At 38.5% G+C, this 72,089-nt stretch overlaps 2 protein-coding genes across 2 annotated transcripts; both read right to left on the bottom strand.

Annotated features, from left to right (window-relative positions):
- Nucleotides 1-30,325: 30,325 nt before the first annotated feature.
- Nucleotides 30,326-32,972, bottom strand: LOC110888589. The gene is made up of 4 exons (XM_022136109.2): nt 32,880-32,972; nt 32,281-32,434; nt 31,747-32,183; nt 30,326-31,296 (listed from the first exon to the last, which is right to left on the bottom strand). The coding sequence occupies exons 1-4, from the start codon at nt 32,970-32,972 to the stop codon at nt 30,628-30,630; spliced, it is 1,353 nt and encodes a 450-aa protein (XP_021991801.2). The 3' UTR covers nt 30,326-30,627.
- Nucleotides 32,973-33,159: 187 nt separating this feature from the next.
- LOC110888590 lies at nt 33,160-34,064 on the bottom strand. The gene is made up of 2 exons (XM_022136110.1): nt 33,710-34,064; nt 33,160-33,644 (listed from the first exon to the last, which is right to left on the bottom strand). Exons 1-2 carry the CDS (start codon nt 34,062-34,064, stop codon nt 33,160-33,162), a joined length of 840 nt encoding a protein of 279 aa, XP_021991802.1.
- Nucleotides 34,065-72,089: the final 38,025 nt, after the last annotated feature.

The raw sequence follows: 72,089 nt of genomic DNA on the forward strand, positions 1-72,089 counted from the left end.
TCATATTCTCATATAATAACAGTAAGTATAAGTATATAAACTCAGACTTCCAGTTTTGGCATTTTTAGCCCTTGTGAAATTACTAAAATACCCCTACGGTGCATAGTTTGGTTTTAAATGATAAATTTGATATATGGGTCATACCCTACTGATATAATATGTTATATTAAGTATATTTACTGTATGAACCAGACCCGAAACTCAGATTTCTAATTTTACTCTTTTATTATCTTTTAAATGACCAAAATGCCCTTCTAAGGCATAAATTGAGTTTAAAATTATCCCGGGCAATATGGAACATAACTTACTGATATAATATCATATTTTAAGCATATTATCTCAGGGAACTTGCATTTGAATCATTTGGCTACCCGTATCGCCCTTTTTGCGTTCGGTTCGGTTTACGTAACTAGTTTGCGTAAATTGACCGAAACGGGTCAAACGTTATCATTTTTATCTCAAAATCCAGAATGTATTTAGTATACCCATATCATACAAGTATTCAAACTTGTCGGGTCTAAATCACATTCTATCCGGTCTTTCGCTTAATCGTGCGTGAACCGTATCATTCTTAATACTAACCGGTCAAAGCTTAGGCTTAAATAAAGGACCCGTTAGGAATCTAATAGGTTAATTATAAACCTTTGTTCCAGATTAGGAGGCCCAGTAAAAGCTACCGCTCTTACCATTTGTGTTACATACATACTCAGGTAAATACATTTTGACTTATTTTCCCTATACGGGCTTGGGGTACGGTATTTAAAATACCGCTTGATCGGGCGCACAAGTCCTGCGCCCTATGGGTGTACAGTCTTGAATAGCTTGTGTGATTTCGTTTAAACAGTCTTGTCTTACTTAAAGGCTTTGGGGGGTTATTGACCATGTCCCGGATATCCTTGGCATTATCTTACGAGATGGCCACGACCAGAGCACGGGGTGTAGGCGTACACCCGTCGTGTATAACTCTTTAATGTGGTGTGTCAATTAAATCTCTAGCCCGGACAGTAGATCCCGGGCCACCAGAGATACGAGTGCATGTAAATCGTTAACAAGTTTATATTTTATAATTATCCCAAGTTAATAAAAATATTTATGCCTTGTGCATTTAAATCAATTTTAAATCATTTTCAAAATGAGTCGGTTGATTTGTATTTACCAGTGTAAACTGACGTATTTTTCCCAAAAGGTTAAGTGCAGGTACTATACGAAATAGGCTGGCTGTTTCCTAAAGAGCGTCCACTATAGTCTCGCAAGCTTGGACGACAAATATCTGTTGAACTATTTTTATCTTATTTTATTGATCCGCCTGTGGATCCGTTTCAACTACTTATGATATTATTATGTCATTTTAATTAAAGTTGAAATGTATCTATTCTGCTTCCGCTGTGCATTATTATATTGTGTTGATTGTCTATGACGATGCCAACTGCGTCACTGTACCCCACACCGGGCCCACCGGTGACACGTGGAAATCGGGGTGTGACAGGTTGGTATCAGAGCCAACGCTGAGTGAATTAAACACTATCCTTTTGTGTTTAATCTCAGTTACACAATTGCACATTCCTCGATTTTCGAGTCTAGACAAAGAACTTAGGAAATGTTCAACTTTTCGTTTAATTTATTTATATTATTTTGCATTGTCTTATATAATTTTGTGGTGCAACTTGTTTGACTTTTGACAGGATCACTATGCCGCCACGAATGAGAGGTCGAGGAGGATTTGCTACGTCTCACGACCATGAGGCAGGGCCCTCACATAGGCGAGCACCATCCGCCACGCACAACACAGCCGCCAACGACCTTTGGAGGTCTTTCGCCGAGCCTGCTAGACACTCGGTTTCCGCGAGCACTTCACCATCATTACCCCAGTCGTTTGGGCCCCACTCAGAGAATGGGCCCCAAGGTTCGCATGGGTCTTACATACCGTTGCACCAGTCACCGCACCAGTATCCCGCTCCAGTCTACCAGGGTTTGTATAACCCTAATGCTTATGTGGATGAGCCAGTGGGTCATAACCCACTAGGACCAGAGGACCACTTTCCGGGCGACCACGAGATGGACGTCGACGAGGAGACGGACCCTTCACTCCCACCATCAGGTACGCCTAACCACCCGATTGAGATATCGGATGGGTCGCCATACATGGGATCACCATTCAATGGTGTGGATAGCTACGAGGAGAGATTTCGACAGCATGATTGGTATCACACTCCTAGCCACAACTCTCCGATGCTGCAGTCACTCCGTGGTTCACCGGTGCACTCGCAGCACCACTCGCAGCAGCTTCAGCAGCAGCCGCCATTGCCGCAGGACCTATCTGAGGCCCTATGGCGCGACGTGATCACTCCGTCGCCACCGCCGCCACCAGTCTTACCTCCTCCGCCTCAGAGGCCTAGGAGGAATGCGCGTATGTCAACGCGCGGAGGGATACGCATAGGCACCCCTCCACATGTGAGTAGCAGCCGCTACACGCCTCTTCACGAGGAGTCTGAGACGGGAGAGTCTCCACATCCCGTATCAGGGGTCACTTCAGCGCCGATTCCGCCTCTGCCGCCGCAGACTTTCGGGGAGCCGATTCCAGCCTTCGCCAGCGCAGCGCCATTCGACCCATTTGCCCAGATCTACCCCCAGGGCTACGACTACACGGGAGACCCGTATTGGATTGCATCCAATTATAGCTCACTCCCACCTAGTGGTCCACTTGGAGACCCTTGGGCTGCTGGGCCATCTACTTTTGGTTACCCTCAGGGTTACCAGCCGCCGCAGCCGCAGCAGTACCAACCACCTCCACCGGCGCCTATGATGTCGCCGCCGCAGGTTCAGGAGATCCTGCAGGGGATTGATAGCATGCGACGCGAGTTTCAGCACAATATGCGAGAGGATCGCCGTCGCACCAGTGGCATGTTTAAGAAGGTATTCGATTTGCTCAAGGGTAAGAGCAAGAAGGATCATTGAATCCTTCGACTATCATTTCATGTACTCATGTCCCTGCGTGGACATTTATTCCTGTACTCTACCCCTGCGTGGGTATGTCTATCTTATTCTACCCCTGCGTGGGTATGTTATCCTGTTAACCCCTGCGTGGGTTTGTTTTATTTATTTTGTTATTGTTGTACTTGTTTAGCCCCTGCGCGGGCATGTTATTCATGCAATTTATGTTATTTCAAAGTCCCGTTTAGGGCATAGATGTACTCGTACCTTATTAAAATTTGAAATAGTTAATTTGAATTTCTTATTTAATTATGGGCATGAATTTAACATTTAAATAATGGGAAGTATCAATTTTTATTTGATTTGCCATTTTAATAAGAATCTTAGTAAGGTATAACCTAGCTTGAATGCCTTATTAACAGGCCTGGCCGTGACGGTAAAACCTGGTTGAAAAGATTCAACTCCCAGTTAACATCTGAAAACATGTTAACATTCCGGGCTAAGCGTGATCTGTAGAATCACACAACCCACCTTTTTAATAAATTACCTACAGATTATATCTGTATACAAGTCTATTAATGGCTTGATACCTTCGGGTTATGACTATGTCATATGGTGGCAGTTGTGGTTTATGACCCCCTGCCTAGTAAAGAATTATCTACAGATTATATCTGTATACAAGTCTATTAATGACTTGATACCTACGGGTTATAACTATGTTATATAGTGGCAGTTGTGGTCTATGACTCCCTGCCTAGTAAAGGGTTATTTGTTTAATTATACAATTTATAATCCTATAAAAATCTAAATTTGTAATTTAGTAGCTGTCCGTAGTGACTAGGCCAATGGTGCCAATATATTTATATTTTCATTCCTTGATTGCTAATAAGAGCCTGAATGAAATTTATTAAATTAACTGCTAAGGTTCTTGATACCATGGTTAATAAATCGTCTAGAACGATAGTACTGTTAGGTTCTAAATAGACCTTGTCCTTTATTGTAGCTTAAACTACAATGGCCAAATCGGAAGAATCCAACAGTCACTCTGGGGAGCACCCAGACAATACCAGGATTCATGTAACTGGTGAAGAATTGCAAGCGCTAATAAATAATGCTGTCGCCAAGGCTATGGATAGGCAGTTCAAAGAATCTAGCGGCACTCAAAGTGGAACCCGCACAGTGACGCGCGTAAAGTCTAAAACTCACTCAGGGGCTCATAGTAAGCCGCCGTCTAAAAAGAGTGGGCCAAGGAATGATGAGGATAATCACTCCTCTAACCACAGCAGTACTCCCAAGCGAGAAGTCAAGCTAATTCGTGATACGCACAGCAAGTCCTGTACGTATAAGTATTTTGTATCTTGCAAACCCAGGGATTTCACTGGGGAGAAGGGAGCCGTCGACTGTATGACGTGGATCGACGAAATGGACACTGTGGTGGATATCAGCGGGTGTGCTGATAGAGATGTTGTGAAATACGCGTCCCAGTCATTCAAGGGAGACGCGTTAGCTTGGTGGAAGTCGCTACTTCAAGCCACTGGAAAGGCCACCCTATACAGCATGAACTGGGATCAGTTTGTAGCACTGATCAAGGAAAATTTTTGTCCGCAGCATGAAGTCGAGCGAATTGAATCAGATTTTGTGTCTCTAGTTATGAAGAATCTCGACTGTCAAACGTATCTGACTACGTTCAACACCCTGTCTCGATTAGTGCCATATCTGGTGACCCCGGAGCCGCGTAGAATTGCTCGATTTATTGGGGGTCTGGCACCGGAGATAAAGGCGAGTGTTAAAGCTTCAAGACCTACGACATTTAGATCCGTAGCAGATCTATCCCTCTCCCTCACTCAGGATGTGGTAAGATTGAGAGCTATGAAGAGCTCTGAGGAAAACAAACGAAAACGTGAGGATGACACCTCACGAAGATTTGAAAAGCGACATAGAGGGAACAACGACCACAGGAAAGGGTCGGGGTCTAGGAAAAATGATCATCAGTCGGGTGAAAAACCCAGATGCAAGATCTGCAGGAGACACCACTTTGGGAGGTGTCGTTTAGAAACACAATCCCAGTCTTCTGAGAAACGATGTGGGATCTGCAAGTCCACAGACCATAAAGCTGTGGATTGCAAGAAAATGAAGGATGCAACTTGCTTTGGTTGCAACGAAAAAGGGCACATTCGGCCCAACTGCCCAAAGTTTGCGAAGAAGGCCGAGGAAGGAAAGAAGACTAATGCGAGAGTCTTCCGAATGGACGCAAAGGAAGCAGTCCTTGACGATAACGTCATTACCGGTACGTTTCTTGTAAACGATGTTTTTGCTAGAGTCTTGTTTGATTCAGGAGCTGATAAATCGTTTGTAGATAATAAGTTTTGTAAACTGTTAAACCTTCCTGTTAAAACCTTAAGTGTGAAATATGAGGTGGAATTAGCCGATGGAACCATAGAAACCGCCTCGACTGTTCTAGATGGATGTGTTATATCCATTAGGAATCATTCTTTCCCGTTATCCTTGCTTCCCTTTAAGCTAGCTGGATTCGATATAGTAATAGGCATGGATTGGTTGTCGAGTAACCAAGCCCAGATTGTGTGCAATAGAAAGCAGGTAATAGTTAAGACTCCGTCTGGCGAGTCGCTTACTATTCAAGGAGATACTCAGTATGGATTGCCTGAGCAAGTGTCCATGCTCAAGGCATCCAGATGTATGCAGAAAGGATGTGTTATTTATATGGCACAAGTTACCATAGATGAGCCGAAGCCGAAGATAGAGGATATCCCTGTCATCTCAGAATATCCTGAGGTATTCCCTGAAGAGCTACCCGGTTTGCCACCGGATAGGCAAGTAGAGTTTCGGATAGATATCATTCCAGGTGCAGCACCTGTAGCAAGAGCACCATACAGATTGGCACCAACGGAGATGAAGGAGTTGAAGACACAGTTAGATGATTTACTAGCTAAGGGTTTCATTAGACCTAGCTCATCTCCTTGGGGAGCACCAATCTTGTTCGTTAAGAAGAAGGATGGTTCGATGCGTTTGTGCATCGATTACCGTGAGCTTAACAAGGTTACCATCAAGAATAGGTATCCGTTACCCAGGATCGACGATCTGTTCGATCAGTTGCAAGGAGCAAGCTATTTCTCCAAGATTGACCTCAGGTCAGGTTATCACCAGCTGAAAGTCAAAGAAGAAGATGTGCATAAAACAGCGTTCAGGACTCGGTATGGACATTACGAGTTCCTAGTGATGCCGTTTGGGCTCACTAACGCACCAGCCGCGTTCATGGATCTCATGAATCGTGTCTGCAAGCCTTATCTAGATAAATTCGTCATTGTCTTTATTGACGACATCCTTATCTATTCGAAGAGCCAAGCTGACCATGAGAAACACCTTCGTTGTATTCTCAAACTTTTGTATCAAGAGAAGCTTTATGCCAAATTCTCGAAGTGTGAATTTTGGCATCGAGAAGTCCAGTTCCTTGGACATGTTGTAAGCGAGCGTGGTATCCAAGTAGATCCCGCTAAAGTCGAAGCAGTCATGAATTGGCAGGAGCCGATGACGCCTACGGAAATTCGCAGTTTCCTTGGATTGGCAGGATATTATAGGCGATTTATCGAGAACTTTTCAAGAATTGCTGCGCCCCTAACCTCATTGACTCGTAAGAAGATTAAGTTCGATTGGGGCCCTAAGCAGCAGGAGTCCTTCGACATTCTAAAGAAGAAGCTGAGCAATGCTCCAGTGTTGACATTCCCTGATGGAATAGAGGAATTTGTGGTGTACTGTGACGCATCACATACTGGCATGGGCTGTGTACTCATGCAGAAAGGCAAGGTCATTGCCTACGCTTCTCGACAGCTCAAGGTGCACGAGAAGAACTACACCACCCACGATTTGGAATTGGGTGCGGTTGTATTTGCTTTGAAGCTATGGAGACATTACTTGTATGGAACCAAGTGTATCATTTATTCGGATCACAAGAGTCTTCAGCACTTGTTCAATCAGAAGGAATTGAACATGCGTCAAAGGCGTTGGATGGAAACCTTGAATGATTATGACTGTGAGATCAAATACCATCCAGGCAAGGCAAATGTGGTTGCCGACGCCTTAAGCAGAAAAGAAAGGGTTAAACCTATCAGAATCAATGCCAAGCGCATTGAAATAAGAAATAATTTGAATGAAAGGGTGTTAGCTGCGCAGAAGGAAGCTGTGCTGGAAGCTAACTATCCTGCAGAAAAGTTAGGAGTAACTGAGGAGCAGTTATCCTGCGATAAAGATGGAACGCTACGCCTAAACGGACGAATATGGGTTCCAGTATATGGAGGACTTCGGGATGTTATCCTTCAGGAAGCCCACAGCTCTAAATACTCAGTTCATCCTGGAGCTGATAAGATGTACCAGGATTTGAAGTCAAACTACTGGTGGATTGGTTTGAAGAAGTCAGTAGCTGAGCATGTAGCCAAATGTTTGACTTGTGCGCAAGTCAAGGCTGAGCATCAGAAACCGTCAGGTTTGCTTCAGCAGCCTGAAATTCCCAAATGGAAATGGGAAATGGTGACAATGGATTTTATCACCAAGTTGCCGAAGACGAAAAAGGGAAATGATACCATATGGGTCATAGTTGATAGACTGACCAAGTCAGCTCATTTTCTACCCATCAAAGAGACGTATAGCTCAGATATGTTAGCTCAATTATACGTCGATAAGATTGTGGTACTGCATGGTATACCTGTATCTATTATCTCTGATAGAGATACGAGGTATACGTCGCATTTTTGGAAGAGTTTCCAACAGTCGTTGGGCACTCGTTTGAACTTTAGTACGGCTTATCACCCTCAGACTGATGGTCAGAGTGAGCGTACTATTCAAACCTTGGAAGACATGCTTCGTGCATGTGCGATCGATTTGGGTGGTAGTTGGGATAAGAACCTACCGCTGATCGAATTCTCCTACAACAACAGCTACCATTCCAGCATAAAGGTTGCGCCTTTTGAGGCCCTATACGGTAGAAAGTGTAGATCGCCCATTTGTTGGGCAGAAGTTGGAGATGTCCAGTTGTCTGGACCAGATCTCGTCTTTGAGACGACAGACAAGATCGTGCAGATTCGCGATCGTTTGAAAGCTGCCAGGGACAGGCAGAAAAGTTATGCAGATCCTAAGCGCAAGGATTTTCACTTCGATGTAGGTGATAAAGTGTTGCTTAAAGTATCGCCTTGGAAAGGTGTAATGCGATTTGGAAAGAAAGGCAAGCTAAGCCCGAGATACATAGGACCTTTCGAGATAATCGAACGTGTCGGGGCAGTCGCTTATAAGTTAAACTTGCCTGAGGAACTTAGCGCTATTCATAATGTGTTCCACATCTGTAACTTGAAGAAGTGTTTCGCTGACGAATCACTGGTTATACCGCATACAGATATACACATAGACGAGAGTCTAAAATTTGTGGAAAAACCTTTGTCGATTGAGGATCGACAGGTAAAGAAGCTTCGAAGGAAGCACGTGCCTATTGTTAAGGTCAAGTGGGATGCCCGTAGAGGTCCCGAATACACGTGGGAAGTGGAATCCACGATAAAAGAAAAATATCCCCATTTGTTTGAATAAATCTCGGGGTCGAGATTTCTTTTAAGGGGGTGAGGATGTAACACCTCGAAAAATTTCGTCCAATAATGTCTTGACACGTGTCATAAGGTTCCGGTATGTGAAAACATACTTTAGGAGGACTAAAAGTGACAAACAGTGAAAACTATGGAACGTAAGGGTCCAAAGTGTCAACAATGGATAAATAGGCTCTATGATAACCCTACATAATGTTTATAACCTTAAACGGATGGTTCATGGATCATACGACGCGGAAATTGCACAAAAGTGAAGTATTGCAAACTATAGGGGCCAAAAGTGTCAACATGTTTAATTTATACCTCTGAGTGAACTTTTGGCAGATCCGAAGCTTCGTAAAGCTAAAATATACTCACTAGAATGTGTGGTTAAAATTTCATGAAGTTTCGTCAACGTATGAGAAAGTTATGGCCAAAACCGTAACTATAGGGGCTAAAAGTGTCAACATGTTGAATTTATACCTCTGAGTGATCTTTTGGCAGACCCGAAGCTTTGTAAAGCTAAAATATACTCACTAGAATATGTGGTAAAAATTTCATGAAGTTTCGTTATCATATGAGAAAGTTATGGCCAAAACCGTACTTGAGGGGTTAAAAGCGTCAACGTCGAATTTTATGGCTTTTCGGGCGAGCACAAAGTTAAACGAGGACATTACCATGTTGGTAAATGTCCAAGGGTTCTTAAAAACCAGATTCGGGGGTTTACGAGTCAAGATAAATGGCCAAATCGTCATAACCAAAGTACAGGGACCAAAGCTGCAACTTTAAATCAAAGTTTGGGAGCTGCAGGGCTGCACAGTTGCAGCAATTCGCGAACAGGGGGCTGTTTAGCCCGAATTATGAGTGCTTGACAGCTTTTTCCACCTCTAAAACCCACCAATGGATGGCCATGCATGTCTTGGACACCTGTGAGCTTCCTATAACAGCTGAAACCTCCTTAAATCAGATTAATTCATCAATTCTTGAGCACTTGTGTAGTAACCAAGATCACTAGCAAACTTCAAAAATTCACAAGAGCTTTCCAGGAGCTTTCTGATCGTCAAGGCAACTTCCAAGTGCTATCTAGGCATCAATAGGACCTTTGTAAGCTTTCAATTCGTTCTTTAATCCGTTCTTGTTGTGATTATTGATAAAAGTCAAACTGGGTGTTCATAACCTTTGACTTTCCGATTAAACGGATTTCTTTCAGTCATTTCTCGAATTGAAACTTGTTATAGATTGGTAATTATGTGGGAAACAAACCCTCTAAAGGGTACTCTCTGATTCCCACTACATGCATGCTAAATGTCGAGTCAAACCTATTTCTAAAAAGTCAACAGAAACGATTTTTGAGAAAAATGACATGAATAATGATATAGATGACATGCAATCTGATTGATCATCATAAATAACTTGTAATACATATAAGAATGTGTTTTAATCATCATCAACTCGACAATCTATAGTATAGACACGAATCGGAACCGAAAGTCTTGTAAAACGATTATTTCGTAGACTATCGATTCGGATTCACACATGCATGATCGAGATCTGTATTGAAAAGCATTTTTGACCATTTTTATTTTGGTTAAACTTTCTGGAATTTTTGTTAATAAAGTCTATGCTTAGCCTATTCGAATGCATGTTTCCGATTTATGCATAAAGTTGACTATCTTGCCCTTTTTGATATAAAACGTGATTTTTGGAAAAGTGAAAGAGTAGAAATCTTTATTTTTATTATATAAACTTGCACCGAAAATTTCGGATCAGTTGGAGGTCTAGATTGTGAGTTATGGCCATTAGCGTAAAACTATATTATAAATTTACATAAACGGCCCTTTTCGCGTAGAACCCGTTTCTGGCCACGTTTTGATGCAAAACTTTTTACCAACTGATGTATTATAATATTCTGGGAATTTTGATGATTTTTAATAAATTTTTGGCTGAACGGATCCCAGATCGCCTAGCTATTTCGGGTTATGTCGGTTTTGACCGTTTAGGCCATAAAATGAGTTTTACACATCCTTTTGACCCGAAACCTTTTTCTACTGATTTTAAATGTTAAATAAATTATTTTAAGTATTCTGGAAATGTAAAAATCTCAGATTTATTGTGAAAACCCGAAAACACCCTTAAATCGCATTTTTAGCGTTTTTAACGCATAGTAAGCGTTATACTTGTTTTTAACATATAAAAACTTATACCTACTGATGTAATTATCATATTCTCATATAATAACAGTAAGTATAAGTATATAAACTCAGACTTCCAGTTTTGGCATTTTTAGCCCTTGTGAAATTACTAAAATACCCCTACGGTGCATAGTTTGGTTTTAAATGATAAATTTGATATATGGGTCATACCCTACTGATATAATATGTTATATTAAGTATATTTACTGTATGAACCAGACCCGAAACTCAGATTTCTAATTTTACTCTTTTATTATCTTTTAAATGACCAAAATGCGCTTCTAAGGCATAAATTGAGTTTAAAATTATCCCGGGCAATATGGAACATAACTTACTGATATAATATCATATTTTAAGCATATTATCTCAGGGAACTTGCATTTGAATCATTTGGCTACCCGTATCGCCCTTTTTGCGTTCGGTTCGGTTTACGTAACTAGTTTGCGTAAATTGACCGAAACGGGTCAAACGTTATCATTTTTATCTCAAAATCCAGAATGTATTTAGTATACCCATATCATACAAGTATTCAAACTTGTCGGGTCTAAATCACATTCTATCCGGTCTTTCGCTTAATCGTGCGTGAACCGTATCATTCTTAATACTAACCGGTCAAAGCTTAGGCTTAAATAAAGGACCCGTTAGGAATCTAATAGGTTAATTATAAACCTTTGTTCCAGATTAGGAGGCCCAGTAAAAGCTACCGCTCTTACCATTTGTGTTACATACATACTCAGGTAAATACATTTTGACTTATTTTCCCTATACGGGCTTGGGGTACGGTATTTAAAATACCGCTTGATCGGGCGCACAAGTCCTGCGCCCTATGGGTGTACAGTCTTGAATAGCTTGTGTGATTTCGTTTAAACAGTCTTGTCTTACTTAAAGGCTTTGGGGGGTTATTGACCATGTCCCGGATATCCTTGGCATTATCTTACGAGATGGCCACGACTAGAGCACGGGGTGTAGGCGTACACCCGTCGTGTATAACTCTTTAATGTGGTGTGTCAATTAAATCTCTAGCCCGGACAGTAGATCCCGGGCCACCAGAGATACGAGTGCATGTAAATCGTTAACAAGTTTATATTTTATAATTATCCCAAGTTAATAAAAATATTTATGCCTTGTGCATTTAAATCAATTTTAAATCATTTTCAAAATGAGTCGGTTGATTTGTATTTACCAGTGTAAACTGACGTATTTTTCCCAAAAGGTTAAGTGCAGGTACTATACGAAATAGGCTGGCTGTTTCCTAAAGAGCGTCCACTATAGTCTCGCAAGCTTGGACGACAAATATCTGTTGAACTATTTTTATCTTATTTTATTGATCTGCCTGTGGATCCGTTTCAACTACTTATGATATTATTATGTCATTTTAATTAAAGTTGAAATGTATCTATTCTGCTTCCGCTGTGCATTATTATATTGTGTTGATTGTCTATGACGATGCCAACTGCGTCACTGTACCCCACACCGGGCCCACCGGTGACACGTGGAAATCGGGGTGTGACACATGATCCGATGAGTAATGTTATCAAATAGCTCGTTCGATCGAACATCACCTCGTTCAATACTATACTTCATGAAATTGTCAAAGTGTGGGGACACTTGTTAGCCGATCGGCTGGCCTGGTCGATCGGCTGACATGTCCGATCGGTTGGGCTGTTCGTTCGAACAGCCTAGCCGTTCGGCCAGCATCCTGACCTGGTCGGCCTGTTCGTCTAACACTTGGCTGTTCTGATTATTTGACGTTATATTGAGGTAGTTTGACAATGAGCTGAACTAGGGAACTTTCGTTCTTACTTGTTCCTCCAGCTCGGACAGGAATCACCCAAGTCCGGCCGGTGAACGGTTCGGAACGGCGGTTTAACGTTTAACCCGTAATCGGTGAACCTCGTAGATAGAATCCGAACCTTGAATCATACAACCATTAGAATGACTAGGGAGTTGGCTCAAGTTCCATTTCTACCAATTTTGAAGGCATTGAGTGTAAAAGAGTTGAAAGAAAGTTGAAAATCATTCTTCCAATCCTTCACATCGTGTAAATGTTTAGATCTTGTGATAGATCTTAGTTTGTTTATGTGGAAATCGGCTAGATCCAAGTGATTCTTGGTGGATTAAGGCCAAAACATGATGTTCTTGAAGAACATCATGATGACATCATCCTAGAATGCTTAGATCTTGATGATTTCACGGTTAGAAATCAATATTTGAAAGATAAAAAGGTGCAGGAGCATGCATTGATAAAAAACGTACAAGTTTTAGGATGAAAACTTACCGAAATCGGAAGAAATCTGAGAAAAGAAGGGGAGCACAAGCTGGCCGGTCAAAGAGTTTCTAAAAGTGGAAAGAATGATAATGACAGGCCTATTTATAGGCTTCCCAAAGAGGAAAGGGCTGGCCGATCGGCTAGGCATCCCGATCGGACAGCCTGCTCGATCGGACAGTCCGTCCGATCGGCTGGGCTGTTCGATCGGCTGACAGCCTGATCGATCAACAGCCTGGTTCGAGTGTTCGGTGCGACGATTTTCGATATTTCGATTGAAGATGATACGAATACGATGGAGTTTCCTATTCAAATTACTTTTAATCCCAACCACTATATCTAACATACAATCATCTATATTTCACACTACCCTTACGTTACCATTCGTCATAATTCGATTTCGATTGCATTCGATTTGAGATTCGAGTTTTGATTGATTCGATTGAATACCACACAAAACATAAAGTAAGCACGCACAGGTAACACATAAGGCACACACACACAAGTAACATAAAACCAAATTCGGATAGTTCGAGTCTCCTGTTTGACTGATGATTAGCTTGATTATTGATTGATTAACTTTATCGCATTGTTACTTCCTAGTATTCACAGTCGTAAGTAGGTTCGCGGCGATTGAACATTAGATCATTTTGATTAGACAACACTTACTCCACATAATACAAAATAAAACATAAAATAGACTATTTACAGTCAAAGAAGTCAAACTTTGACTTTGACTTTGACATTCGAAAACACGGGGTGTTACAGTTCTGAATCCTCGAGCTAGCGGAATTGTCTGCACCTCAAATCTTGAACGCGAGGTCAAGTTGCCCGGCGTATTTGATAAATACGCCAGTAAGATAACTTCGCTACCTAGCGTTGTTATTCCAAGTCTTTTTCTTTGTGGGTTGCCGGCTTATTTGGGCGACCTTAAGATAATTTTATCTACGGTTCCTGGCGTATTTAACATTTCCGACGTATTTGATATATCTCCAGGGACTTAAATCTTGAACGTGAGTTCAAGTGTCCAGCATATTTATTAAATACCCTGGTCAGCTGTTTTATCCGTAACGACATCGTATTTACCAAAAAAAACAGTTAATATGGCAACCAATCATGAAAAAAACAGTTCTTGGATATTTGATTCTGGTGCCACTGACACCATGACGTTTGAACTGTTGGACATAAGTTTAATGACCAAACCTCAAAAAACTCAAATCCACACTGCAAACAACGGAACAATGCAAGTGAAAGGAGGAGGAACAATTGAAATTTCACCAACTATGAAATTATCAAATTGCCTTTCTGTTTCGTCATTATCACACAAATTGCTCTCAGTTAGTCATATTACTAAATAATTAAATTGTCACACCCTGACTTTTGCGGAAGTGCGATTATGTGTGACTTGCTTAATATCATTACATTCAACCATAACAAACAACTATATGATAAAACCAAGATGTTCATCCATTGATTTAGTTTTAAAATATTACAACAACATTGTTTTAATCCCCAAAAACACAGACTTCGTATTCAGAATACAACACCAACAAGTTTTAAGTTCCATAAGGACTTCTCAAAAGACACTAATGAAAACTGGGCTTTGAAATGTGCATCCTATCCAGGTTAGAATGCACACTCCAAACCACTCGACATCGGATGACATCTTTTATTTCTAACAACACTTGAAACCTTCAACGCCCGCTAGATCCATACTTAGTTTCCTGAAATACATGTAGTTTGAAAACATCAACAAAAGTTGGGCGAGTTCATGTCTTTAGTGTGTGAGCTCGAATAAACTTTGTAATCATCATAAGTAAGAATGTATTTGTCAAACCCTGGTATGAAAGCAACAAGGAAAACAGATCATTAATGGTTTGCAAGGCCATTAATATGTGTGACATGATGTAGGAAGGCTCAAACCTAGCAAATTTTGTCTCTGGCAATAAGACATAGTCACCTCATGGGCCAAACCCCGGTCCACATGGGTGTGGGCTCGCTACACCCAAATAGATCTATCACTCATGTCCCTCGGTCCTACAACGAGGATTAATGGTCTTAAGCGTTATACCCACCACTCACATGATCTAGCAGTACCCTTCTTTAGCTAACCATACCGCATATAAACGTTTGTAAACAGTTTGTAACATGTACTTCACCCCTGAAGTTATAAAACTGAAAACAGTTAAAAGAAAAGGGGAACATGAACTCACGGTTTTGCGTTCTTCGTAATCAACTGTAACTCAAAGCTCCTTCGGGTGTACACGACTACCTACAATGTACTATGATCTATTAGACGAGCGGGTCGTGCCATGACTTAGTATTAATTTGTGTCTTTGAGTTACGCTTCATTGTGTCTTCAATATTAGTCCAAGTTATATAATTATTTTTTAAAATAATAAATATTTTAACTTTAATTATATTTTTCAGAGTTTGGAATATTAGTTAAAATAATATATTTTAACTCGTTACTTTCCAAGTATTTATACATGTTTATCCTTCCCAAGCATGGGTGTATTTGTATTCGTATTCTTATACTTGTATATTTTTGCCATGTATCGGTGTCGTATTCCGGTGTGTATATATACGTATGAGAATACGTACTTTATTGTGTTTATTAAGTATCATTATACTTAATTTTGTATTAACTTTTCCGGAATAATATCTTTAATAAAAATTCACCAATATATATATTTCTAAAATATACATTTTAAGAAATATTACTTAGAAAAATTATTTATAATTTTTCCCTTGGCAAAAATACTTATAAATTTCACACAAGTCTCAAAATAATATATTTCCAAGTCTAACTTAGAAAATATATATAAATCCATTTTCCTTCCAAAAATAATATATTTCTAGTTTATTTAAGAAAATACATTTTGTCTCAAAAATAATGTATTTCATGTTTGTTTGTGAAAATATATATTTTCTTCCAAAAATAATATATTTCAAGTTTACTTAAGAAAATACATTTTCTCCCAAAAATAATGTATTTCATATTTGTTTGAGAAAATATATATTTCTTTCAAAAATAATACATCTTCTAATAATTCCAAGAAAATATATATTTTTATTTGCCCAAAAATAATGTATTTTCTTCTAGCAAAAAATATGATATAATCTTGTAATAATTGTAAAAATCATATTTTTGTTCTCTTGGTATCCAAAATATTATTTACCAATAATACACTTGTTAATAAATTTTCCGGAATATTTTGTAAGTTATATTCCTTTGTTCGGTTCCACCAACAATTTGGGTATTCTTTGTATATTTAATCCTTGGAATTTTTGGTAATATTTTGGATTGTAATTTTTGGTATTTTGATGAGTTATATTATTTCAAGTCCTAAAATAATATAACTAATACACATAATATACAAATAATCACACACAGGGTGACTTCTAAATATATAATTCCTAAATACATATTTAGTCACTTTTATTTATAAAACCCAACCTCCAATATTTATAATTTTTATAACAAAAATTATGGCAAACTTTATGTAGAAATTTATGGTTTGAAATCTACTTGTAAATATTTGTTTAGAAATATTTTTCTAAGTGTTTAATTTTTAGAAAAATTTTGCCATAGATTCCCCTAAAAATGGAGGTTTCCACGCCTTCAAGGCATATCATTTTCTTTTGTAAATCAACACAATCATTCAACAATTCAATTTATACTTACCATCTTGCCAAAAACAAGCATAAACTACTGACTCATGAACTTGAAAAATTATAAAAATGTGTAGTAACTTACTAGTGTATTTAGTAAGTCTTGTTACCCGTTAAAGTGTGGTTGTTTATTTAAAAACATCATTTTTGAAGAATCTAGATATTTACAAGTTGTAATCACATTTTCTAAAAATGTTTCTTCTTGGATTTCTCTTGTTATATATATATTCCTACACATATTTAACCTCTAAAAACATGGTTGATTTCTTTAAGAACCAAGATTAATTAAACTTTGTATTTTTAACTTGGGTTCTTGAAAAATCATTCTTGAAATCTTAGATTTCAAGACTTACATCTTACTTTGATCATCATTTTACAAGAAAACAATATATTCTTTCAAGTTCATGATTTATGTGAGGATCTATTAATCTTTAACACTTCCATCCTGTCATCTTGCTAGATGATGTTTTTAATCATGACCTAGCAAGATAATATGATGATCTACATCATTTACATAAGTAAACAACAATCAACAAGTATAATAACACATAAACATCAAGATTTCTCATGATTTTAAGCTTATGTTCATGTTTCATTCTCTTGATTCTTAGTGTTCTTCAAGATTAACATCATGTATCTTCTTTTAACCACTTAAACAAGATGTAAAATGAAGAGATTAGTGTTCTTACCACTAGCTCAAGGCTAGGGATGATCAAGAGAAGAAAAGAAGTGGATAAAAGAAAATGGAGAAGGTCTTGCAACTTCCGAAAGCTCCTAGCTTCCTTATGCACCTTCTAACACCTTTGTATATGCTTGGAATTGGATGAAGATGATTGAATGATGATGATTATGTTGTTGTTGTTCTCGGCCGTGAACAAGAAATAGAGGAAGGAGAGGTGTGGTATGTTGAGTGTGAATGAGAAATGAAGGTTATGTGTACTAAGGTTATACTTATAACCCATTTCTTAAGTTTTTCCAATGGTTTTAATGTTTAACAAAGATCCAACATAATCCAATAAAATAATTAAACAAATCACAAATGGGGCCACAAGTTGTGTCACAACCCCCGATCCCTGGTTCCCGGGAACGGGCGGTCGTGAGCCAGTTTCGGTGGTATCATGTTAATTACTTATTTGGCAGCGGAAATTTTCATCAGGACCGTAGTTAGGAAATATTAAATCAAAGTAAACCACCATATTTTATAATATTACACAATGGGTAAAACCCAAGTTTTTATTACAAACTGGTTTACAGGGATAAATCCCACTTTATTGAAATAAACGCTTTCTTTTATTTAGGTAACTTTTATAGCCACTTTTCCAAGCCTTCAGTGCTGTCCAGCTGGCTTCTAATTGGCTTTCACATTGTGTTACCTGAAACGCGTTTTAAAAAGGTTTTGTCAGTGGGAAATACTGGTGAGTGAATCCCAGTTTAAGCAGGAAATATTAATTTAATTTAAACAGTATTGAGGGCGATTAAAATGTTTATATCTACCCAATTACTCATTCAGTACTGTCAATCCTGACTTGTGGGTCATATTACACATTGGCTAACTCTTCGTCCAATGGTAACGTTACTCACATTTTGTATACAAAACCCAACGTTACTCACATTTTGTATACAAAACCCCAACATACCGGCAGTAATTGTAGAATTACAAAGACTCAATCACTGCTAAATTGCATTGTAAAAAGGTTAAGGTTTTGTAAAAACTGTTAACAAAAAGGAGATTACTCACATTGCTGTCTTAGGTTATTCTTTAAGGTTTCCTGGTGAATATCTATAATTTACACAAATGCACGTGTGTTAGTATAATAACCCATTTTAACATTAGTAATACCCTCCCCGAGACGGCATTCCAGCGACTACGTCGGGCAGAACCACGACAGCCGTTACGGAACCCTAGATCAATCGGGCAGCGTATCTAATACGTCTCCAGGGGTTATAATACTTACATCGTAGCAGAACCTCGCTATTTTAGGGGGTATAATGCCCGAGTATAGTAATGCCACTACAGAAAATTAAGAAAGAAAGAAAGATTTTGAACGACGGACTGAAGACCCGATGCGTGCTATTTATAGGGCTGAATTCGGACTTCCTCGCGGCCCGCGTGGAATATGGGCAGGGCTTACGCGGCCCGTATTGACTCCGGTCAACTGCGTAGCTTGGCCCGGTCATCGTATAGCTTCGTCGTGTGTTGGGCCACGTGGCGGCCCAGGGCTGCGCCACATTCCAGATCGCTCGCGGCCAGCATGAACTTAAACGAATACGTACGCGGCCAGCATGAACTTAAGATTTCAGCGGAGTCCATTTACCTATTAATGCGGCCCGCCTTAGGTTGAGGTGAGGCCCTACGCGGCCCGCCTCAGCTTAATTTTTAGTGTTTTTAATTTATTATATATATTATAATCTATTTTGGGGCTCGGTTTTCATATACGGGTGCATATAAAGACATGTTGAGACATTTTAAAAATATATTAGGGTGTCAGAACTATTATGAGGGTGTCGGTTTTACCGAGGGTTGTTATATCCTCCCCACCTTGTTTTAGAGCTCGTCCTCGAGATCTACTGGAACAAGTGTGGATATTTCTTTTGCATTTCTGATTCAAGCTCCCATGTGTATTCAGGTCCTCTTTTGGAGTTCCACTTTACTTTGACCAGAACTAATCTCTTATGTTTGAGATTCTTAATTTTCCTATCTTCAATTTGTAGAGGCCTCTCTACAAATTTGAGTTGTTCATTAACCTTTATATCCTTGAGAGGTACTACGAGTGATTCATCAGCTAGACACATTTTGAGATTAGATACATGAAATACATCATGTATTCCTGCCACTTCCTCTGGCAGTTGTAGCTGATAGGCTACAAGTCCTATTCTTTTAAGAATTTTGAAAGGTCCAATATACCTGGGACTTAGCTTTCCTCTTTTGATGAATCTTACCACTCCTTTCCAAGGAGAGACTTTTAATAATACTTTATCTCCTACTTGAAATTCTAATGGTTTGCGTCTGTTATCAGCGAAGCTCTTTTGTCGATCACGCGCTGCTTTCAGTCGTTCCTTGACTTGAATGATTTTGTCAGTTGTTTCTTGTACTATTTCAGGTCCAGATAGTTGCTGTTCCCCAATTTCTGCCCAACAGACTGGGGTTCTGCACTTTCGCCCATAAAGTGCTTCGAATGGTGCAGCATTGATACTTGTGTGATAACTATTACTATAAGAAAATTCTATCAAAGGTAAGTGTTCGTCCCAATTACCTCCAAAATCAATTACACAAGCTCTAAGCATGTCTTCCATCGTCTGGATTGTCCTTTCGCTTTGTCCATCTGTCTGAGGATGATAAGCTGTGCTTAAGTTCAACTTAGTTCCCATTGCTTTTTGGAAACTTGACCAAAAATGAGAAGTAAAACGGCTATCCCTATCAGAAACGATTGATAAAGGAATGCCATGTAAAGAAACGATTTCATTTACATACAATTTGGCTAATTGTCCCATACTAAAGGTTTCTTTCATTGGTAAGAAATGAGCTGACTTGGTTAGCCTATCTACAATCACCCAGATTATATCATTACCTTTTCTTGTTTTGGGTAATTTGGTAACAAAATCCATTGTTATTAATTCCCATTTCCAAACTGGCATTTCTAATTGTTGTAACAAACCTGAGGGTTTCTGATGTTCAGCTTTAACTTGTGAGCAAGTTAAACATTTAGAAACATAAGCTGCTATATCCTTTTTCATTCCTATCCACCAGAAATTTTTCCTTAAATCCTGGTACATTTTATCACTTCCTGGATGCATCGTATATTTAGACTTATGGGCTTCTTCTAATATACGGTGACGTAAATTTCCTAATTTAGGTATCCATATTCTCTTTTTATGGAACTTCCAAATTCCATCTGTTCCTTGTTCTAATTCCTTAATCATTCCTTTTAATTTTTCAGTATCCTCCTTGATTACTGATTCTTGTGCTTTTCTAATCTGATTGTTTAAATCTACTTGTAGATTTAATTTAAGAGAACGTACCCTTTTTGGCTTTTCATGATACTTTCGACTTAAAGCATCTGCCACTACATTTGCTTTTCCTACATGATACTGGATATCACAATCATAATCACTAAGTAATTCCATCCAGCGTCTTTGTCTCATATTCAACTCTTTTTGCCCAAAAACATACCTTAAACTCTTATGATCTGTGAATATGGTAAACTTACTACCATAAAGATAATGTCTCCAAATTTTAAGGGCAAAAATTATAGCTCCTAATTCCAAATCATGGGTTGAATAATTTTCTTCATGACTCTTAAGCTGTCTAGAGGCATAAGCTATAACCTTTTGACGTTGCATTAATACACATCCATAACCTAACTTTGAAGCGTCACAAAAGACTACAAAGTCTTCAGTTCCTTCTGGTAACGCTAGTATGGGTGTATGGGTTAATCTTTGCTTATGAATTCTAAAGGCTTCTTCTTGTTTTGGTCCCCATTCAAATTTAACAGATTTATAGGTTAATTTTGTTAAAGGGATGGCTATTCTAGAAAAATCTCGAATAAATCTTCTATAATAACCGGCCAATCCTAAGAAACTTCTAACCTCAGTTGGTGACTCTGGGGTTTTCCATTGGGTAATTGCCTCGATCTTTGTTGGATCTACATGAATTCCTTCATGGTTAACTAAATGTCCGAGGAATTGTACCTGTTCTAACCAAAATTCGCACTTTGAAAACTTAGCATAAAGCTTTTCTTTTCTCAATAAACTTAAAAGTAATTGCAAATGCTTTGCATGCTCCTCTTTACTTTTAGAGTAAATTAGAATATCATCTATGAAGACAATTATGAATTTATCCAAATATGGCTTACATATTCGGTTCATCATGTCCATAAATGCGGCTGGGGCATTGGTTAAACCAAATGGCATGACAGTAAATTCATAATGACCATACCTCGTTCTGAATGCGGTTTTAGGAATGTCCTCTTCCTGTACCTTTAATTGATGATATCCGGATCTTAAATCGATTTTAGAGAAAAATCGAGCTCCTTGAAGTTGATCAAACAAATCATCGATCCTCGGTAATGGATATCGATTCTTAATCGTGACTTTGTTTAATTCACGGTAGTCAATGCACATACGCATTGATCCGTCCTTCTTTTTGACAAATAAAATCGGTGCTCCCCATGGTGATGAGCTTGGCTATATAAATCCTTTCTCCAACAATTCGTCTAATTGCTTCTTCAGTTCCTGCATTTCAGCGGGTGCTAAACGATAAGGTGCTTTGGCAATCGGTGCTATCCCTGGTAACAGGTGAATTCTGAATTCAACTTCTCTGTCTGGCGGTAGTCCTGGCAATTCTTCTGGAAAGACATTTGAAAACTGGGACACTACTGGAATATCTTTTAATTCTTTTCCTTTAGTGTTAGTGATTATAGAAATCAAATACACTATTGATCCTTTCCTTATATAACTTGCAGTTTTCATCACAGAGATGAATTTAGTGGATCTAGATGGTTTATCTCCTTTAATTGTGATCTTTTCACCTCTTGGTGATTTTATCTGAATTGACTTTTGATCACATAAGATATTAGCTTTATTGGCTATTAACCAATCCATTCCTAACACGACATCAAATCCTACCAGATTCATTGGGTAAAGGTTTGCAATAATTTTTTGATTAAAAATTTCTATTCTTGCTCCTTGCAAGACTACAGAAATCTTAACGGTTTCTCCATTTGCTGTCTCTACTAGACATTCTTGTGGTAGTTTAGTTAATGATTGATTTAGGAGTTTGCAAAGTGAAGTATTAATAAAACTTTGGTTGGCACCAGAGTCATATAATACTTTAGCAAAAATATCATTAACTAAAAACGTACCAGCAATGACGTCCGAAATCATTCTAGCTTCGTCTGCAGTTAGAACGAATGCTCTAGCATTTTTAGGATTCTTGTTATTTGCAGCTGGAGCCAATTTCGGACAGTTTGGCTTGATATGACCTTTTTCTCCATAGTTGAAGCATATTCGGTTGTTGGCTTTCTTTCTACAGTCTTCTTCCTTGTGACCTGACATTTTGCAAAAATTGCAATATATGGAGCATTTTCCAGAATGCTTCCTTTTGCAATACTTGCAATAAGGTGCAGATGTAGACCCTGCATTCCTACGGTTGGAATTCCCAGAACGGAATTCTTGAGTAAGCCTCTGAGTTAAGTTTCTCCTCTGATCTTCTTCCCTAGTACGGATTAACTCATCTGTCAAGGTATTGGCTAGTTCTACAGCTTCTTCTATAGTTTGAGGTCTAACTGCCTTGACTACATGTCTAATCTCTCCAATTAATCCCCAGATATAACGAGAGATTAACACTGGTTCTGGTGATGCAAGGGTTGGTACTATCCTAGCATATTCAAAGAATGTGGTAGTGTAACCCTTACTATCTACCCCGGTCATTCTAAGATTCAGGAACTTATTTGCTATCTGTTCCTTTTCATTGGGAGGGCAGAATTTCCTTTCTACCATGTTTTTAAATTCCTCCCATTCCATGTTATAAACCCTATCACTTCCTCTGGACTGGAGGATAGTGTTCCACCATTCTAAGGCTGCCTTTTTAAACAGATTTGAAGCAAACATTATCTTATCTTCTTCAGCACATTTGCTTATTTTTAGAACAACCTCAGTTTTCTCTATCCAGCGTAAGGGTGCAATTGGTCCTTCATTGCCCGAGAATTCTATTGGTTTACAGAACCAGAATTCTTTGTAAGAACAACCATATGGCATGGTTCTTCTTCTTTTGGGAATGGGCGCTTGAAGTACGAGTCTATTGTTCACGCTATGTTCTGGTTCACTTGGTCGTTTACTACTATGCTTACTTTTATTATTCGCTTCTTGAACCGTTTGAATAATAAATGGCATTGCATCTATAATTCCTTGTGCCACTATGTGTTGAACGACACTATTATCCATTTGGTTTCCATTGTTATTGTTGTTCGGATTCTCATTAACCATGTTAATGTTACCCTGGTTATCGTTATTCAGATTATCTTGATTTCCTTCGTCGGCCATCTGAATTTTAAACAATTACCAAATATTAATATCACAATTAATATTTGAATATAGCCAATCACATGACACGCACTTTTAACCAAAAGCGTTGAGCATTGCGACTTTTACTCTATTTATATAGTATGCATCATTACACACTAGTACTGAAATTTAAATTACAATACCAACTGAAATGTAAAGCTACAATACTAATAGTAGACATCCGTATTGTTTTTTTTTCACATACACACATATATATTATTATATTATATTATTATTATTACTACTACCGTTCCTGCCATCGCATTCACTGATATGGATTCATCCAAAAATCCATATTACGCTCATCGTATTTCCATACGACGCGTTCTCCCACCTGTCGCATTCTCTCAATGCTTTCTAAAATTTCCTCCCCAAAAGTCCTAAGTTCTTCGACATTTTCTGCACTCATTGGGGGTGCAGGTTCTAGGACTGGGTTTGGAATTTGTGGTACGGGTTCCTGATTCGGAGGCATAGGGGCCTGGTACGGGTATGGATTCTCTAAAATTTCCCTAACATATGCATCACTAATGTTGTAGGGATCTTGAGGATCTAACCCTGGGTAAGCTCCTAAGTTGGGCATTGGCACATTTTCCTGTATTGGGTTCTATTGCACGTAGTCCCTAACATCGTCCCACCATGGGTCGTAGTTGTTTGGGTCTAGGGGATCTGGTGCAGGTACCCTAGGTATCTCCTCCGGGTTGTAATCAGGCATTTCTATCTGGTTTTCTACTTCCATGGGTTGGTCAGGATTCTATGGTTGGGGTGCTAGCATTTGTTCCAGGTTCGGGTCAGCAGCAGTGGTTGCTAAAATATGAATATTAGCGATACCCCTATTGAGCATATCCTGATTATAAGCATCAGTCTCTCTTGTTGCTGCGGCTAACACTCGCTGTTCCTGCAACTTTTTCATTCTTTTCCTAGCCTCGTGCGCTCCCCTACTAAACCATCCCCTCTTTTTCTGAGGAAATGGCTCTTCAGACTGAGCCTTAAACACAAAGATTCCTTCTTCTGTGTCAGCAGAATACCCTGAGAGGGCAGGCTGAGAAGAGGAGGTGCCTTCGCTCCTAGGCGAACCAGACAGTTGACGATAGGTGTCAGAAGGTCCTTGGTCGCTCATACTGTAAACTAACAAATAGTCAGATAACACATAGCAAGAAATACAATTATACACGTATTTCCATAATTTATTTCCTAACACTTTGAATTTTGATGTCAGCAGAACACTTCTGTGGCTGAATCAGTGGCATAGCTCTGATACCACCTTCTGTCACAACCCCCGATCCCTGGTTCCCGGGAACGGGCGGTCGTGAGCCAGTTTCGGTGGTATCATGTTAATTACTTATTTGGTAGCGGAAATTTTCATCAGGACCGTAGTTAGGAAATATTAAATCAGAGTAAACCACCATATTTTATAATATTACACAATGGGTAAAACCCAAGTTTTTATTACAAACTGGTTTACAGGGATAAATCCCACTTTATTGAAATAAACGCTTTCTTTTATTTAGGTAACTTTTATAGCCACTTTTCCAAGCCTTCAGTGCTGTCCAGCTGGCTTCTAATTGGCTTTCACATTGTGTTACCTGAAACGCGTTTTAAAAAGGTTTTGTCAGTGGGAAATACTGGTGAGTGAATCCCAGTTTAAGCAGGAAATATTAATTTAATTTAAACAGTATTGAGGGCGATTACAATGTTTATATCTACCCAATTACTCATTCAGTACTGTCAATCATGACTTGTGGGTCATATTACACATTGGCTAACTCTTCGTCCAATGGTAACGTTACTCACATTTTGTATACAAAACCCCAACATACCGGCAGTAATTGTAGAATTACAAAGACTCAATCACTGCTAAATTGCATTGTAAAAAGGTTAAGGTTTTGTAAAAACTGTTAACAAAAAGGAGATTACTCACATTGCTGTCTTAGGTTATTCTTTAAGGTTTTCTGGTGAATATCTATAATTTACACAAATGCACGTGTGTTAGTATAATAACCCATTTTAACATTAGTAATACCCTCCCCGAGACGGCATTCCAACGACTATGTCGGGCAGAACCACGACAGCCGTTACGGAACCCTAGATCAATCGGGCAGCGTATCTAATACGTCTCCAGGGGTTATAATACTTACATCGTAGCAGAACCTCGCTATTTTAGGGGGTATAATGCCCGGGTATAGTAATGCCACTACAGAAAATCAAGAAAGAAAGAAAGATTTTGAATGACGGACTGAAGACCCGACGCGTGCTATTTATAGGGCTGAATTCGGACTTCCTCGCGGCCCGCGTGGAATATGGGCAGGGCTTACGCGGCCCGCATTGACTCCGGTCAACTGCGTAGCTTGGCCCGGTCATCGTATAGCTTCGCCGTGTGTTGGGCCACGTGGCGGCCCAGGGCTGCGCCACATTCCAGATCGCTCGCGGCCCGCATGAACTTAAACGAATACGTACGCGGCCCGCATGAACTTAAGATTTCAGCGGAGTCCATTTACCTATTAATGCGGCCTGCCTTAGGTTGAGGTGACGCCCTACGCGGCCCGCCTCAGCTTAATTTTTAGTGTTTTTAATTTATTATATATATTATAATATATTTTGGGGCTCGGTTTTCATATACGGGTGCATATAAAGACATGTTGAGACATTTTAAAAATATATTAGGGTGTCAGAACTATTATGAGGGTGTCGGTTTTACCGAGGGTTGTTAGTTTATAGTTAGAAATCAAGTGTTAGTTAGGGATTTAGTTAGTTGATATTTATATAGTGTGTTATGTTGTTCCAGGATCATAACTAGCTTGGTAATGTTAAAACAGTGCTTCTAGTGAAAATTTGGTATTTCGGGTAGTGTCCAGTTGTTCGGTTGGTTACCGGTTCATTAAGGTGCTAAACTATGCAGTTTAGTGTGCTTTATGTACCCTTTTATGATAGTTTTGATTCCCGACACTTAGGAAAGCATTCAGGACCATTTATCCACATTTCTGCATGATATTAGAGTGTTCAAATGCTGAATTTGCTGATTTTCTACAGAATTCTGCGGTTTATGTGAGTTTTAGGCACCTTCCGGCACTTAAACTATCTCTAGGAAGGCAGTTTTGTGATCCTTACTTTCCTACACACTATACTAGTGTAACTCTTGGTTTCTGGCTCATTCTGTATCTCAATACCATGTCTGTCTATGTTCTGAACTCCGTCAACATTTTTCTGATTTGTCTGTTAACTGTGTTGCCGGTGTTTCGTGCCTCATTCGAGTCAACAAAGTTTGCATGCAGTAATGATATGTCATTTGCAATATATGATGCACATGTATGTATATGGCAATGATCGAAAAGCAAATCAAGTCATTACTTGTAATTCAGCACAGTCATTAAGCACTAATCATTGTTTAAAAATTGTATGGATGCATGCAAATTTGACAGTTGTCACATAATTGCATGGTACTAATGCATCCTACGTTTGCCTCCTTTAGGATATCAAGACGTGAGTGATTATTGGATGTGGTTCTGAGCGCCAAGGATTATACTACGTGGATGAAGTGGCTCAATAGGGTACTGTGATGTTGGCACATGGAACTGAAAACTGGGAAGCATGGCTATGGCATACACGTTTGGGACACCCATCCATTGGTTATTCGCATCTTTTGTTTCCAAAACTCTTCCCTTCAAATGGTAAAATAGATTGTGAAACATGTTTTCGTGCCAAAAGCCATCGACAACCATTTAAACCTAGCAATACGAAAGTTGATTTACCTTTTTCACTAATCCATTCTGATGTGTGGGGTCCTGCTTCTGTTATGGGGGGCAGGGTTTTCGGTACTTTCTAGTATTCGTGGATGATTGCACTTGTATGAAATGGGTATATTTTTTTTAGAAAACTAAGCCGAAGTTTATGAAAATTTACCACGTTTTATGCCATGATTCACACTCAATTCAAAAGGGAAATCCAAATCCTTCGATCCGATAATGAGGAGGAATTTTTCAATACATCCATGAAACAATTCTTTAAAACCAAAAGATTAGTTCATCAAACCTCTTGTTCTCATAACCCCGCACATAACGGTGTTTCCAAACGGAAAAACCATATTATTCTTGAAATGACTCGAGCTCTTCTAATTGAATCTCATGTACTTACATCTTTCTGGTCGGAGGCGGTTGCAACCTCTGTGTATCTCTTAAATCGGCTTCCCACCAAAGCTCTTAAGTTTAAGACTCTCTTAGATTGTCTATCTAAGTCTGCTAGTATTCCCCATCCTCTTACACTTGAACCTCGAATCTTCGGTTGTACAACATTTGTCCACATACCAAAAACCAACATAAACAAGCTTGGCCCATGTGCTGAGAAATGTGTATTTGTGGCTATGGGATCGATCAAATAGGTTACCGGTGTCATAATCCAAAAACTCGTCAAATGTTCACCACAATGAATTGTGACTTTTTTGAAACAAAATACTTTTATAACACCCAACTCAGTGGTCAGGGGGAGAATGAATGTATAGACACTCTGAGTTGGCTAACTCAACTTCCATCATCTGAAGAAGTAACAACAGAAGACCATCACAGTACTTCATGTCAATCACCTTCAAACACAGCCACACAATCTGCAGAGCACAGTACCAATAAAGAAAGTCCATCCAACGTGATACCAGAGATAAGAAATACTGAGAGCCCTGAATGTCCTACGTCTTATAACTATGAGACAACAGAGGAACACATAGAACCGACAACAACAGAACTTATAGAACATGTTGAACCAAATGTTGAATAGATTGAACCAGATGTTGAAGAGGTTGAACCAGTTGTTGAACATGTTGAACCAGTTGTAACAGAGACAACCGGAAGATAGTCTCTCCCTCCAAGAGAAAATAAAGGGGTTCCTCCCAAGAGATACTCACCAGAAAAGGTGGCTCCAAGGTCTAGGTACCCTTTGGCAAACATTGCCACTGGGAATTTGTCTAAGGAAGCTAAAGCATTTGTAGCTGCCTTGTGCTCTTAACAAACGCCATCTACAACACAAGAAGCCTTGAAGTCAAAAGAGTGGAAAAAGGCCATGGAGACCGAAATGGAAGCACTCAAGAAGAATAACACATGGGAGAAATGCACCCTTCCACCACCAGGAAAAAAACCAGTGGGATATGGTTAGGTGTTTTCAATCAAACACAGACCTAATGGAACGATTGAAAGATACAAAGCACGACTGGTTGCAAAGGGTTATACTCAGACTTATGGAATTGACTACTCTGAAACCTTCTCCCCAGTAGCCAAAATCGACACAATCAGAGTTTCTTTTTCAATAGCCGCCAATAAAGGTTGGCCTCTTCATCAATTTGATGTAAAAAATGCCTTCCTTCACGGAGAACTAAATGAGGAGGTCTATATGGATGCCCCACCGGGATTCAATGAGAATTTTAAGGTTGGAGAAATATATCGGTTAAAGAAATCTCTGTATGGGGTTAAGCAGTCCCCTAGAGCTTGGTTTGGGAGGTTTACTCTTGCTATGAAGAAATATGGCTTCAAACAAAGCAATTCTGACCATACTCTATTTTTGAAACGAAGTGCCAATCTTGTGACCTGCTTAATTATCTACGTTGATGACATGATACTTACAGGGAACGATGAAGAGTAAATGTCAATGTTAAGAGATAAACTTTTTTTGGAGTTCGAGATGAAAGACCTGGGAAGATTAAACAAGGGATTAAAGTTCAAAGAGACTACTTTTTTTGGAATTAAAGTTCAAAGATCTAAACAAGGGATTTTTATCTGTCAGAAGAAATATATTCTTGATCTCTTAGCCAAAACCAGAATGATTGAGTGCAAACCTGCGGACACCCAAATGGTGGTTAACCACGGCCTATACATGGAAGATGGAGCAGAACTAGCAGATAAGGAGAGATCAACGAATGGTGGTAAAGCTGATATACCTATCCCACACTCGCCCAGATATAGCTTATGCAGTAGGAGTGGTGAGTCACTTTATGCACCAGCCCCAAGAAAGTCACATGGAAGTAGTTTTAAGAATCACCAAGTATCTCAAGGGAACAACGGGTCATAGTATACTTTTCAAATCAAATGGGCACCCAGAAATCCAAGCATATACAGACGCCGACTGGACAGAGGATAAAGGAACGAGAAGGACAACCTCAGGATACTTCACCATGGTCGGGGGAAATCTAGTCAACTAGAGAAGCAAAAAACAAAAAGTAGTCTCCCTATCTAGTGCAAAACTGACACATAACTATTCTCTATGTAGCAAAATTTCGTTAGACTCCTTGTATCTATCACACCCCAACCTGCAGCGGATAAGGTGACTGGGGCATGATGATTGTTCACAGCTCATGACAACTAATTAAAAATAAATATTATCCATATTCGAATTAAGCAAATGTCACAAAACCAAATAACAAAACATAAACAAAATAATCTGGTTTATTATCTAAGCATATCCCTACATGTCATTGTCCTCATCGCTTCAAACTTGTTCACCTCTACCATACGTAAAAATATTTTGGGTTAACACAAAATGGTGAGTAAATCTAATATTTAAAATAAAACAATATTTGTTTATTTATTTAAAATAAAATATTTTGGGTCAACAACAAACTAAAATGAATGAATATAGAAACAGTTTATTCAAAATGATCAAGAATTTATATTAAAGAATAATTAATAATCATGGGATTACAATGGACAAATACTATCATGAGCAAACACACACTACCATCATGATCGAGACCATTATTAACTTACCATCGTGATCCTTCAGTGAAACAAGCCTTGGTTCTGACAACGAGGTACCTATTCGTTACTGAAGCTTCCGTTGAGGATCGTTTTGGTAAACACACCTAGTCCGTAAATTCTTTATTCACGCCATGTTTCACGATAAACCTTCACTGTCGGATCGCTCCACCTACACCGAGGGATATTTGTCACTGAAAGCCCTCTTTTTTGTAGTGGGAGGTTTGCAAAGGTTTCTTTACAAAAGAGGCATGTTTTTTATGTTTGTCAAAAATTGTCGAACCATATGTGCGAATAACCATTTCAATTAGGAGAGGAAACTGAAGTGCAGAGAAAAGAACAACCGGGAGAGTAGATAGTATAATAAGAGGTATGGAGACCCAGGATAACATTTTATGTAGCATAAGATACATTGCAGCAGCAAATGATATTATCATGGTAACGATAGAAACAAAAAGGCACGCAATTCCAAAGATCAATTTGGTGGGCAAGGAAACAAGAAAATCATCCTCTGCGTATCGTGCAGTGAGAATTCCTAAGAACATCAACACGGAAGTTGATGATGCAAAGAGAGAAAGTCCATTTGATATCATAAATATCAAGAATGTGTTTCTGTCAGTGTTTAACATTATGGGTAGGCCAGATTGGGCCTCATTCCCGCCAGGCATAGTGAAGGCAGTTGTGAACATGACTGCAGCAATAAGAGTTCCTACGATCATACTTGATCCAACAGTGTTCTTCATCCATTTTTCGCCTTCTTTTGCAAGCTCCTTGTGTTCATGACTGAATAAAGAGTCGGGCTTTCTATGGCTTTCATTCACTTGATCTTTGTATTTAGGTTGTACTAAACTTTCCACCTCCTACAATGTTTAGTTAAATGCATAAAGACAATTCAAAATATTTCTCCCAAAACATCTCGAGTTAACTCGGAATTGTAGATGATTTAGAGATGTGATAAGCAATTTTAGACATTTCTATGGAAGTTTTTGTACAAATCGGCAGCGAACTTATGCAAACCTTGACAAAGGTTTTAGGAGTCCGCTGAAGTGTCAAGCATACTTGCTTGAGTTTGTTGGTCAAACGAGCGAACTCCACTATTTTTCCTTATCCAAGTTCACTTGCCACACCAGTAAACTCAATAAAAAAAAAACATTGTATAATTTTTCTTGATCGTATATAGGTGTAGCGAACTGACTATTTGTGCAATAACTTTTCTAGGAATTCCTAGAAGTATTACCCACATCTCTAAACTACAAATTAGAAAATTTAAATCATCTCCCAAAGATACCAAGAAAGAAACTTTGCTCTACCTTATACCACTGAAGTTCCCTCTGCATTTGTAAGGCCGCTCCCGAAATACGATCAAGTTGCGCCGGAGGAGAGAGTTTAGCTGCGAGATGTAGAAAATTGTTATGAAATATATCGTGTCGACTCGCCACTATGCTCTTCTTTGGTCTCAATCTATAGAAAAGACTGAATATTTTTTCTTGGCGAAGAATAATTGCATGTGAAAAGATTGTTCTTCCTCTTTTGTCTTTCCTCCATATGAAGTCTGGATTGTATGTTAGTAGTTCATCGACGAACTCAACTATCCCATGCTTAATGGCATTGTGCACCACCTTATCAATTTCCATTCTTTGAAGCTCTAAGTCACTCATGCCTCTTATTTCCTTAAAAATGCAACCAAGGAGGTTACTTGCTTCATCATTGACCAACTTTTTGTCATGCAAATTCTTGATATCGGGTACTGCAAGCAGAATTAAACACATTTTACACACTCACTTTCTTTCATATAAATTTACACAAAGAGAAGTGCATTTGTTTCAGAATTATGACATACATACCTAAAAACCGTAGCAAGATCCAACCTAGCCGATGTAGTAAGCTAGGCCGGCTAATGAATTCTTCTTCATCTGAGATATCTATTTCGTGCTGAGAGCCATTTGTCCCCCCTAGTTCTTTTGGTGTTAGCATCCCATGGAGAATGTATACGCACACCTGTTAGAATAATAGAAATCATACAGCTAACCATCAATGAAGTTGATACAGCAAGAAATCATACTTTGAAGATCATTTATATGCAACTTTTAGCTATCCATGTAACCCCAGCGAAGAGCATTGCCCCTTGACCCCATAAGGGCAGGCCTCCCATGGTCTAGCTTAAAAGCTTTGAGGTTTCATGAGACTTGTAATCGTATAGTACTAATCGAGTATGTACTCCACAACTCCTAAATTGAATCAGTATTTATCATTTCTCATTTAGTCTTCAAGTAAATCCAGATTACGAAAAAAAATAGCTCGATGACACTAAATCACCAAAAAGGCAAAAACTAAGAGGTCATCAAGATGATGCCAGATTTTTAATAAAATTCTAAGGATGTGATTCCTCGTTGAGCTAATGTTAGAGCATAGAAAGGTATATAAGAGGTAATTAATTACTCACATTTATAGATCCATTGTTTCCAAAATGGAAATGCGCTTCCGCTTGCAAATGCAGAAGGCTTGTGTGCCAATTTGTGAAGACCATAATCTCCATTGTGATCCTCCATGATGCCTAGCTTTGGAAACAAGTACAGTAGCATGGAAGCAATATCTATAGGGTTTAGAGTAGAGCATTGTTAGTACCTATTATAGTGATTCTTGAAACACTGAGATGACTGAAACAAGATACTTTTTTACTGGTTGTGTTAATAAAAATTGTGGATAACACATAATTAAACTCACTAACCATAGAATTCTGCGGTGATCAAATTATTCAAAAGCAACACACCATCTGATCCGTCTAGCAGGCTTTTTGGAGTCTTGGAGTAGAGATAGTGAACCATATGCTTTCTACCATACATTGATGCCACAATGACAGGAAGGGAGTTCTGGTCAGTAATTCCTTTTTTTATAGTAACCAACTTGTCATTCTTTTCCACCATTGCTTTAGCCAATTTTATTTTTTCGGTTATCGCAGCAAGAGATAGAGGAGTGGCACCAAAGTCATTGCTAAGTTCTAATCCTTCTTTGGGCATCTTCTTCACTAAGTCTAGTGCAATATCTATTTTTCCAGAGAGGATTGCAATATGGAGAGCTGTATCTCCATGTGAAGATACACGTGTTGTTGTAGCTTTGGGGTCCTCCTTAAGGATCTTATTCACTTCTTTGATGTCATCATCCTCAATAGCGTTGTATAGGTCTTCATATAGATGGTGGTCTTTTGCCCCTGTGAACAATATCATACGTTTTAGAATAAAACGGAGGTGAATTATTACAATACAAAAGGCTTACAAAAATGACAAACTACTTCACTAGATACATCTTGATCTTGTTTAAGTATAACCTCAGGATGTTGTGATGGGCTAGAACCCATTTCAGCCAAATGTTCCCAAGCAAATTTAGCAGAGACATGCGTATTCTTCTTGTACTTGGAGTAAGCTTGTGATCCACAGGCGAGTTGAATAGCATGCAAAGCCTGAGCGTTCTTCCTTTGCCATTCTTGTGGTTCGTCTTCCTCCTCAGATTTTGCATCTCTAGAGATCACATCCCATAAGCCTTGACCAACTAGATAACTTTTCAAACATGTTTTCCAAAACTCATAGTTTTCTTCTTTGAATACTTCTAGTACAATCCCATTCGTAGTCATAGTTTGCTTACCTTATGTTTTTAAACAAGTAAAGTGTTTATTAAAAAAGAAATGATGACATGTCATCAGTGGCAGATGTTAGAAAAGGAAAATATTGCAGAGAAAATTATGGGTCAGTTAACATCATTCCCATGTTTATCAAAAAACAGCCTCACTGCTAGCTCATAGCTCCTCAAATTCCGTCATCAGAGTTATTGTTTTTCCTTTTATAGTTTCCTTGTATAGCCTATAAATAAAGGCTTCTTCTTCTTTGTAAAAACACAACAGAAACATATCAATAAAATGCAATCACCTCTGATTATCATTGTTATCATGGTATCAGAGCAGTGAGAGATCCTCATAACATTGCTCATCATCTACCTTTCTTGGCCACCATGTTTGATGACGGCGGCCTGGTCAGAAACGATGACCTCTCAACCCAAATAGCCAAACATTCTCAAAAACAGCCTTAACACCCAAACCACAAATCACAAACTATCCGACAGCATACAAATCAGTATCAAACTAAACAGCCAGAACTATGCCCTTTGGGCAAGAATGATTCGAGTAGCTATTGGCGGAAAATCAAAAGCCCTACTTTCTCACCTCTCTGGAAACCCACCAGACCAAACAGACGAAAAATACGAACAATGGGAACAAGATGACCTTGTGGTATTTTCGTGGCTCATTCAAAACATCGAACCCTCGCTGGCTAGCAACCTAACCGAGTTCCCTACAGCAAAAACACTGTGGGATGCTCTGGTGGTCACGTATAGCAGCGGAAAAGACAAGTTTCAGACGTTCGATTTACATGTCAAAGCCAATGAATTTAAGCAGAATGGCCTACCACTTGAAGATTTCTGGATAGTGTTGCAAGGAATCTGGGGTGAGATTGAAAGACGAGATCCAAATCCGATGACCTGCGCCGCTGACATTACTGCTTATAACACCATTAGGGCAGAACAAAAACTTTTCCAGTTTTTGAATGCCCTAGACCAAAAATTTGATCCCATAAAAAGAGAAATTCTGAGATGGGATCCCCTTCCAACGGCGGAGGCGGCTTATGCCGCTGTTAGGAAACAAACGGCTCATCAAAACATTCTCAGAACCGGCTCCTCCCCGTCACAGGGCATTGTTGCCGCTCTCGTCACCACCGAGAAAGAAGGTGTCGGGTATGCCACACAATGCAGGCCCATCATGAAGTCATCCGGAATCCCCACACGGGTTGACAAATCCAAGCTCAAATGTACTCATTGTGGCATGATCAAACATACGAAGGAACAGTGTTTCCGGTTGGTGGGTTATCCGGAGTGGTGGAGTGATGGTCATAAGAAAGGGAAGAAAGATGAAGGGGAGGCGTCCGCCACCAAGGGCAACCCGAAGGCTACCGGCGGCGACGTAGACAACCAAACAGGTGCCTTCATGGCTGTGGCGGCTGATCCTGTGGAAGAAGATACAGGTGATATTGTAGATAAGGGGTTATTTTATAACCCTTCAAAAGTTCTTTTGACTTTTACAAAAACCACCCCCAAGTTACAAGTAATAAAACAAATTATACAAATATTGGAAAGGTCAATATGGCAATAAACCATGATAAACCCGGGTCTTGGATTTTCGATTGTGGTGCCACTGACACCATGACATATGACCCTTCCGATATTTGTGTTACCTCAAAACCCCGAAGAACGCATATACAAGCCGCAAACGGGGAAGTTATCCCAGTAAAAGGAGGGGGCACAATCGAATTATCACCCATGTTGAGATTACCAAATTGTCTTTATATTCCATCCCTTTCTCACAAACTTTTATCTATAAGTCATGTGACAAAGGAGTTGAATTGCACACTTCTAATGCATCCCACTTTTGTATACTACAGGACATCAGGACGGGAATGATTATTGGACGTGGCACTGAACGACATAGGTTGTATTATGTAGATGAAGTGACTCAACAAGGTACTGCAACGTTGGCTCATGGAACTACAGACAGGGAGGCATGGTTGTGGCATAGGAGACTTGGACACCCATCCTCTGGTTATTTACATTACCTATTTCCTAAACTCTTTCGTTCAAATGAATCATTAAAATGTGAAACTTGTGTTTTTGCCAAAAGTCATAGGCACACCTTTAAACCAAATAATACTAGAGTTGATCATCCTTTTGATTTAATTCATTCTAATGTGTGGGGTCCTGCACCAATTAACGGGGGGCAAAATTTTCGATACTTTCTTTTATTTGTTGATGATTGTACTCGTATGTCTTGGACTTATTTCTTGACACACAAATCCGAAGTATTTGATAAATTCGTTATGTTTCATACCATGATCAAAACCCAATTTCAACGAGACATTAAAGTTCTTCGGTCCGATAATGGAGGCGAATTTATTAACACCTCCATGAAAAAAAATTTCCAAACTAAAGGAGTGATTCACCAAACCTCTTGTCGACATACTCCAGAGCAAAATGGAGTTGCCAAACGAAAAAATCATATTCTTTTAGAAATAACCCGAGCCCTCATAATCGAATCACATGTCCCGACTTCATTTTGGCCAGAAGCCCTCGCCACAGCAAGATACCTCATCAATCGACTTCCTACAATGATCCTTAAATTTAAAACCCCACTGCAGATACTATCCGAATACACCAACATACCTCCTATCCTTACCCTAGAACCTCGCGTATTTGGATGCTCTGTCTTTGTCCACATACCTAAGAATGAACGAACCAAAATTGATCCCTGTGCTGAAAAATGTGTATTCGTGGGATATGGTATTGACCAGAAGGGGTATCGGTGTTACAATCCAAAGAAACGTCACATATACACTACAATGGATTGTGACTTCCTTGAAACCGAATACTTTTACCTCACCCAACACACTGGTCAGGGGGAGAGAGAAAGTAATGACACATTGAGTTGGCTGACGAGGATATCATCATCATCAGAAAAAGTCACTCACAGTACCCAAGTTGAGTCACCTCCATCTACAGAGCCTACAGTCAGTGTCACTGAACATGATCTTCCTAACCAGATGTCTGAGGTAACTACTTCTCAAGAAACCAATAATATTCATACTAATGTTTTTAATACTAATGATGCTGGTGGTTTTGAGAATGTTGCTGATCATGATAACCACGAAGAAACAACTAAAACCAATTTGTCACCCGAGGAACAACTTCCAAGTATAATTGAAGAATCAACAGGGAGGTATGTCCTACCACAAAGGGCCAACATTGGTGTTCCCCCAAAGAGATACTCCCCTGAGAAAGAAAGTCACCGCTCTAGATACCCCATGGCAAACGTTGCCAAAGGAAACCTGACGAAAGAAGCAAAAGGGTTTAGGTCTGCTTTTCTCTCTGAAGAAACCCCAACCTCTATCAAGGAAGCGTTGGAATCAAAGAATTGGAAAGAGGCAATGAAATCAGAGATGGATGCTCTAAAGAAAAATGAGACATGGGAAAAATGTGTCCTTCCTCCTGGAAAAAAAAACCCGTGGGATGTCGCTGGGTGTTCACTACGAAATATAAGCCAGATGGGACGATTGAACGGTATAAAGCCCGGTTGGTGGCTAAGGGGTATACTCAAACTTATGGGATTGATTACTCCGAAACCTTCTCTCCCGTTGCCAAAATCGACACAATTAGAGTCCTTTTTTCAATAGCAGCAAATGAAAATTGGCCTCTCCATCAATTTGACGTAAAAAACGCCTTCTTGCATGGCGAGCTAAAAGAAGAGGTGTATATGGAAGCTCCTCCTGGATTTACAGAGAACTTTAAAGATGGTGAAGTTTGTCATCTTAAGAAGTCTCTCTATGGGTTGAAACAATCCTCTAGAGCATGGTTTGGGAGGTTCACTATGGCAATGAAAAAATATGGCTTCAAACAAAGTAATTCTGATCATACTCAGTTTCTTAAGCGACGGGGTAAGCTGGTAACATGTCTGATTATTTATGTTGATGACATGATTATTACGGGAAATGACGAAGAGGAGATGAAGAGATTAAAAGAAAGTCTATTCACCGAATTTGAGATGAAAGACTTGGGCAGACTTAAATATTTCTTGGGAATCGAAGTCCTTAGGTCTAAACAAGGAATTTTCATTTGTCAGAAAAAATATATTCTTGACTTATTGGCAGAAACAGGAATGACTGACTGTAAACCTGTGGATACCCCAATGATAGCAAATCTGAAACTTTGTATGGAGGAAGGAGCAGTTCTAGCAGATAAAGAGAGATACCAACGGTTAGTGGGAAAGCTAATATACCTTTCTCACACCCGCCCTGACATTGCATATGCTGTGGGAATGGTTAGTCAATTCATGCACCAACCACAAGTTTCCCACATGGAAGCAGTATGGAGGATTATTAAGTATCTTAAGGGGACAGTTGGCCATGGAGTTTTGTTTAAATCACATGGGCATCTAAAGATTCAAGGATACACTAATGCAGATTGGACAGGGGACAAAGGAGATCGAAGGTCAACCTCTGGTTACTTTACTCTGGTTGGAGGGAATCTTGTCACATGGAGAAGTAAAAAACAAAAGGTGGTTGCTCTATCAAGTGCTGAGGCAGAGTTCAGAGGGATTGCACGAGGTCTAGCTGAGATACTCTGGATGCAAAAACTCTTAGTTGAGATTGGTTTCTCACAAAATGAAGCTACTAAGATCATGTGTGACAATGAAGCAGCTATACAAATCTCTGAAAATCCAGTGCAACATGACAGGACTAAACATGTGGAGGTTGACAAACATTTCATTAAGGAAAAATTGGAGGTAAAGATCATAGAACTGTTTTTTGTCCGATCCGAAGACCATCTAGCCGACATTTTAACAAAAGCCACAAGTGGAAGAATCTTTGCAAAATGTTTGGACAAGTTGAATATTGGTGATCTCACTATTCAACTTGAGGGGGAGTGTTAGAAAAGTAAAATATTGCAGAGAAAATTATGCGTCAGTTAACATCATTCCCATGTTTATCAAAAAACAGTCTCAATGCCAGCTCATAGCTCCTCAAATTCTGTCATCAGAGTTATTGTTTTTCCTTTTATAGTTTCCTTGTATAGCCTATAAATAAAGGCTGCTTCTTCTTTGTAAAAACACAATAGAAACATATCAATAAAATGCAATCACCTCTGATTATCATTGTTATCAGCGGACTCAGAAAATATTTTTTGTGGGTGCGTACGAGGGGTTTAACCAAATTTTCAAGTGGTGAGATCGAGATTTTGCCCTATAAAATATACAAAATTTTTGTTAAAGAGGTGCACCCGTCCACTCAGCGCTCTACCTAGGTCCGCCCCTGCATCTAATAACTATAGACATACTTGTTTTTTTTTTACAAAATGGATAATCACTTTTAGTCCACTGCAAAAGAAAAATGCTAGAAATAATAGCCTAATAAATGCTAGAAATAATAAGGCTATAAGAAGTAAGGAGGTTAGAAATCAGTGTCTATTTTAGATATTGCTTGCTTTTGGATATATTTATTTTTAACCGGTTAAAGTCATTGGGTGTACCTATTGGCACACCAATGTGCCTATATGCACACCAAAAAGTGTATTTTGTCTTATATGCACACCCTGTAGTGTCGAGCTGTGCCCAAAGCGTGGCGTATTGGTCCGGTCAACCAGACAAAGACTGACGGGTCTGTTGACCGGACCAAAACGCCGAGCTTTGGCCGTGTTTTGGTCCTGTCAACCACCAAAACGTCGAGTTTTGGCCGCGTTTTGGTCCTGTCAACCAGACCGGATATCAGTCTTTTGTCTGGTTGACCGGACCAAAACGCCGAGCTTTGGCCGCGTTTTGGTCCTGTCAACCAGACCGGGTGTCAGTCTTTTGTCTGGTTGACAGGACCAAAACGCGGCCAAAGCTCGGCGTTTTGGTCCAGTCAACAGACTAGTCAGACACCCGTCAAGCTTTGTCTGGTTAACCGGTCCAAAACGCCACGTTTTGAACACAACTCAACACTGCAAAGTGTGCATATAAAATAAAAAATGACCTTTTTGAGGTCGCTATCTACACACTTGATAGTTTGAGCCTTTGGAAAAACAATAGGTCAACATGTCTAGCTATTTTGGTGATTTGCCCGGAAAAAGTTATAGTAGTAAGTAGGAACCCTGACAGATCAAGAACACATAGGTCAAATCCCAAAGAAAATAAATGTGTTTTGAAAATTCAAAGGAACTGAGGTTACTTGGCTAAGTTATACTAGGATGGAACATATTTACAAATTAAAGTGCTTCACATAAATTGATACAACTGTGACACTTTAGTACGTTATGTTATATACAAAAATTAGGAAGTATGTGTCAAGAAACGAAAATCTTGTGAAAAATATGTTGCTATTAATGTCATTATCCGTATTAACAATTATCAATCTTTGACACAATCAGAATAACGATCACAACAAATTTAGTAGAAAGAATAGTTAAAATATATCACTAGGACGTCACTGTTTGATACAAGAAAATAGAACTATCACATATATAGCAGGACATCACAGTTCGATACAAGAAAATAGAATATAACTGAACATTTAAACATATAAGGTTAATATCATATAGAAGCTCAACGGTCTACAATATTAATAGGAAGAATATACTTACAATGATTTTGTGTATTCTTAACGTCCGCTTTGATGATAGTCCTAGTAACAAATTAAACAAATTTATATACATCAGTAAAAAGCATTCTTGAAGACAAAAGAAGGCTTCTTTAACCTCGCCCCAAGTGATTCTTAAGATATCATAGGTGTTTAATTGATTATACAAGCCTAAAGATTCTCTCTTCTTTTTTTATTTCCTCTCTTTATGTCATGGACATCACATGAGAAACACAGTAGTGACAAGGCCAAGAAGAAAACAAAGATACGCTGCTTTATAAGAGTAAACGGAATGGTTGCAGGAGCATGATTCGGGATGGAGATTTTGGATGGGGTAATTAATCACCAAAATAACTGGACCTAAGTTTTTATTATAAGAAATGTGGTCATTTTGCACTTAAAAACTAGAAAAATTCAAAAAGAGTAGATCAAAGAAGGCAATATAAGCGGAGCCATCTAAACCAACTAAATTTTAGCCAATACAAAAATCTATAGAAAGTAAAGCGGATCCCAAAACAAACCAATAATATCATAAGACGTGTGGTGGGTCGTTTACGTTTTTAAGCAGTTTAATTTTCTACTAATTTGGTTTCTCTAATAACTTGTGTTTGCTAGCTTACAAAAAAAAACTATATACGTAGTTGTGTTTAATTTTTTTCGAGACATCCTCATAAATATTTTGTTGAAAACGGATTTGTGTTTGAAATTGAGTAATATTTTATATGATGCGCGGGAACCGTACAGGTGTTGTGACGAACGTAACCGATGCCGACCGAACAACATCGACATCGCTAACGGTGTCAATGTAATCGAAACCGACACCAATAAAATAACATAGTTTTTTTCTGTCAATATATATATATATATATATATATATATATATATATAGGATTAGGTTCAAACGTGAACAAAATCCCAAGAGTGAACTGCGTGAACTGATTTGGGCTCTTAATTTTTATGATCTTGAGATTAAAGTGAGTGGCAAGATGGTAATTATTTGGTTAATTTTTTTCATTTAATTAAATACAAAAAGGGTATATGTGTAATTTTAATCTTAAATTGATTGCATAAATCTCTCACAAATCAAGTAATCAATTATCCTCTTAAATTGATTGCATAAATCTCTCACAAATCAAATCAATGACTAGGAGAGATGTAACTTAATTTAATTACTAAAATAATTATTTGTTTAAATGCGATGTACACATGTGTATTCTGATTTTGCCCTCTTTTTAATGCGATGTACACATGTGTATATCGTCTGTTTTTGTGATATCTCAGAATTCTTTTTGTATTGAATATTGATGTACACCTGTGAATTACTCTACACATATGTACGATGTTGAGTACACATGTGTACTGTTCTATTTATATCCATGTACACATGTGTATATCGTTGAAATACGAAGGTTACGTGGATCTTAAAAATCAAAATCTGAATTCTGTTGATGAAATCTGAAATAAAAATTAAAATTGAAATTTGGTGATTTGTTTTTTGTTTCGATAATTATCTTATTAATAAATAAACATAATGTGGATAATGAATTTAAATTAGGAAAGATGTAACTTAATTCAATTATTAAAATAATGATTTAAATCTAATTTTTTATGTAATTACAATCCTACCCTTAACAACTAAAAAGGAAATCAAGGGTCCATATCTGTTCACGCAGTTCACTCTTGGAAGGTTGTTCACGCTGGAACCCTACCCTATATATATATATATATATATATATATGTATATATATATATACGAGTGAATTGCACTTTTTGTCCTTTTCAAACGATGTCCTTTGTGTTTAAAATTGATAATTTTTGTATTTAATGTTTCAAAATTGTGCACGTTATGTCCTTTAACGCTAACTCAGTTAATTTTTTTGGTTATGTCAGATCACATAAGGATATTTTAGTCTTTTTACCTGTTTATTAAAAAAGATATTAACAAATAAAACAAAAATAGGTTTAAAAAATCTAATATAATATAGAAATATATATTTATTTATAATATAGAGTGAATTGCAAGTTTTGTCCTTTATCTTTAGGTCATTTTGCAAGTTTTGTCCTTTATGTTTAAATTTGACGAGTTTTGTCCTTTATGTTTGAAAATCAAGCACGTTTTACCCTTTGGGGCAAAACGTGCTTGATTTTTAAGGACAAAACGTGCTTGATTTTTTAAACATAAAGGACAAAACGTGCTTGATTTTTAAACATAAAGGACAAAACGTGCTTGATTTTTAAGGCCCAAAGGGTAAAACGTGCTTGATTTTTAAACATAAAGGACAAAACTCGTCAAATTTAAACATAAAGGACAAAACTTGCAAAATGGCCTAAAGATAAAGGACAAAACTTGCAATTCACTCTATAATATATGTATATTCTATATATAAGAAAAAAAACAAAAACTAAATTTTCCCCGTTCTCTCTCTACCCCTCTGGCCCCCTCTCTCTCCATCTCTCTCCACCACCAACAACCATCACTCTCAACCTCCACCGCCACTACCAACAACCACGACTTCAACCTTACCACCAAACCTCCACCGCCACCACCCTCAACCTCACCACCAAACCTCCAATGCCACCAACAACCACCACTCTCAACACCACCATTAAACTGCCACCACCTCCAACACCATCACCAACATCACCACCAAACTGTCGCTGCACAAACCGCCATGCTACCACTGCAAAACAACCGCCCAATAACAACCACCACGCCACTATTGCCGTCGATAACCCTGCCGACAGCCACCTGAAACCAACACAAACCCTCTCTCCGACGGACCTCAATGTTGAAACCTACACCAACACTTAACTCATATTATCCCTTTCAATCTCTTTTCAAATAAACATGAAGAATCACACCTAGGGTTTTCGCTTTTCAAAAAATCAACAACTGGTCAATCAGAATGGGGGGTTTTTGAAGAGGGTGTTGTGGGGTTTTTAAAATTTTAGATCCTTTGTGGTTTCGATCAGATTGGGGGGTTTTGAATTGTTTCTTTTAGTGCATCTTCTTTTTCAGCCTTGTTGGTTCTGAATGGTAATAGAGGTTGATCATGTTGTCTGTGGTGTTAATGCAACATGTTTAGTATCATTTTATAGAGAGAGGAAGTTAAGGGTTGGTCATGTTTGTTCATAGTGTTTCATATGTGATCAAATTGAAGAGAGAGTGGGGGAGGGGGAGAGGACAGTGAGAGATGGGGAATAAAATGATTTTAGTAATATATATATATATATATATATATATATATATATATATATATATATATATATATATATATATATGGGAAAGATAAATCGAAAACCCATGTGAGTTGAGAAAACCCAAATAAACCCTATGTAACATTTTTATTTTTTTCTAAAAAAATAGGATATGTAATATAAATGTACACGGACCTATTTATGAAAAAAAATGAAAAAAACGCTTACTATTTTTTAAAAAAAAATGTTGAAAATTTATATGTTACATTTTTTTTGGACATACATATTATGTAACCTGAAATTTTGTAACATTTTTTTAAAAGAAACTACTTGGTGTTTTTTTGTGTTTCTTTTTTTAAAATGTTCAAGTATATGTATATTACATTTCCTATTTTTTTTAGAAATGTATCTTGAGTTTACATGGTTTTTTTACAAAGGTTTTCTGAGTTTTCTCAACTCAAGTGGGTTTTCGATTTATCCTTCCCCTATATATATATATATATATATATATATATATATATATATATATATATATATATATATATATATATATATATATATATATATAATGTAAGTATCTATAGAAAACCCACTTTAATTTAGAAAACTCGGGAAACTCAAAGCTCCCGATGTTTTTTTTTCTTGAAAAAATTTACACATGTTATATACATGTTTTTAAGGGTTTTGGGCAAAAAAAAATCAAAAAAGCGCCGAGTAGATATTTAAAAAAAAAATAAACAAGTTTTGGTGTAACACATGTTACAAATATGTCAGATGAATGTAACATGTGTTACACCAAAACTTGTTTATTTTTTTTAAAAATATCTACTCGGCGCTTTTTTGATTTTTTTTACCAAAACCCTTAAAAACATGTATATAACATGTGTAAATTTTTTCAAGAAAAAAAAACATTGGGAGCTTTGAGTTTCCCGGGTTTTCTAAATTAAAGTGGGTTTTCTATAGTCCATGAAAGATTAAGTGACAAAAATACCATCGACGTTACATGTAAAAGTTATTTACAAAATAGTCCATGAAAGATTAAGTGACAAAAATACCATCATGTGCCTTGCAAAAAGGACATAATGTGCAACATTTTAAAACATTAAGTACAAAAGTCGTTAATTTTAAACACAAAGGACATCACTTGAAAACGGGTATAAAGATAAAGGACAAAATTTGGAATACTCTCTCTCTCTCTCTCTCTCTCTCTCGCTCTCTCTCTCTCTCTCTCTCTCGCTTTATATATATATAATGGGAGAGGAACATGAGAAAACTACATATAAATGAGAAAACTAGAAAACTAACTAAAAAACCTAAAAAAAACTAAAAAAACATACCCCATAACATATCCACCGTAATGTGTGGGCATAACCTAGTAGTTATTATCTAACATATATCTATTCTATATATAATTCATAACCCAATGGCCGGCAACTCTCGTTAGCCAGAGAATAAAGATAGGCAGGAGGATGAAGATTGACATGAGCAAGATGGAGAGGAAGAATGGTAGGATGCACCAACTACGAAGAGGTTTCCGAAATGGAATTCAGGAGATTCGTCCTTCCCCTATAAGCCAAACCCTAACACCACCAACTTCGTTTGAAATTTCTCGATGAGTTGTACACCATCGGTTTTAGCCAAAAGCTTTACCAAATATGGGGACGTTTCAGGAGCCTACGTCACTAGAAAGAAAGAAAGAGAGAAATGTAGTTCAGCTAGCTTCATTCGGTTTAAGAATGTCATAGATAGGCTAGATGGATAAGGAAATCAGAAAAGTGGAGATAGACGACTACAAACTCCATATCAACCTAGCAAAGTTCGAGATAAATCACTCGGGCCAGTTCCAACACAACAATCGAATGGTTCGGGTAGAGAAGGGGTTCGTTGTATTTAAGCACCCCATTCGTCCTCCGCCGGCGGTTAATCTGTAGAAGACCCCCGATACTTGTTCTGCTTAACCTTCGGTATCCTGTCAGGGTATGAAAATGGTAGTCATTCCGACTAACATCAAGTGTTTCAGTGTTAAGTCGGGCACGCCCTTGGTGGCCCAAACGGTTGATTTTATGACTCTAAGAACCATCGACGACCTTATGCGGGATGATGGGATACTAGGTACTGGTAATGTCGACATCAGGTACCAAGGAGGTTTCACTGTCCTTCTCTCCTTCAGCACTCAGGATATGGCAATTGAATTCTAAGACGACCAAGACATATGGAACACTTGTTTCTCTTCCCTGGACGTATGGAAAGGTCATACACTTCGCCTTGGAAAGAATTGCATGGCTAAAGATGCATGGTTTCCACCACACCTATAGGACAGATCAGTTTTCGATTCGGTCTACAGATAGTTTGGGAAGGTTATTCATCCCTCTGAGGTTACATGGGAAGACGAAAACTGGACGTATGATAGTCTGGGCATCTTAGTGGGAGGAAGCAAAAGGATTTTCGAAGAGGTCACTCTCCTCTAGCAAAACAGATTGTACAAAATTTGGGTCTCCGAAGAACTAGAAGAATGGTTATCAGAATTTCTTAATTCTAACAGGAAGGACGATGTGTCGCCAGATTGCAATGATGGGCTTCTGGTGGTTAAAGCCTCATCGTCAGCGTCGGAAAAGGAAAGGTCTCCGATTAAGGATAAAGAAACGTCGTCGGAGGTAATAATGGAAGAGTCGCTACATGGGGAAGGCCTTGGAAATACAGTTAATATACACATGAGGAAAGCACATGTTCCTAAGCAAGATTCTTCGAACGGTTTTGTCCCTACAACTTCTAAGATGTTTGGTAAGAATATGGGTTCCAAGATTGTTGCTTATCTTTTGGTCGGTCATAAGATTCGTGGGCCAAGGATGTGGTCTAGCCATAGGCCTAGACTCTCTCAATCCAATGAGTCTCCCATTGGGCCTAGATCCAAGAAGTGGGCCTATATCGATGATCCTTTCAACCTCAATGATTTATTGATAAACAGGCCTCATATCTTTCTCCCCTGGTCAACCCCACCAGCGTAGGAGATAATCCAGTTGGCCCTCATTCACCTAACCATACCCACACCACCATTTCTTCATTGATTGGTATTCCGACGACGTCACTTCCACTACCTCCCCCACCACCTCTTCTAAATCCGGATGTGAACTATCAAGAACCGATGTTTCTTTTCTACAACCACTGACTCTGAAGGAAGAATAGTTGGCTACATCAGTAATTGCAATGGAGCTTCTAGATGACGTTAATTTTAGGAAACTTTTAGATAAGTATTGAAGAAAAAGATGATCAACCTGATCATATGTTGAAAAAACAGTCAAAGAAGATCAATAAAACGGTGCCTGCAAGATAACAAGACAAGAAGAAAGAAAGAAACGCCTTCAACAAATATCAGGAAATGATTAAAACAAAGAGAAGGAGATTAGAGAGGACCACTCTGATAAGTCTGATGAAAAATCTAGTATTTATCATCTAAATCTGGTAACTCTGATCATCAGACTTTCTGATGGGCCAACTTGTCTTAAAGATATGGCCCTGACACAATTCGGAAAGTAGCAAGTTGACAACCATGGATTCAATGAATATGCCAAAAAGCTACATTACCCATCAATACAGAATTCTTTGAGTATTCATTTGTAATAGTCAATAACTTTGTTTTCCAAAGTGATTAATATACTTGAAAATTCTGTAAGTTGTTGTTTCTTTTGATTTCTAGTTCCGCACAATATTTTCCTGCTTGTTGAAATCTATTTGCCATACTTAGTCTTTGAGCATCTTATCTAGGATCAACAATTGGTACCAGAGCAGATTGAATAAATTATTTTCAAAAAATCAATTGTTACATTTTTTATAACAATCTCTTTTACTAAATATGGCAAACTTTCAAACTTGGAACAATGTTTTTAACATTGGATCTATGTCAAAGCCTCCGACTTTGGTCAGAGAGGAGTACCCCCAATGGAGAATCAGGATGATCAATTTCCTAAATGGACATGATCGAACTCTGTTTCAATCCATTGAGAGAGGCTCACATAGACCCACTGTTGAAATTCCTGCTGTTCCAGCAACTGAGCTCACACCTTCAATCCCGATCTCTTTTGCTCCTAAACAAGAAATTCACTGGAGCAAAGAAGATAAGGATACGGTGGAGGCTGATGAAAGGGCAAAATCACTCTTGATTATGGCATTTCCAAATGACATATGCTCACAAATAGATGCATGTGCATCTGCTAAGGAGATATGGGATCAGTTGGAAAATCTTTGTAAAGGAGGAGAAAAAATGAAAAGAAACAAGAGAATAAACTGTGTTTCTTCATATGAAATATTCGAAAGTCATCAAAGTGAGAGTCATATAATAGGTTTACAAAACTTTTGAATGATCTTAAAAAGTTTGGTATTGAGAAGTCTAATGATGAAAGAAATGTAAAATTTCTGGATGCATTACCAAGAGAGTGGAGAAGTCTCACAATAACCTTGGCATCCACCCTTGAATTAGGGAACATGAATTTACATGATCTTTATAGCATCCTTGTCCCAAAAGAGGAAGAAATTTATGAGAACTCAAACCACAAGGCTAGACCTATTACTCTTGTTTCTAACACACAAAGAGTAACAATCACTGATCCACAAACCTCTAACTACCAAAGCTCAGAAGTTTCTGATACCTCATCAGATTTTTCAGCCTTTGCTAAGGCAATAGCTCTGCTCACAAAAACTTTTGAGCAAAGGCTAAGAGGTGGAAGTGGCAAGTACCAGAAGGGTGATAGAGGGAGGATTGAAGGTAAAACCAAGGAGAAGGGAAAGGCAGAGATAGTTTGCTATAGATGCAAACAAAAGGAGCACTATGCATCTGAGTGCAAAAACAAAAAGTTGAAAGATGTAGCCTACTATGAAAAGAAGCTTGAAGAAATTAAAAGACAACAACAGGAAGTTAGCCTAATGGCAGGTACAGATACACAGCTAATAGATGACACTTCTGATGAAGAAGAGGAAATAGCTAATGTATTGTCACACCCCGATCGCGTTAAAACAACGAAACCGCGGCGGAAGCGTCGGGAGTGTTGCAACAGAATCATCGTTTCACAACCATGGTAATTAAAAGTTTCGTTTTATTGATTCATTGGATAATTTACATTGTCTTAAAAAAACAAACAAGTTAAACATCGTCTATCATCATTATTTAAGTCACTAAGGCCTTGTCCGGATCCTATATGAACATGCATCCTAGCAACCAACATCATGCAACACCAGCTGAAACATATGTAAAAATAAAGTCAGCAAAGAAATGCTAGCGAGCACATAGGTTATATGAGAGTATCGGATTCTTGGCTAGTTTAAATGTTGCAGTACCTCATTAGAGTCAAAAGTACAAACCTCGTTTTGAAAAGTGTATTGCAACATGATTAACCAACTCAAAAACAAGTTGGTTATAGTTTATGAAATCTCGTAGCCATGATTCTTAACCACAAAACATTTGTATTAGTAAACCAAATCGTAAGTTATTCTCGTTATAAAACTCGTTAATAAAATTCGTTAATAAAACTCGTATGGTTTATATCGTTTAGAAAACCTCGTTGTGTGACATCGTTTCAAATCGTTTCCCAAGTGAACTAAATAATGCCAGGGAATATAATATGATAAAGCACTTATATATAAGATGTACCAGCGGCGTATCTACCATGCTTTTATCATGCTACACCCATCCCATTATCTAATCACATCCCAAAACCAATCGTTTAATCAAATCGTTTATCTCGTTTAAGTCGTTTCAAATCGTTTAACTTGCCCCAAAATCGTTTAACTCGTTTTAATTGTGAAACTACTTTTGGTCGTCTCGCTAATAACATTCAAACCTTCGCGACTCGACTATCTCGAAACTCGTATTAACAAACCACCAAAGGGTAAGTTAACAATCATCAGATTCGGTCGTTACCTACATAACCCCCACACATAACCATGGGTGTAGTCTGATAACGGGATTTGTCAGATCCTATGGTACCATAACCTAATACTGGTCAGCTTGATCAATGCTAATGAATGTCATTCGTTATGTAACTACGTCCAACAAATTTATTCACATTATCGAAATCGTTATTAGTTTAATATAAACCATCTTAATCGTTTTTGAAACCATTGTTTAAATATCGAAATCGTTTTAATACATATGAATCACCCCAAAACAATTGAAAACAGTAAAATAGGGGAACTATGTACTCATATCGAAGTGCAAAGTATCCTCAATCTAAAGAACTCAACAAGCTCAGGCCAATCAAGGAAACTTAAGCAGCACCTAGTAATCGAATCACTAGTAAATAAATCGACACCTAAATCAGAAGATCGCATAGAATGAGGTCTTATAAACAATGTGATATGGTTTAACAAAGCCTACATTCTAAATCAGAACCTATCCTAAGTGCTTTCGACCCGTTACGACCCATTAAGGTAGCTTGCGCTACTTTAACGCATCGTTCGCGCAAGCGCGTGTTCGAGACATCTAACTAGTCCTATGTGTAGGATCGTGTAGTGACCCAAACGAGTCGATCAGAAGAGTGCTTCACCAATACAAGTGGCGGAAACAAATGTATTAGTGTTATTTCAGCTGGAAAACACGAGAAATCACTTTAAACTGTCTTTTGATTGATATTAGATCGTTTACAATGCTGTAGACACTTCGACAGAGCTTCGCCGTCGGAACTAATCTCGTTACAAATGAACTAGGCACACAGGTATTTATAGGCATCTAATTCCGCATGAACTGATCCAAGCGGAATCTAATTCCGTGCGAAATTAACTCACACGATATTAAGTTCAGGCGAAATTAAGATTCCATACGGAATTAGGACTTCCAAGCGGAATTACCATTCCGTGCGGAATTACCTATAAATCACTTTCTCGTTTTGCGTACCCTGATCTATCTATTACATTACAAGACTCGATACAAGACGAAGTCGACAGACGTATGCACCAACAGACTCCCCCTCGGATGTTGACGAGTCTACAGTGTCGAGTCTTCGGTTGTCAAACCTTCAGTCTTTATCAGTCTGCTCGCTCTCTCCAAAGATTCTCCCTTGTAAGCAACCTCAATCAATCTCTATCTCTTCTTTCTTCTATCTTCAGAATCTACATCTTCAAACTCCCTCTCGATGACTTCAGACTCCCCCTCTCAGTCTGCTGGGATCTTGGTCTGGAATTCACCATCTTCAGGTTAAAAAAAAACGTAACCTGGTTAACAATCTGCTCAGGTATCAGAACCTGGCGTTTCCTGCACAATCTTTACCATACACATATATTTCTCAAAGTTTAAGATTGAAATTTAGAAACTATTTGCAGGAATTATTCAAAATGATTTAAACTCATTTAAAATGATTTAATCTATGATTAACCACATGTAGGAAAAATATTCTTTTATGCACACTCACCCAAACCTGTTCATCAAGTTTAGCACTAGGAATTTTGAAAACCAGCTTTTCTTCAACAGTTGTCGAAAATCTTTTTTTATTTTTCAAAATTTATTCTAAAACACTCCGAAAATCTTTTTGGATTTTTGAATGAAAGAAAATGCAGTAAAGAAATATTTACAAATAATATTTTTGTGAGTTTGTGTTAGAGGATCATATCAGTTTATGAGACAAATCACCAACACCGTTCATTAAACATTTAAAGTTCTAAACAATTTACCTAGATTGTCAGTATACTGGTCCACTTAAATTTTCACACAAATTTCAACTGTTTCGAGATACGATATTAATGTTTTAAGCACTTAAACTTATTCGCGTGTCCCACTACTTAAATATACTCCCGTATCCAGATCCCAATATTCCGTCTTACAGGTGAGTATACCTAGATGATATATGTAAGGGGTTAGATGCGAAACCGTGAGAGCTCAGGTCAGAAATTCCGTTCAGCAGAGAGATGACGGCTCGACTTTTGGTGTGTCCCCTTTAGAGGATCTTTTTTACAACAGCACATGATTAGCATTTTTCAATGTTTTATCATTTTTTTATGCTGAGGGCGGCGCTATATTTCAAGCAAAAGCAGAAAGTATTATGCGGGGACTAGGCTATTGCTTCCGCAAAATCAGAAGTCCCGGGATAATACTCCAGATATCACTAAGCATAAAGACCTAGTATCTCAGAAAGAGGGATCTTTCAAACAAGATTTCAGGGGTTAACCCATATATCCAAGAAATGTTACCCACGAATTAAGTACGAATTAAGCAAGTTTGAACTTTAGGTTTATATCTCGTCACAATCTACTAAATGTGTAAAACCTACTGACATATCCACAATGAGATTGTTTATCACATTTAAACATTCCATATCTTTAGCGTGTTGTGATAGTCCACTGATGTACTATCATTTCCTCTATTTCACAACAAAAACTCATTTTTTATTTTATCATGTTTTTGGCTTTTTCAAATTTTCTAATGTTTTTGGATTTTCTGAAATTCTTACTCCCCCTAAAATTCAGAAACATTTAAAGAAAATTGAAAACAAACTATACAAGAAACATGACAACTGATATCGAATCGCCTCAATTCTCCATCCACTTGGCATAAACAATCAGAACTCCCCCTCACAACAAACTATTTTCCCATTAAGATCTCAAAACACTTAAGTTTGTTTTAATCAAAATGGTTTTTCCGGAAAATAAGTTCTGTTGATTTTACCACTTGTAAAAATGGGGTCAAGATCATCACATTGTTTTCTAATCTATTGAATGATAGTTAAATCAAGTTCAACTTAATGACCTTGATTAACCACTTGAAGATATAACTACCAACATCTAGCCAGTAAAACTTCTCTTTCAACCACGAGTCGGTTTGCTTACCAACGCTTACCACTTGTAGGTTGAAATCTCAGAATGCCGATTCCTACTCCACACTACCAACCTGGGAGTTCCAGCAAGTCACACTTAACCATTTTTAACAACATTTTGAGAAAGATGCCTATTCATGTTCCACGATTACCAACTTGGGAGCTCCGGCAAGTCAGGTTTTTATTCTTTGAAAAATATATCCACCCAAGCCTGACCAGCCTTGGGTGTAACAACCTCTTCTTCATTGTGACTTTCAACAGAATTGTGAACTTTCTTTTTGGAAGCATAAAATTCTTTGACACCTTTGGCCTTACCATTGACCATTTTTCCAAAAACGGGTTTCACATTTTCGTTAAAAGCCTTTTCAACATCAAACTTATTCTTTTCAGAACAAAATTGATTTGAAATTTTCACTTTCCCAACTTTCTTTTTAAAATTTTCAGCCCTTAATAATGGAAAGTTTTCATCATCCACAGTCGGGACAGATTTCTCACTTTTTACAACAACCTGTGGCTCCTTTGTCTTTGTGGAGACAGATTCATCGCCAGTAGATAGCTCCTCTGATTTTGATAAATCAGATTCATCGCTAGAACTACTTCCTGTACCCTTAACCACCCACTTCTGATTTTTCAAATTTTCTTTCCTTTTCAAAACATTCCTTGAACATTCACCAACCTTAAACTTTGAATTTTCAAAACCTGTAAAATTTTCTGGTTGTAAGTTCAGTTTTTTCAACAATCTTTTCTTTTACTTTCCCAGAGACTCCCTGTTTTGTTTGTATTGCCTTTGAACAATTTCTGGCAATATGACCGACTGTTTTACATAGAAAACAGGTTCTGGTCTCTGTCTTCTGCTGGGCAACATTTTTCTTCATCTCTTCTTGCTTCTTCGCAAGGAATTCTTTATTCGTCTGCTTCCAGAATGAACTCTTTTGTTCTTTCTCAGCACTTGTTCCTGAAACAAAAACAGTTTTTGGTTTATAAATTTTCTCATTTTTAAAGTTTTTCGGTGGAATAAAACCAAGACCATTCTTTTTGAAATTACCATTATGGTTTGGTTTCTTTCGATAACCTGAACCAGAACTGTAACCCATTTTCTTGTTTAGTCTTTGTTTGAATCTTGAGGTGTAAGGATTAGGTTTTTCAGAAAGATTTTCATCTTTTATTTCAGAAATACCAATTTCTGTTAGTTTGAAAACCTTTTTTATTATTTCTGGTTTAACACCTCTTATTGGAAAAGTCTCATCAGAATATAATTTGTCAGAATCTATCAAAGTATATGCTACTTTGATTGGTTCGTCATTCAAATTAGATTTTGACAACAAAAACTCTTTATTATACACTCGTTTTCCTTGTTTGATTTTTTGACTTGACATGTCGGACTTTGACTTTGACTCTGATTTTGACTCCGACATTGACTCCTCTATTTCATCCTTATCCAACACCTGATCGACCACCTTTTTTATTAACTCGACTCATGATCAGTATCGGACGACGTGAAAGTGACATCTATACTTTCTGGCAAATTATCTGACGACTCAGACTCCCACTGTAAGTTTGTTGCCTTTTTTACTCTTTCAGAATTAGCATTTCGTGGAGAATATGCATTTTCAACAGGAGGCAGACATTTGTTATAAACCACACTTGATTTCTTACCAGATATCTTCACTTCATCATCTTCTTTTGTCACAGACTTTTCCTCTTCTGAAGTCTTCTCTTCTTCAAGCGTCTTCAATCCTTCCACTATTGGGTAAATCCTGTCAACAACAAAAGTAGAACATGAGTAACTTTTTAATAAATTGTTAACTCTTTCAGTTTCAAATCTTTGTGTTGCCAACTTCAATTCAAGCTCAGCATACTTCTCCGTGTAGTAGTTGACATCGTCAAGCTGTCTCATGTAAGCTCCTTTGAGTGTATTCATTGCTACAACTTGTTCACTACTTGACTCGTTGTACTTATTCATCTCTCTGTTCAAAGTATCATATGATTCTTTTAGCCTTTTTATGTTGTGCAGCAATTCATTCTTCTGCATTATCAGAGAATCACAATTCATACACTTCTCAGCAACCTTGACTACCTCATCATCTGTTTTGATTTTAAATTCTGGAATTTCTATGACTACTCTCACTTGAACTTCTTCTACAATTTCTTTCTTTTTCTCAACTTCACCATTTAAACGTTTTCTTACTTTTTTCTGCCCAATAGTCATCAGTATAATCATCGATAAAATGAGCAACAAAACCTTTAGCCAGGAATTCTTTGTCTGGGCAACAATTGTCCCAACTGAAACCTTCTGCCAATTTTTCATCATCTTGCTCTGCTATACATACTTTATTATCTTTTGGAATATATTTATCCCAACTGAAACCATTTCCTTTATCTTGATTAACAAGACATGCTCTCTTTGAATCTTCAATTTCTTTCCTACCATGAGCTGTTTGTGGCTGTTGTTGATGTGGTTGTTGTTCAACTTGATGATAGATTGCCTTTCGATAGTAGTCATTGTTTCCGAAAGGATTTTGAGCTCCACTTGCTTCACGATTTGTGCACTCCCTCTTGAAATGTCCCTTTTCCCTGCAACGAAAACAAGTGACTTTAGATTTATCAAATCCTAAATTTGAAACATTTGCATCGCGAAAATCATCTCTGCCTGAAATTTGTTTAAACTTTTCAGCTCGTCTCAGCACACTAGCCATGCACCATTTTATATCCATCAATTCCATTTCCTCAGCATCAATTTGATCATAATCCTCTTTTGTTAGCATTGGATTCCCGATCCTCCCTGCAACTAAACCTCCCTAGGATTCAAGCACAGTTACTAACAAAGACATGTGGCTTTTAGCAACTTCCTCGGTATAATTCTGATCATTTTCAAGGTTTAAAACAATGTTGCATTGAAGTACTTTGCCGCTCTTTGTTGTAGAAAAATGTGGATCGAACGATGGAAACGAAGAAAATCCCATCCTGTTACTTGAACCTTGAGATGGCTTTTCAGAAGATCCCGTTGTATTGAAAGCAGTTTCAACTTTTGGCGAAAAACTGGTTTTGTCACTAACACCGCTTTTGTAGTACAAACCAATGTCTTGCTCTCCATCATAGTTCTTCATTCTCGCTATCTTTCGTTGCTCCATCTCTTGAGTTTCAAGCTGTTTAATAAAATCACTCAATGTTAGATCATTAAAACCCGGTTTGTTTTGCAACATCATAAGATATGTGCCCCACTCATTATGTGGTAACGCATCAGCTAACTTTTCAATCAACTCATCTTTATCCTTTTTGATACTCAATCTGTTCATGTTTTTCAATAAATTGCAGTATCTTTTAATGATCTGCTTGGTGCTTTCATTTCTTAAACCTCGAAATAAATCGAATTCTTTCTTCATCAACGGCTTTTGTTCTTAAGCATGTCATCACTACCAAGAAACTTTGCCTCTAATTATGTCCATATCGAATATGCACTTCCATTATGTTGAAGTAAAATCAAGATGTCTTCTTTAATCGCCTACTGCAACAAACTAACCATCAACTTCTCATCTTTGTATTTCTTTTTCTCCTCAGCACTCAAATCTCTAATTGGTATTTTCTCTCGATCGCTACCAACTAATCTAAAATATTGAATTTCAGTATGTTTCCATGCATCTAGATGATAAGCTTCAACCCAGTTACCAAATCGTTCAGCCCATCCACTAAAATCATCAATGTCCAAAAGCTTAGGCGGTTTTTGTGTTGTTCCAATTTCATTTTCAAGCATCGTGTTCTGAGTAACTGACATCGGACTAGCAAAGGCATTGTAAAACTCGTTGTCCATGTTTCGGATTTCAAAAGTTCACAATCAGTCTGTTTCAAGCGCAATTATACTTCACACGAGATTACTTGTCAAACGGAAATACCCCTCTCAAACGAAATCACCCTCTGAAACAGAATTACCCTGAAGCTTCACACGGAATTACCTATCTCACACGAAATTACCCAGAAACGGAATTACCTTCACACGGAATCACTAATTTCGTTTGAAATAGTCAAACGTGATTTAATTCCGCGTGGAATTAAAACAGTCTTTCAAACGGAATAAGGCACTTTGAAACGGAATTATAATTCCAGATGAAAATCTCACACGGAATTACAACTACAAACGGAATTAACACTAATTCCAAGCGAAATTACAGCAGTTGTTCGAACGAAATTATATCAATCTCAAACGGAATTAAGTTTTCGAACAAATTTAAGCCGTATTTTTGTCTGAAACTCTCAAGGGTTTGTTAAAACACTGTTACGCACACAATACTTGAAAATCAAGCCATTTTAACCATGAAATTTTGTTTAATTGCAAAAAGAAGGTGTAGAAGTCAGAAATTGCAGCTGAAATGGTAAGAACTCTTCCTCCTGAGCTCTGATACCACTTGTAGGATCGTGTAGCGACCCAAACGAGTCGATCAGAAGAGTGCTTCACCAATACAAGTGGCGGAAACAAATGTATTAGTGTTATTACAGCTGGAAAACACGAGAAATCACTTTAAACTGTCTTTTGATTGATATTAGATCGTTTACAACGCTGTAGACACTTCGACAGAGCTTTGCCGTCGGAACTAATCTCGTTACAAATGAACTAGGCACACAGGTATTTATAGGCATCTAATTCCGCATGAACTGGTCCAAGCGGAATCTAATTCCGTGCGAAATTAACTCACAGGATATTAAGTTCATGCGAAATTAAGATTCCATACGGAATTAGGACTTCCAAGCGGAATTACCATACCGTGCGGAATTACCTATAAATCACTTTCTTGTTTTGCGTGCCCTGATCTATCTATTACATTACAAGACTCGATACAAGATGAAGTCGACAGACGTATGCACCAACACTATGACAAGTTTTATATGCCCTAACATGCTTAAATATGTTGCATAATCAGTTAAGTGACAAAATTTAAGTTACATATGCTTAAAATCCAATTATGCATGAAAAGGGCATTTTGGTCATTTACCTAAGGCATATAAACTACCTATCATACAACTGCCTAAACTATGTGACCATAAGGTATAACCTCGGAAGGTTATTCACTATACAACTATGGTTACTAAACATGCTTGGTCGGATCCTAATGATCGACCAAATGGGTCGAGTTCGAAAGTCTAAGCGGTGGTTTAGACCGCTTGACTTACAACGCTAAACAAGCACTAAACTAAAAGTGACGAGCTAAACATGTTGGAACATGTTTAACTAAGTTAGAAAACAGGTTTTGATATCAAAACAAAGTGTTTTGATATCCAAGAGTAGTTTGGTTGCGAAATACGCATAAATGCGCATTTTGACCAAAACTACGACTCGTCACAACGCCTAGTCAACGTGGTAATCAGTAGGTATAGTCACAAGGGACTATAACCATCGTGATTACGCTCACGTTGCAAAGTTCAAAAGAACTTTGTGTTGACCAACTCGTGGTCAAAGCAGAAAGTCAAACACTATTTGACTTTCACGCTCGAAAAGCAATAAAAGAACGAAAGAAGCTTACAAAGGGTCCTTGCTAGGGAGAACTTGATCTTAAAATCTCAGGTATGAAGTATTATAACTTCAACTTAGAGAAATCAGATCAAGGGTGAGTAGAAATGGAAGGAAGGCATGGCTATTTATACTTTTCGATTCACCGTTAAGATCATTCCTTGCTAAAGAGGGAAAGATCTTGGCCATCCATGTGGGTTAGTGGTTTTAGAATACAAGGGGGACATGTTAACCCATCAAAACAAGCAGATGGTATCCCAAAACAACCATTAAAACCATCAAAAACAAGCCCAATATCCAGATTCATTGTTTCTGACCTGACAGTCTGTTGCGGGCCGGGTAGACCCAGACCATATCTTACGCGGGCCGCCTAAGCAAGTTTGCAGATTGTCACATTTGGTCCCTGAACTTGAAAAACCTGTGTTTTGATGCATTTTTAACAAGCCCGTTAACCTCATTTCAAGGCTCTAAAATGAAGTTAAAGTATAGGGAACTTAAAATATGCTCAAAAAAATCTAGGATGTCGGTTCGTTTGGTTGTACGATTGCGTTGTTCGGCTAATTACGACGAAAGTCGTAACGAACGCAAAAACGATCCAAATTAAGCGACGAATGGAATTTTATCATGCCAATCACTAAAATAAAATATTTTAATGATTACATAAATTGTTGGATGTCCGGATACGTTCAGAACGTAAGATATGCGCGAAAATGCAAACTTATGCACTTTTTGACGCTTTTAGTCCCTATTGATCAAATAAGTTTATTTTAGCATACCGAACCCCTCAAAGCCTCTTTCTAAGCTATGTAAAGGATATTTAGGTTATGTTTAACTTATGATCAAGTTCCGTAATGTTCGTTACTATACAAATCGGTATAGTTTTGTAGTTTGACAAAAATAGCCCCTGCGATCGAACAAACTTGATATTGATACACCAAACCATCCAAAACTTATTTCTAAGTTATGTAAAGGTTATTTAAGGTATGTTAAGCCTATGTCACTATTCCGGAGTGTTTGTCGCATTAAACTGACTGCGTTCGCGCATCAGTTTGCGTATAACTTTCCAGAAAGCGATTTAAATCTTGAAATCGGAATTGAATCAAATCGTAAAATCATCAAACACAAATACACACATAATAACACCAAAGCACATTGTTTTATTAATAATTAACATTGTCTTACATTGAACATCAATTACAGAGCACAGTTGCACAGTCTCCCCTACTTTAGGAAATTTCGTCCCGAAATTTTAACTAGAGGAAACTTGTGAGAAAAATTGCGGATATTTCGCCTTCATTTGGTCCTCACGTTCCCAAGTAAACTCTGGGCCACGTTTGGATTCCCAGCGAACCTTGACCAATCGAATCCGTTTGTTCTTCAACTGTTTAACTGAACGGTCCGTTATCTCCACAGGTTTCTCGACAAAGTGCATTGTTTCATCAAATTGAATCTCGTCGAGTGGAATGTGAATATTAGCGTCAGCTAAACACTTTCGCAAATTGGACACGTGAAAAGTCGGATGAATATTTCTAAGCTCTGGAGGTAGCTCTAGTCGATAGGCAACCTTTCCTACTCTTTCAACAATCTTAAATGGTCCAACATATCGAGGTGCAAGTTTTCCTTTATTTCCAAATCTCACCACTCCCTTCCAAGGTGATACCTTGAGTAGGACACGGTCTCCGACTTGAAATTCTAAGGGCTTGCGTCGCATATCCGCACAATTCTTTTGACGGCTTCTAGCTGTCATAAGATTATCACGAACTTTATTGATTTTGTCTGTTGTTTCCAGAATGAGCTTAGGTCCAGTAAGCTGAGCTTCACCGATGTCATTCCAGCAGACAGGTGAACGACATTTTCGACCGTAGAGAGCTTCGAATGGTGCCATATTGATACTAGCATGATAACTTTTGTTGTAAGAGAACTCGATCAATGGAAGATGAGAATCCTAATTACCACCAAAGTCTATCACGCATGCTCTAAGCATATCCTCCAAAGTTTGAATCATCCTCTCAGATTGTCCATCTGTTTGGGGATGATAAGCAGTGCTTAGATTTAGTTGGGTTCCCATAGCAGATTGCATGGTCTTCCAGAAATGAGATGAAAATTGTGACACCCCAGGAAAACCAGGAAACCAGCGCAACATAACTAGCTTCCTCAGTAACCACGAGCTAAATTTCGGGACGAAATTATCTTAACAGGGGGAGAATGTGACAACCCTCATAATTCCATGTATCCGTACAATTTATTAATAATAATTAAAATGCTTGATGACTGTGCTGAATCATTTAACTGCTTTCTGATTTATGTGTTATACTTACATGTGCTTGTTAACATACTAGTAGTGTACAGAAAAGTTACTAAATAGTCCGGTATGCTTTCCTGAGTGTTGAAAATTAAAAGTGTTACAAAAAAAATATATATATATATATATATATATATATATATATATATATATATATAGGACACATTACGGATTAATTAAGCACTTTAACAGAACAATATCAAACCGAACATTACCCGGAACACCAAAATAATGCTAGAAGCATTGTTTTTATTTTTCTAAGCTAGTTAGGGTCCCCGAACACCCTAACACACAATATATTGCATAGCACACATAAACCACTAACTATTCCACTTACCTTCTAACTAGATTAGTTAACCACCATTGCTACCCAACTAAACCAACCCCCCCCCCCCATCCCTGAAATAGGACCCCACTCTTTGATTCTCTTGAATTATTTAAGTGATTGTGTTTAGTACTTCACCAACATATGGACTAATGGATTAAAGTGTGTTGAAAGTTCTTTATAAAACCCATTAGATAACCATACACATCACTTTCATCTTCACATCAACAAAAACTTCTCCTCTCCTTCTTCCCTGGTTTCAGCCGCCCCCTAGTAGCACCACCACCACCATCACTTGATCACTTGCAAGCATTCTAAGAGCATACATAGGTGTTAGGAGGCATACAACGAAGCTCGGTGTGTTCGGAAGTTGAAGGACCTCTCTTATCTTCTTTTATCCACCACTTTTCTTCACTTGAACTCTCCTTGCTTTGAGCTAGTGGTAAGTCTCTTAGATCTACTCATTTTACATTCTATGGTGGTGGTTAAAGTATGAAACATAATGGTAAATGTGAAGAACATCAAGAACACTAAAGAAAATAAAGTTATAACTTGAACATAAGCTTTAAATATGAAGAAATAATGTTGTTTAAGTGTTGAAATAATTGTTGATTATTGTTGGTTTGTAGAAATGATGTTGGCCATCATGTAATCTTGCTAGATCGTGATTAAAAACATGATCTAGCAAGATGAGAAAGTAAGAATGATGTAGGATGATGGAATCATCCACACATAAACTATAAACTTGAATAAATGGGTGATTTCTAGAAAAATAAAGAACAAAGTAGGTTATAATCATGTAGATCTAAAGATCCATGAGTGGTTTTCCAAAAGAACCAAGTTAAAAATATGAGTTTCTCTAAAACTTGGATCTTACATAAACTAATCACATTCTTGGTAAATAAACAAGTGTAGAAACACTTGTGTACTAAGAAAGGTTCACAAAGAAATATTTTTAGAAAATATGGTGGAAGTTGTAAACACTTAAAGTCTTTAAAAATAAAGTTTTTAAAGAACTAATCACATTTTAAAAGGTAACAAGACTTACTAAGTATGCTAGTAAGTTAGTACATATTTTTATAGATTTTCAAGTTCATAAGTTTATAGTTTATGCTTGTTTTTGACAAGTTTGGTAAATAGAGATTGTATGTTAATGATTGAGAATTGTTTGAATGAAATTTGAAAAGAAAATGATATGCTAGTAAGCATGGACACCTCCATTTACAAAGGAAACTCTGGCAAAATTTTATAAAAATCCAACACTTAGAAAATATTTTTATAAAACAAGCGTTACGAGTGTATTTTATAACTTACTTTTCGAATATAAACTTCGCCATAATTTTTGTAACAAAACACCAAGTATCGGAGGTTGACTTTCCTAAATAAAATTTGATAAATATATATTTAAAATATATATATTATATACTAAAACTCTTGTGTGAATATTTGTTTATTTTACTGTTATATTATTTTAGGGTAAAATAATATATAACTTAACAAAGTGCGTTAACGTTTAAATTGTGTGATATGTGACAAAAGTAATGGGTAGATAAACCATATGTGTTGTGCATGAGAAATTGATTATTATCATTACCTTATTAGGACGTGCTTGATTTCCTGATCATTAGAGTAGCTAATCTAACCGAGCAAACCGAGGTGGGTTCACACTTTTCTACAAAGCATGGAAATTCCCGGTGGGAATGGGAATGGGTTAAGGAATAGGGATTCCTCGTCCTTGGGACGTGTTCAGGAATGAGAATTCCTCGTCCTGTTGGGACGGAATTAGACTTACTAGAATAGAACTCTATCAGCGAAGTCCTTCCCTTTATATCGACTTAATCGCCGAGGCTATGGCGAGCGGGTTATTAGTTAATAGCGCTATTAGGTTTAACAAACCTCACACCGTGCCAGTCGGACGGGCGTGTACTAATGGACTATGGCACGTTGGTGATGATAGACACCGACGCTAGGGCACAATTAATTTTCGTTAGTAGTCGATATGATAAACGAGTCTGGTAGTTTAAATAATGGGGTAGCCCCCACGGCCGGAGTGCCGGGCTGTAATAGCCAGGGAAGGTGGACATGGGATGGTTAACTAATAAACGTTTTTGAACTATGGGGTAACCCCCACGACTGGATAGCTGATTAAGGTTAAACTACGTTTTTGGAAACAACTCTAAAATAGACAACCAACCGTGAACTCACTCAACATTGTTGTTGACTCGTTGTTACATGCTTTGCAGGTCGCTAGATGCTATGGGAATTGCACATGGAGGTGGTCGTTGTGGGATGCGAACTGTTATGTCCCGTACTCAATAAATAAACTTTATGAACTTATGAAACTTATGTTTTGGGTCTTTAAACTTATGAACTACGAACTTATGTTATGGTTTAACGTCGTATGCTTCCGCTGTTTAAATTGAACTTGGTTAACTTCCTTTTGGTCACCAATTGTATTGTGGTTGGTTTTATTTACTTAAATACGTAGTTCAATATGATTGGTGGCTCGATCCTGGTCATGTCACGCCTCCAAGCGGTGATACTCCGCATGGTGGAATTTGGGGGTGTGACAGATTGGTATCAGAGCCATTGGTTATAGTGAATTTGGTTTTAAAAAGGGGAAAAACTTTTAGATAAAACCAGACTATAACCTGTACAGTGCTCAACGATCCACAACGACGCTTCGCTTCACGTGCAAGACTCGACACCATAGGTGGTATGATTTATGTTATATTGTCGGTTAGATAGTTCACACTGTGCATTAGTTAACGTGATAACAGCTATTTAAACCTTGTGTGCTTACTCTCTGCTGTCGTCCCACACTTACGCACTTTCGCGACACTTTTCTCACTTACGTTGCTTCATTGTGAAGATCATGAATGGACGCGGAGGACGTATCAACCTAACTCAAGCCCAACTGACGGCTTTGATCAATGAACGAGTTGCTGAGGCACTCGCAGCTGGTCCTTCAGGAGGTACGACCCGCGATATCAACCCATCTTAGGACGTTTAGAACCTACCCTCGCGAACCAACCCTTGTGCCTAACCTTGTCTTTTATTTTCGCACGACAGGTCAACCTGCACAGCCTCATGTGTGCACGTTCAAAACCTTCATGGATTGCCGACCTAGTACTTTCAGCGGCACGGAAGGAGCTGTAGGTCTTCTTCACTGATTCGAGAAGCTCAAGTCTGTTTCGAGATGTGTGAATGCCCTGAAGATCGTAGGGTGAAATTCTCTACTGGAACGCTTGAGGGTGCTGTGTTAACCTGGTGGAAAGCACAGGTTCAACTGCTTGGGCTGGCGGTTGCTAATGCCACCCCATGGAACGACTTCAATGAATTGATCAAAGAGGAGTAATGTAATCGTGACGACATCCACAAGCTGGAAGTAGAGTTCTATAATCTGAAAATGACGGGGTCTGAAATTGAGGCGTACACGAAAAGGTCAAACGAGCTGGCCATCTTGTGTCCTACTATGGTGGACCCTCCCATCAAAAGCATTGAGCTGTACCTCAAGGGTCATGTACCAGAAATTCAGAGCCACGTGACTTCAGCTAACCTGGGTACCATTCAGCAAGTTATACGACTGGCTCATCGTCTCACTTACCAGGAAGTGGAGAAAAACAGGCTACCCAAACGTATCAGTACCACAGCTACTGCTGATACTCCTGGCGACAACAAGCGAAAATGGGATGGAAATTCGAGCAAAAGCTCTACCTCTGTTCAGTCTCAGTCTCAGCAACGAAGGACTGAGGACCATAAGAGCCCCAGTCAGCAGCCTTCTAGAAATCTAGGGCAGGGTGGATACAAGGGGAATCACCCCAAATGTAATCGCTGTAACTTGCACCACAGCAGGCCATGTAGTAAAGGCAACTGTCATCGATGCAACAAGCCTGGTCACATTACAAGGGATTGCAGGAGTCAGCGTCCAGCGAATCAGAACTGGCAGCAACAGCAAGCCCCACCAAATCAACGCCAGCAGCAGCAACAACAAGGTAACAACAAAGGGTGCTTTCAATGTGGTGCTGAGGGCCATTTCAAGAAGGACTGCCCCCAGCTAAATCAGAACCAGAACAACAACAATCAGGGGAATGGAAACGGCAATGGGGGAAACAACAATGGTAATGGGGCAAGGGGTCGTGCATTCGTGATTGGTCAGGGGGATGCAAGGAATGATCCCAACGTTGTGATGGGTAAGTTTCTTCTGGATGATTTCTTTGTTACTGTTTTATTTGATTCGGGTGCCGATACTAGCTACGTGTCCTTAAAAGTTAGTCAGATGCTTAAGCGTACTCCAACACTTTTGAACACCAAGCACATCGTAGAGTTAGCAAATGGTAAAAGTTTAGAGGCTACACATGTAGTTAAGGGTTGCAAGCTTGTCCTTGCCGATCAGACCTTTTCTATCGACCTCATTCCTATCGTTCTGGGTAGTTTTGACGTTGTCATTGGGATGGATTGGTTATCTCAACACCAAGCGGAGATTATTTGCAAGGAGAAAATCGTCAGTATCCCTCGTTCTGGTAAAGAACCCCTCGTAATTCATGGCGGCAAGAGTGGTGCTGTTGTGGGCATCATCTCTTTCCTTAAGGCCCAGAAGTGTTTGCGAAAGGGCCACACCGCTATTCTAGCCCTCGTTTCTGATTCATCCGCGAAAGAAAGGAAGATCGAAGACATTCCTATTGTGCGCAACTTTCATGAGGTATATCCTGAGGAATTACCTGGTCTTCCGCCTCATCGACAAGTCGAGTTTCAAATCGAGCTAGCTCCTGGAGCAGCGCCCATAGCTCGAGCACCTTATCATCTAGCTCCATCAGAACTCGAAGAACTGTCTACACAACTACAAGAACTCTTGGAAAAGGGTTTCATACATCCTAGCTCTTCGCCATGGGGAGCTCCAGTGTTATTCGTAAAGAAGAAATACGGTACCTTCAGAATGTGTATTGACTACCGCGAACTCAACAAGGTGACCGTGAAGAATCGTTATCCTCTTCCACGCATTGAAGATTTGTTTGACCAGTTGCAAGGGTCGATTTATTACTCTAAGATTGATTTGAGATCGGGATACCATCAGCTGAGAGTCCGAGAGAAGGATGTCTCCAAAACAGCGTTCAGAACTCATTACGACCATTACGAGTTTCTGGTTATGCCTTTCGGATTGACGAATGCACCTGCAGTCTTCATGGATCTCATGAGCCGAGTGTGCAAGCCTTACCTGGATAAGTTTGTCATAGTGTTCATCGACGACATCCTGATCTATTTGAAGAGTCAGGAAGAACACGAGCAACACCTGAGGCTTATTCTGGAACTTCTTCGAAAAGAGCAGTTGTATGCCAAGTTTTCGAAATGTGACTTTTGTCTTCGCGAAGTCCACTTTCTAGGCCATGTGGTAAACAAGGATGGAATTCATGTTGATCCATCCAAGGTTGACTCAATCAAGAACTGGCCTGCACCCCGTACACCAACAGAAATCCGCCAATTCTTGGGTTTGGCAGGATACTATAGAAGATTCGTCAAGGATTTCTCCAAGATTGCGCAACCTCTCACTTCACTTACTCGGAAGGGTGTCGCCTATCGTTGGGGTGATGCACAGGAATCTGCTTTTAGCACTTGAAAGTAGGCTTTGTAGCGCGCCTATCCTCTCATTGCCTGAAGGCACAGATGATTTTGTGGTTTATTGCGACGCTTCCATCCAAGGACTTGGTTGCGTGTTGATGCAACGTGACAAGGTCATTGCCTACGCATCGCGCCAACTTAAAGTTCACGAAAGGAACTACACTACGCACGACTTGGAATTGGGAGCAGTTGTTTTCGCACTTAAGATATGGAGACATTACCTGTACGGTACCAAGTGCACCATTTACACCGATCACAGGAGTGTCGAGCATATCTTCAAGAAAAAGGAATTAAACATGCGACAACGTCGATGGGTCGAACTCTTGAACGATTATGAATGCGCGATCAAGTATCATCCGGGCAAGGCCAATGTTGTGGCTGACGCCCTCAGCCGAAAGGATACTATACCTAAGCGTGTACGTGCGTTACAGCTTACCAGCCAATCTAACCTTCCCGCTCAGATTCGCGATGCTCAGGTTGAAGCATTGAAAGCAGAGAACACCAGGGCTGAGTCCTTACGAGGATCGAGGCAGCGGCTAGAACGAAAGGAAAACGACGCCTACTATGTTAACGGACGCATCTGGGTTCCACTTCATGGAGACTCACGCGAGCTTGTGATGGATGAAGCACATAAGTCTCGTTATTCAGTACATCCTGGTTCGGATAAGATGTACCATGACCTAAAGACTACATACTGGTGGCCTGGTATGAAAGCCAGCATCGCAACCTACGTCAGTAAATGCTTGACTTATGCTAGGGTCAAGGTCGAATACCAGAAACCATCAGGCCCACTCCAACAACCAGAGATACCTAAATGGAAATGGGAGCAAATTTTCATGGATTTCGTTACCGGCCTGCCCAGATCTCAACGCGGAAACGATACCATTTGGGTGATCGTGGATCGACTGACAAAGGCTGCACATTTTCTGGCTATCAAGGAAACGGATAAGTTTTCTACTCTAGCATACATTTACCTAAAGGAAGTAGTATCAAGGCACGGAGTGCCAACCTCCATCATTTCTGATCGTGACGCGCGTTTTACCTCTGAACTGTGGCAAGCTATGCAAAAGTCTTTTGGCTCAAGTTTAGATATGAGCACCGCTTATCATCCACAGACGGATGGGCAATCTGAACGCACCATCTAGACCCATGAAGACATGCCTAGGGCATGTGTAATCGATTTTGGTAATGGCTGGGAAAAGCACCTCCCGCTAGTGGAGTTTTCGTATAACAACAGCTACCACACCAGCATCCAGGCCGCTCCATTCGAGGCATTGTACGGACAGAAGTGCCGATCACCTCTCTGTTGGGCAGAAGTTGGTGACAGTCAAATCACTGGCCCAGAACTTGTAGTGGATACAACCGAGAAGATTGCACAGATACGACAACGAATGGCGGCAGCCCATGACCGTCAGAAAAGCTATGCGGATAAGCGAAGGAAACCACTCGAGTTCTAGGTTGGGGATCGAGTGCTACTCAAAGTCTCACCTTGGAAAGGTGTAGTTCGTTTTGGCAAATGAGGCAAGCTCAATCCGCGTTATGTCGCACAATTCGAAATCATTGAGAAAATTGGCAAAGTCACTTACAGGTTGAATCTACCTGAAGAACTCAGTGGAGTTCACAACGTATTCCACGTGTCAAATCTGAAGAAGTGTCTGTCAGACGAGACCCTCATAGTCCCTCTCAAGGAGCTCACAATCGACGACCGGCTGCGATTCATCAAGGAACCAGTAGAGATTACGGATCGAGATGTTAAGATTCTCAAGCGCACCAGGACACCTCTTGTTCGAGTTCGTTGGGATTCCCGTCGTGGCCCAGAGTATACCTGGGAACGAGAAGACCAAATGAAACTCAAGTATCCCCAGCTATTTAAGAAAAGTGCAACCACTACTGAGGCTGAAGCTACTGCAGAATTTCGGGACGAAATTCAAAATCAACAGGGGATGATGTGACACCCGAGGAAAACCAGGAAACCAGCGCAACATAACTAGCTTCCTCAGTAACCACGAGCTGAATTTCGGAATGAAATTCTCTTAACAGGGGGAGAATGTGACAACCCTCTTAATTCCATGTATCCGTACAATTTATTAATAATAATTAAAGTGCTTGATGACTGTGCTGAATCATTTAACTGCTTTCTGATTTCTGTGTTATACTTACATGTGCTTGTTAACATACTAGTAGTGTACAGAAAAGTTACTAAATAGTCCGGTATGCTTTCCTGAGTGTTGAAAATTAAAAGTGTTACAAAAATATATATATATATAGGACACATTACGGATTAATTAAGTACTTTAACGGAACAGTATCAAACCGAACATTACCCGGAACACCAAAATAATGCTAGAAGCATTGTTTTTATTTTTCTAAGCTAGTTAGGGTCCCCGAACACCCTAACACACAATATATTGCATAGCACACATAAACCACTAACTATTCCACTTACCTTCTAACTAGATTAGTTAACCACCATTGCTACCCAACTAAACCAACCCCCCCCCCCATAACCGGTTGTGAAATGGGACCCCACTCTTTGATTTTCTTGAATTATTTAAGTGATTGTGTTTAGTACTTCACCAACATATGGACTAATGGATTAAAGTGTGTTGAAAGTTCTTTATAAAACCCATTAGATAACCATACACATCACTTTCATCTTCACATCAACAAAAACTTCTTCTCTCCTTCTTTCCTGGTTTCGGCCGCCCCCTAGTTGCACCACCACCACCATCACTTGATCACTTGCAAGCATTCTAAGAGCATACATAGGTATTAGAAGGCATACAACGAAGCTCGGTGTGTTCAGAAGTTGAAGGACCTCTCTTATCTTCTTTTATCCACCACTTTTCTTCACTTGAACTCACCTAGCTTTGAGCTAGTGGTAAGTCTCTTAGATCTACTCATTTTACATTCTATGGAGGTGGTTAAAGTATGAAACATAATGGTAAATGTGAAGAACATCAAGAACACTAAAGAACATAAAGTTAAAACTTGAACATAAGCTTTAAATATGAAGAAATAATGTTGTTTAAATGTTGAAATAATTGTTGATTATTGTTGGTTTGTAGAAATGATGTTGGCCATCATGTAATCTTGCTAGATCGTGATTAAAAACATAATCTAGCAAGATGAGAAAGTAAGAATGATGTAGGATGATAGAATCATCCACACATAAACTATAAACTTGAATGAATGGATGATTTCTTGAAAAATAAAGAACAAAGTAGGTTATAATCATGTAGATCTAAAGATCCATGAGTGGTTTTTCAAAAGAACCAAGTTAAAAATATGAGTTTCACTAAAACTTGGATCTTATATAAACTAATCACATTCTTGGTAAATAAACAAGTGTAGAAACACTTGTGTAATAAGAAAGGTTCACAAAGAAATATTTTTAGAAAATCTGGTGGAAGTTGTAAACACTTAAAGTCTTTAAAAATTAAGTTTTTAAAGAACTAATCACATTTTAAAAGGTAACAAGACTTACTAAGTATGCTAGTAAGTTACTACATATTTTTATGATTTTCAAGTTCATAAGTTTATAGTTTATGCTTGTTTTTGACAAGTTTGGTAAATAGAGATTGTATGTTAATGATTGAGAATTGTTTGAATGAATATTTGAAAAGAAAATGATATGCTAGTAAGCATGGACACCTCCATTTACAAAGGAAACTCTGGCGAAATTTTATAAAAACCCAACACTTAGAAAATATTTCTATAAAACAAGCGTTACGAGTGTATTTTATAACTTACTTTTCGAATATAAACTTCGCCATAATTTTTGTAACAAAACACCAAGTATCGGAGGTTGACTTTCCTAAATAAAATTTGATAAATATATATTTAAAATATATATATATATTGTATACTAAAACTCTTGTGTGAATATTTGTTTATTTTACTGTTATATTATTTTAGGGTAAAATAATATATAACTTAACATACTGCGTTAACGTTTAAATTGTGTGATATGTGACAAAAGTAATGGGTAGATAAACCATACGTGTTGTGCATGAGAAATTGATTATTATCTTTACCTTATTAGGACGTGCTTGATTTCCTGATCATTAGAGTAGCTAATCTAACCGAGCAAACCGAGGTGGATTCACACTTTTCTACAAAGCATGGAAATTCCCGGTGGGAATGGGAATGGGTTAAGGAATAGGGATTCCTCGTCCTTGGGACGTGTTCAGGAATGAGAATTCCTCGTCCTATTGGGACGGAATTAGACTTACTAGAATAGAACTCTATCAGCGAAGTCCTTCCCTTTATATCGACTTAATCGCCGAGGCTATGGCGAGCGGGTCATTAGTAATAGCGTTATTAGGTTTAACAAACCTCACACCGTGCCAGTCGGACGGGCGTGTAGTAATGGACTATGGCATGTCGGTGATAATAGACACCGACACTAGGGCACAATTAATTTTCGTTAGTAGTCGATAAGATAAACGAGTCTGGTAGTTTAAATAATGGGGTAGCCCACACGGCCGGAGTGCCGGGCTGGATAGCCAGGGAAGGTGGACATGGGATGGTTAACTAATAAACGTTTTCGAACTATGGGGTAACCCCCACGGCTGGATAGCTGATTAAGGTTAAACTACGTTTTTGGAAACAACTCTAAAATGGACAACCAACCGTGAACTCACTCAACTTTGTTGTTGACTCGTTGTTACATGCTTTGCAGGTCGCTAGATGCTATGGGAATTGCAAATGGAGGTGGTCGTTGTGGGATGCGAACTGTTATGTCCCGTACTCAATAAATAAACTTTATGAACTTATGAAACTTATGTTTTGGGTCTTTAAACTTATGAACAACGAACTTATGTTATGGTTTAACGTCGTATGCTTCCGCTGTTTAAATTGAACTTGGTTAACTTCCTTTTGGTCACCAATTGTATTGTGGTTGGTTTTATTTACTTAAATACGTAGTTCAATATGATTGGTGGCTCGATCCTGGTCATGTCACGCCTCCAAGCGGTGATACTCTGAATGGTGGAATTTGGGGGTGTGACAAAAATCGAGCATCACGATCGGATATGATGTCCAAAGGAACACCATGTCGAGATACAATCTCATTAACATAAATCTTTGCAAGTTTATCAGCAGATAGATCATCTCGAATCGGAATAAAATGAGCTGACTTCGTTAATCGATCGATAACAACCCATATAGCATCGTGACCATTAGATGTACGTGGTAATTTAGTGATGAGATCCATAGCAATGTTCTCCGACTTCCAAACCGGTATCTCTGGTTGTACAAGCAAACCAGATGGTCGTTGATGTTCAGCTTTGACTTTGAGACAAGTTAGGCATTTCGATACATACAAGGCAATATCTTTCTTCATACCAGGCCACCAATACTGAGTACGAAGATCCTTGTACATTTTATCAGCACCAGGATGGATAGAATATCAAGACTTGTGAGATTCGTCCATCACTAATGTGCGGAGGTCGTCTTGTTTAGGAATCCACAAACGACCCTTGAAATAGAGCAACCCATTGCCCTTCGCGTCGAGTTTAAGCTCAAGTTAACGTGGCAATTCCTTACCCTTCAAATTTTGTGAAATAAAAAATTGCTGAGCTTGAAGAACACGAGTTTGAATATCAGATAGAGTTCGAACAGAATGAAGCTTGACTCGCTCCTTTCGACTAAGCGCATCGGCTACGACATTCGCCTTACCAGGATGGTAGCGAATCTCGCAATCGTAGTCAT

Source organism: Helianthus annuus, chromosome 4, assembly GCF_002127325.2.
Source record: "Helianthus annuus cultivar XRQ/B chromosome 4, HanXRQr2.0-SUNRISE, whole genome shotgun sequence".
NCBI classification, from domain to species: Eukaryota; Viridiplantae; Streptophyta; class Magnoliopsida; order Asterales; family Asteraceae; genus Helianthus; species Helianthus annuus.

Excerpts from the sequence above, each read along its gene's own strand:
- LOC110888589 (XM_022136109.2), bottom strand. The coding sequence starts at position 32,972 with ATGGAGATTATGGTCTTCACAAATTGGCACACAAGCCTTCTGCATTTG. Across the intron at positions 32,435-32,879 it reads GAAACAATGGATCTATAAAT|GTGTGCGTATACATTCTCCA; the intron begins GTGAGTAATTAA and ends TTATTCTAACAG. Across the intron at positions 31,297-31,746 it reads GGGAACTTCAGTGGTATAAG|GAGGTGGAAAGTTTAGTACA; the intron begins GTAGAGCAAAGT and ends TAAACATTGTAG.
- LOC110888590 (XM_022136110.1), bottom strand. The coding sequence starts at position 34,064 with ATGACTACGAATGGGATTGTACTAGAAGTATTCAAAGAAGAAAACTAT. Across the intron at positions 33,645-33,709 it reads TGAAGTAGTTTGTCATTTTT|GGGCAAAAGACCACCATCTA; the intron begins GTAAGCCTTTTG and ends TATTGTTCACAG.